Genomic DNA, 72,089 nt, shown 5'->3' with positions numbered 1-72,089 from the left:
TTTTTGTGGCAGAATATGTGGTGAGTTGTGATTTGACCCATCTCTAAGATGTTAATATTTACCTTTACGACTTGCGTAATAATCTTAACTTCCAGGCAAACGTAAGAGAAGTCCGCTTATTTGCACTAAATGGCCTTGTTTTTTTCCTACACTGTTTTAAAAATTTTCGAAAAGTTATATCAAACAGCAAGCCAACTTTGAAATTTGTAAGCTTGAAGCCCTGTTCTTGCTGGAAGATCAGTCGGGTTTCGTCTTGAAAAACATGAGAGTTTAAATATGATGTTTGTTTTAGATCTTTGCTCGTGGAATGTCCGTCGCTCTAATGCTTTTCTGCTGTCATTTTCTTTGTTGTCTTTCAGTCCGAAATACCACGTAACGCAGGCTACTATTTTCTAGTTGGATTGTACCTTCTTTTCTACGTCACTTTTCTTTCGTTATTGGTAAGTATCCTGTGCTTGGATTTCTATACCCAGGTTTTAAACTAAGGTTCAGTTTTCAATTTCTTTTTTATCATCATATCATCGATTTTAGTCTCCTTCACCACTGTTGTCTGTTCTTTTCACGTGACGTGCACTCTACCCCACCGGCATGTGCTTCAGTTGGAACATTCCTTTCTTTAAGTGTAGCCAATCAGAGCGCGGCTCATATTTTTTGAGCCAGTCGCGACAAGACTACTTGTCCAATCACAGCTCGTATTTTATCGGGTACCATAATTTCCGGCCGATGGTGGGGGAGAGTGTACATTGCGTGACGAGACCAAATAACGGCTATGAAGAACCCTTCATCAATTTGAGTCGCCCATCGTCTGCAGTTTGGTCTTTTAACCACACTTATCCGGTAAAAACAATTACCAATATATTATGGGCCACCTAATAAATAACAGTCTCCGTTGGGAAGATTTAATGGTGTACCTACTGAACCTCGCCCCCTGAAGAAGAGATCTCTCCCACCGTCCATCTCTCAGTTTGAACGGATGACGTAGTGTCGTGGGAACGTCATATATGACGACTCCCCGATTTCAATTTCATGTGGATGAGAGGAAAGAATTCAAATGTACAACAGCAGAATTTTTTTTTTCCTTTTACGTTAGGAGAAAGGAAAGTTTAATAAGAATGCGAATGGACAGGGCCTGAAAAAATATTGATGATAATAAAGGCTTTGTGATCTATTATTTTAGGTTTATTTTGCACTTGGGTTCACCTTCTTGGATTTCATCAAGGTATGAAATGGTGTTTGATATTTCATTAACTAGAAAGTTAACTATTTTTTTTTTAAGATCTACTGGAATATATTTCTGGTATTAAACGATAGTCACTTTTTTTGTTCATAAGCTATTAATACAGACCTCAAATCACTGAGGTTACTTCTCTGAGAATTTGAGCCTGTGCGTTCTACTGGCTAGCAGCACGGCGTAAATTGTGGTACCTTTACAAGCTTTTGATAAGAGCGACAGACGAACTGCTCCTGTTCATGTGCCATTTCGTTTGTTTTGAGCATTAAAGAAAAGAAGTTATACCCGTGTAAGACACCTCGACTTACTGGCGAGTGTGGTTAGTTCTTCTGAAAGGTAACCTGGTTATAACAACCTGAGAACATGCGCCGATCGTTGCGCCGAGCCATCACAGCGTTGGCAGATGCGCAGACATTTGACTGGTTTGTTCCTCCTCCTCTCCTTTCCGCCCCCCAACTCCCCTCATTGCCTAAAGGATACGCTGACTTCAATATGCGCGATTTGTAAATGAACGACGATATTTAACAGAGAATAAGTAGGGAAAAGAGTACCCTTCAAATTTTTAATTTGTTTTTATTCTGGTTTTGACAGTTTTTGAAAAGACCTGATGCGATTCAATACAGTATTCAAGAAGACGATAATACTATTTCCAATGGCATCTCACACTGACGTTGTTCCGAGTTTATTTAGCTGGGGGGGGGGGGGGGGACAAAGCGTGTAACTCAATCAGAAGGCCTTGTCATGCATTGTTATTTAATGTTATTTCACTAAGAAGTCAGGCAATATTTGAAAATTAAAATTAAGAAAGAGATTTCAAAGACCATGTTAGGTAGTGTTATAATAATTGGTATTAACAGCTTTGAGACAAACAAGGAAAAAACACATACTTAATTGAATATTAAATGAGATATTTTTTTTAACCAAGTAACAAGAAGGACAAACTTACCCACAAATGTTGCCTTGATTTTGAATCCTTCTTCCAGTCCTTGATCTTGAAGGCTACCGTGAGAAAATGCATTCTTAGCCGTTAAGACAAAGTGTAATTTAATTTTTTTAATAAATTCTAATGTATACTGAATAAAGTTTATTCACGAAAGAGCTCAAAATATTCAAACAGCAATACGTTAATTGGGCTTCTTCTTTGGGACGCCCGTCCGAGAGGGAGAGTGTTGGGGGCCACAACTTCGGTCATGGAAAAATTTTCAATTCATGGTTAGGTCAGTGGATGGGTGAATGCAAAATATACAGACATTAAAAGGGTGCGAGAGAGCTGGTTTCATCCTTCAAAAACGTTTGCGTTCTCATTTATCATTCCGCCGTGGAAAGGAAATCATGCAAGGGACACAAGTTTGGTCCCGGAGAAATGTTTATAAAACGTTTGCACTTGTAACTCTCTCGAAAGGACACTTCTATGTTGGGAGAATTTGTTACTAGAACCTAATCTCTTACCCAGACCTTCCACGGCCAAGCAGTTGCACAGTTCAGTTACAGTTACACGGTATAACCTGGGTACTAGATCAGGGGATACCTTCATTCGCAAATTTTTGTCACCTTTATTCAGGGGAAAAGGAAACATTTTCTGGATCCGAAAGCCCGCTGTTAATTTCCGGACACGTTAACCAATCAACATGTCACTTACGATTGAGTGAGCACTTCACGCGATACAGTAGTTTTGTGTAAATGTACAACTAGTTGTTCCGATTTGCGAAATCTACTCAGAGCACCGTCCCCCATTTGACCATGGGTGTACGCTGCTGACGTGAGCAAATGCAAAGACTATTTTTCCGCGCGCTTGTTTTTTTCTGGTCGCGTAAGATTTGTTAAATAAAAGGGAACTCTTTAGCTACAATGTATCAATGTTATGTTATAAAACAAATGGTAAACACCACAGCGTACACTATTGAGTTATGGATGCACTTGGGAGGTTTGTTAAGCACTCAAGAAGCTAGAGTCGCTCTCGGCTATCGCCTCGAGCGACTCTTACGCTTCTTTCGTGCATAGCAACCTCCCGCGTGCATCCATAACTCAATTGTGTACGCTGTGGTGTTTACCATTTGTTAATAGCGCTTTATACTAATGACGTCATGAAATTTTAGACCCCCCGCGTGACTCAGACAAACAAACTTCACTTCTTTGAGAGCTACAAGGGAAATGGCGAGTAGTTCGCTTATTCCCTTATAGTTCTGACCGAAGAGGATGGCGTTCCTGGCTCCAAATTTGAAAGAGAACCGGAAGAATACACTGTAGACCAGCTAAAACGGTGGTTAAAATGTAGGGGCTTAAAATTAAGCGGTAAACAAGAAGATCTTGTACAGACTGTGTGAGATGCGGGAATTATCACACCCTTGATCCGGCAATCGATCATGGAAGATGGTTTGCTGCCAAAGTTTTTCAAGAAAATTCTGATGTAAACAATGTAAAAAGGGGGTTGACAGGCCTACACGACTCCCCAGCGCGTGTTTAGAAAAGCCTATTCAAAGTTTGGCCCTCACGAGTATGTTTTTGAGCGATCGCCCTCTTTTGTAAGATATGAGCGGCGGATTTTTGTATATTTCGCTCAATACTGGTTGTGTTTCTATTAAATGCCAGTTCATGTAGTTTATGTAGGTAATGTTGACGCAGTTGTCATTGAATAATTTCTGTTTCTTTGACGCTGAATTATCTCTTTCTTTCGGTGCTTTCCTCTTAAGAGCACGTGCTCAACTTACTTGCGCTGGTCTTAGATTTGCCTTCAGTGAATCGGGAAATTCGGCTGCTGGACCTTTTCCTCCGGGCCAGTGAAGAGCACAAATATAACTTAAGTGTTTCTTGTTATGTTTTTCTCCGTAAAAAACTCACGCGAACAAGCCACTAGCCAACGCTTGCACTTTGCCATGTCTCGCGAAGGTTTTGGAAAAGGAATGAATACTTTCTTCCCTAATTCCTTTCACTCTTTGAGTGATTTTGGCCATTTATCTGCATATCTTGAGTCTAGCTTACACTCACCCCAACAACAGTGTTTGGTACCAATCATGCCGCTTCCTTTTAGAACGCCAAGTAATTTTTTGACGAAATTTTCCGTCGTTTTGTTTTAATTTTACAGCTCTCGCTCATACATTTCCTTAAGCTGGTCGCAATGTTTGTCTGAGTCTGTGAGGGGGGTCTCATAGGTTATCAAGTAACAAAATCTATTTTTAGTAATAGTATAAAGCGCTATTGCTTGATCCAATCTATCAACATGGATGACACGCCCAAGCGGTTCGGTCTTCTGACCAGTCGCACTCTCGACTTAGTTCGACTTCTAAATGAAAACATGTCCATTTGATGTTGTTTCAATACGCTGAAGTTTTTAATTTTGAAAGCTCTTGATTATAAGCTGAACCCCCTCCTTTGCGAAAATTTCGCCTAACTCTAGCTTTAATTTATGTAAAAATCGCTCGGCTTATAGCTGAATAAATATGGTAAATCGACCTGATGTACTTGTGAGAGTGGAGTGCTTAATAAAAAATAAGTTTGGTTTTGGACACATTAGCTAAGTGCTTGGAATAATGCGTCCAGCGTATTCTAAGGTCATTTTTTTAGAGTCAGACAAACACCAACCAATCTCTATTTGCCTGGGTCCTGAAAATATCTGCTTTAGGAAGTGTTACTGTTCTTAAAAATTTTCCACAACAATGAGAGTCAATGAGCTGCATCAGAGCTCTTTAGGTAATAAATTTATAATCAAAGTAAAGCACCAATAATTTTCCTCGAACAGTTTTCCGTAACACGGAGTCACATCACATACATAGACCTCTTTTCAATCCTGTTAAGACTAGGTTTACACTAAGGAAATTGTTCCGGATTCGTGATGAATCCTAAATGTTTTAGTACCGGATTGATTTTGCCGTTTACACTAAAGTGGACGAATCCGAAATAAAACCTCCCCGGTTTAGTCGTGTCGCCGGAGATTTTGAATCCGGAATTTAAAGTGGGAACTTTTGAATCCGATAACTTTGAATCTGGAAAGTTATGTCGTGTAAGCGCTTTTTTTCTCGAATCCGGATATTATTTCCGCCTGCAGTCTTTTGAGTTTGCGGTGAAACTAAAATGGAGGATCTGGTGCCAACATTGCTGGTGGTCTCCGGTTGCCTAATCTTTTTGCAGGTTCAGGCGAAAATTTTATCATGTCTACCGCAGTATTTTTTGAGGAAACGCAAATTATTATTGCAAGGAAGTTAAACGTCAGCCACACTTAATCGCCGACGACGTAGATGACTTGGCATCTGTCCAACTCAAATTTGCCTCAGTGGCACCTGGATCTACTCTAGCCTTTTTCGGGGAAGGCATTTTCACTTTGTCGATCGAACGAAGAAAAAACACTGGACTTGATAACCATTCCATTTCGAATGTTCCCGGAGTTGTCGTTGTAAGTAAACGGTCAGGAATCCGAATATCCTTTCAGCGTAAACGCCTACGAATCCGAGTACTCCAAAATTAATAAATCCGGAAACATTTACGAATCTGGAAAACTTCCTCTAGTGTAAACCTAGTCTAAAAAGAGCCATGTGTACTTTTCGTTTTTTTTTATTCCTTTCAACCCTTTGAAGTGATTAACATTTAACTTCTCCTTACAATCATACTCTTGAATCAAACAGTAAGGTCACGTGAATAAAGGAAATGCTCCCAACCTAATGAACCTCTAACTACTAAGTGTACTCGAAGGTGAAGACTCTTTCATTGAGGTTCGCAAAATCATCTCTAAGCTAAATTAAAATGTCAAGTAGTAGTAGAAGTAGGGGAAAGGGAAGAGTGAGAAACAAACAAACAAGCAAAACATTATCTATTAAATCGTATGCTTCTCTTACTTTTCTTTTTATTTTACTAATATTGATAGTAATAAGCTAACGATAGACTATAGCTATTGACGGACTGGCCCGCCTAGATAAGCATAGCTATATGCGGGCCAGTCCGACTTTAAATGTATGTTTTTATGTAATAACAACAATTTTAAATAAATGATGATGATGATGACGAGCTCTTGATTGTTGAACCAAATTATTCTTGTAAGCACCTAAGGAAATATATGGAAAACGGTATGGAGAATACCCACACTGATGTTAGGGTGTTAAAAGTTCAGTTGCAGCTAACTTGCAAACATCGTTGCTTTACTTTATTCTAGGTTTTTTTCTGTTGATAACAAAGAGAAACCCAGCCTCAAATAGGAAATAACGTTACACTTCAATAATAATACGCTTGAAGAAAGAAGTAATTGAAAGTCACAGAGTATTTAATTTCACTTTCCCGAAATTAAAAAAAGAAAAAACATTACGATCTCAACGGTCCCAAGTAGATACCTAACGAGAAAAAAAGAATATTCCTCGGCCATGAAGCATCATATAGAGATTATTACATGGCTGGTTGGGGATACGAATTTAACTTCGAGTGCTGTGTCTCTCACGAGCTCGCTTCGCTCATTGGTAAGAGATACTTTCAGTGCGAGAAGATAAAATTTGTATCCCCAAGTGGCCATGTAATGTCTTGTTTATTTTATAGATACCGATGAAATTTCCACATAAAACAACTTTTTTTTTTATTCATTATCAAAATAGAAAAATAGTGCAATTTGAGTAGTCACCTATCGAGAATGCTTCTCACAAAAATGCTATGAAACTCGGATACAAAGTTATAAAGGAGAAATAAAGACAATAATACTTATATTTTCTGTTCCAAAAGTTCAACGTTATAATGAAGAAGAGGACAAATCTGTAATAAGTCTCTTCTAATTGGCTTATCATGTTAGTAACTATGGCGACACCAATATCCTCATACGTGATAGATAAAAATAGTATCTTCACTGCGCGCGATGAAGATATGAGTTTTTAGTAAAAAAAAAAAAATCCTGGTATTTCATCAGTAGCTATATCATAAATAAAGTTTAATTGTAAGCATTTGATTTTGATGCTCGAAAACAAACTTTTCCAGTATCTCGGAGTGTTCCTGCCGAAATGGGATTAGCGGTTAAAACTCAGTAGAAGAGATGGTCCATGATATGGACGTTTTAAACAACTTGCTGCTCGTGAGGATAAAATAGCAGTGTTATTTTAAAAATAAACCTAAACTCATTGTGCTGTGGGATGACACGACAAACAATCTAGCGGCTTCTTTGATATAACAAAAGGCTGAGTGAAACAATGACGAGCTATAGGTGGTTTGCAACCAATCTCTAGAGACACAGGTAACTTTGGTGCCTTGACGGTGGAGTGTATTACAAGACGATTTGATTTTCAGCTCTCAACTGAGTTGATAATGTGAATTGGCCATCGTAAATAGTTTCTGAACTCTTCTCGATGGGTGGCGAGGGCTAACGCTTTTTTGAAGTTAGCCATCTGTCAGAGCGAAGAAACTATGTACGGTGCCCAATTTACCTCATCAACTTAGTCGATGAAACCCAATTACTAACAGTCTCTTTGAAATGTATGAAAGCGATCCTCGCAGTAATGAATCCTACTTATGTAGTAATGGAAATATGACCTGAAAAAAATTCAGGCATGCACAGGATTTGAACCCATGACCTTTGTCTGGTGACAATTCTTGAAATATTGCTCATCGTTAACGTTTTCCTCTTTCTCTTTGTTGTAGTCTCGAGAAGTAGACAAGAAAAATCCCAAAGGAGTGAAAAAAGCAAATATGTATTATTTCATTGAATCAGCTAATAAATTTACCTAATTCGATGTTTTACATTATTGATTTATATTTTCAACCACGGAATAAGGGACATCAATATTCAACCATCATTTCATTTTTTTAGTGATGGAATACATCTTACGGCATTGTCTGAGAATCGTATCGAGGCGTGCACGAAAGATGAATACCATGTCAGTATCCTTCGTAACAGCTGTCATATCAACCAATCACACGCAAGACTGAAAACAATCGTGACTTTTGCAGCCGCGTTTTCCCGCGCTTTTAACAGTTTTAACACTAGTTCTCTTTCGTTGATTATGATTTTAGCCTTTGCACTGGGTTTTCTTTTTCGAAAAGGTCTCTAGTTTTGCTTATGATAAGTTACTAAGGTGATAGAAGTGTTCCACACCAACGAGATCACCGCAGGACTAAAAAACCTCTCAATCAATCAAATTGCCTTAGTTTTGGTTTTTGAGGCTGAAAACATATACAAGCTCACAATCAAAGCAATTCCAATCCTGGATTAATTTCAACACTGTTTCAGTCTGTGGGAGCCGTGGGAGTTGCTTGTTTACAGTAATATACCTTGTCATCATATGTAACCTTCTCCTCTTTTCTTTTTTCCTTCCAGCCATTGCACTGTTCGTGTCATTAATCATCAACATATTCGCGGTCGCAGTATTTGTTAGAGTACGCCTATTGGTTTTTACCAGTGGTTGTTCCAGAACCTGATGAAAAACAGTACCAAGTAATCCTCGTTTTACGTCCCAACGGGACAAGAAGAAAGGGAAAGAGGCGGGGCATCTTGTGGATCGAAGGTCTCATTCTCATTTTTTCAGTTTTTTAATTTGTAGGCATTTTATAAAAGGACGTATGGAGAAGTGGTAAGTCAGATTTTTTTAGCACATTCACAGGTCAACCACACATACCCCAGCATCAGTACTCATATTCTCCATACTGTTCTCTATACATTTTCTAAGGTGCTGACAAGGAGAGCTTGTTTAACAATCAGGAGCTTCTTTAGTTTCCGATCATTTTCTTTATTCTCCTGACCTTAATGTTTCATTTTGGAATGGTATTGTAAGGAGAAATTAGATGCTGGTCACTCTTCGTCTAACATACGTGCAAAAAAGGTGTAACTGACGAGGAAAAACGCTACCAAACTCACTTATTGCTCGTTTTTACCTGTAAACTTACAAAAAGTACGAACAAAGAAGTTATGAAAACGTAAAACAAGAAATAAGTACGAATTACACTAAAAATAATAAGCAAACGCGTATCCCTTTCATTGCCAAGATCTCAGTGATAATTCTCCATACTGTCTGTATTGCAACTCTTATGGTGTTAGTTTGGAGAATTTGGTATTTGATCAACTTACACCCCCCTCCCTAACAGACACTTTTCTTTATTTTCATCACTTAGCTGCTTGATATTATTGTGAGTACCTTCCCTTTTACTTTCAATATTCTCGTGTTACTACATTTCTTAATGAAAACTCTGACAATCTCTTTCTTTTCAGTATCATAAATGCCTTAATCACAGCATAAGCCAAGCTGAAATATTTGATGTGGACAAGATCGGAGATCCTAAAGTAAGAATCTTGGAACAATTTTGTTAACTTTTCAAATACAAACCTTAGGTAAACTTTTGGTGAAAGTGTTTCTTGATTGATCTGTTAAATTTAATCTATAAAATCAGAAAATATCGAATTCTCATTTCTCTATGTTTATCAAATATAGCCATCGACGGAGACCTTTTCAAAGGGGTAAGAACTATTGGTGTACTAATAAGTAAGACATTAGTTGAGACAGTTAATTGTAGCGATTATTTAGTTTATACCAAAACTGTGGATAGCGTTGAAGGCGCGCTCTGTTTGGCCGCTTGAACTCCGACTATTCTTTGTTATTCACCCCGAGCAACGTGGGTGGAGAATGCTTCAGAAAATATTGCAATCGTTTCAGGAATAAGTGAGTTAAAATCATCTTTTTGTGCTATGTTATCTCAATGATTGAATATTTTCTAAAACAAATATTCACCTCAGTATAGGTGGCTAGCGATGCATATCGATTTTGACGCATTGCGGCTGGTTGAATACTCCACTACGAGCCACCCACACTTCGTTCGGTGAAAAGTCGTTAATTATTGCAGTGTAGTGGTGATCGTCTTAAAAATCCTGTCCGTGTATCTTTTGACGGCGTCTTTCTCGGATGCATGTTTGGAAAAGTAGCGTTGCATATTTGGGGCATTGGAATTCTTGCAGCTGGTCAAAGTTCTACTATACATACATACGTTAGTTGACCACTCCCCATAGGGGCTTTTCTGGGCCAATTCCCACCCATCCCACCCCTGGGGAGGACATCCACAACACAGTAATCTCGTGCGTGGGAAATTAACGTCTCCTACCCTAACCCTGCAGGAGACGGGGCCTACGGTTTATTCGTCCTTATCCGAGAACACTTGAATATCTACCCATTACTTGATTATAGAAAGGAAGTAAATTCTCCTCACTTATTTTAAGACCATGAGTATCGGTCCGGCCGGGGCACGAACCCTCGACGTCCCGCACAACAAAATCCGGCGCTCTAACCAACTGAACTAACCGAGAGGCACTATGAGTGCGAGCGTTTGATTCATAAAAGAATAAAACACGTTTGCATTTTGTTAGTTTGTCTGTTTGTTTTTGGAGCTTTATGCTTAGCATGGCGCACAAAGGAAAGGTGAAAGTGTCCATCGTTTTTCTTGAGCGTTAGAGAAAGCACTCAGAAAGGTTACCTTCAATGTGGTCAATCCTCAATAAATATCGTCCTTTTGATCTAAAAATAGATCATATTTAGGGTAACTGCGCTTTTGACAATCACAGGGAAGAAAATTTCTCAAGGAGCCAATCAATTATCAAAAAGAAAGTTTAAACGAATAAACTGCTTTTAAGCGCGGGAAAAGGCGAATGACCCTGTTGCAGTAGGTGTTATTTTTTAATCTGTTTGGTTGTGGGGTTGGCGTCAGTTTTTTCAACCAATCACATGGCGAAGTCAAGAAAAACCAAACGATTCCTTGAATAGCTTTGGACCTTCAATTGGAACTCATCTTAAGGGCTCTTTCGTTGAATTTGCTCTCGCCTTCTTCTGCTGAAAGCTAATGGCATCATTTTTTTTCCAGTTTGCTATGGAGGTAGGAAGCGATTTTTACCACATTAAACTTGGAATAACTTGTGCTTGCCGGCATGTCAACGATTGTTGATAATTTCTTGAGAACAGAAAATCTTTCGATTTGATTTATGCACTGCAGGGATTCTTGAAGATCTCTTGGGCAAGATGGAAGCGAGTGCTATTTACCAGATCGATCGCCATTGCTCCAACCGTTATTGTGGCTTTTTAAGGAAGGAGTTCAGGATCTGACTGAAATGAATGATTTCCTTAATGTGCCACAGAGTTTGGTTTGCAGGTAAGTTGTGGCTAAGATAGTTTCGAGCCGCATTTGCGATATTATCAATCTTACCATGAAGAAAACCTTTAAATTGTTGCTTTGTCAGGGTAGAAAACCAACGTCAAGGATACTTACGGATGGAAAAGAACTCCACTACAATTGAAAACACAAGGGTCCGAAAAACCATGTTTAACCCTTGAACTGCCACTGAGTGACCAAGACAGAATTTCTCCTTACAATATCAGTACAGTATGGAGCAGACTAGTGATGAGAATAAAGGCAAATATCAATAGGGATTTATTAGTTGATCCAACATCAAATTTTCCGAACTAATATCATAAGAATTGTGAGGCAGATAATAAAGAGAACTTCTTTTGAGATCTTAGGGATGAAATGGTTGAACTGTGACGTGGTTCCGGTCGCAACGTTTGTTTGGTTTGGAGAAAAAAGAAAGTGATTCAGCGTCTAGGTTTCTGATAAGTAAATCGCAGAACAGGAAGCTTTTAATCAGTAGAAGCACCGATGGCAGTCAAAAATGTTTCCAGCTATCGAATGACGCTCGTGAACTTTGTTAAGCTGAGGACTTTTTCTTATCTTGCCAGCTCCCTTTTTCTCTGATTCCTTTGTTGCATTTTACGGGATATAAAGCCATTATGGGAACGTTTAAGAATGGAAGGTATGCTAAGCTGTCTCTAAGTTGTATTGTTTCTATGCGTTGGTGAATACTATGCTGTACTATTTCCACCGTGTAAAAGATCCCGTAGGGTCTAATCTAGAGCGCGGCCTTGAGGGCAATTCGTTAATAAATGCTGTGGAAAATTTACTTGTAAGTGTCACGTGGGGCGCTAAAATTGTTCTCAGTACACTATCCAGCACGAGGTGGTGAGACAAGCCTATCATCCGGAGCGTGTTACTTTGATGAAACTCTGAGTTCTCGTAAGTAATTGAAGGGAAAATATGTGGCAGCTAATTCGGCCTTAGTGTGGTTACCCTCCAACGTCCGTGTTGTTTTTGACGAGATGGTGGTATTTTAAATTTTGAAGAAATTGGGTCAATGCTGACTGACTTGTACCAGCGTTTTAAATGAGAACAATTATAGCCAATCCTTTTTTTAAATTAAGCTTTGCGGGTTCTTGGTTTGTGGAGGTAATTAGGAAAAAAGCGCACGAAAATGCGTCACTTTTTCTCTCGTTCGTCACAAACAAACAAACTGAGAGCATAGAATAAGACATTTAGCGACTTTTATCATTGGATACCATTTAATTTGGACTGTATTTCTTTTTGGCTCTTCTGGTTTTTCATGAAAACCCATTTAATTGTCGTCCTGTTGTTTTCATCCCTGGGGTGATGCAAGGTGTAGCGTGTTTTTTTATCCGTTGTAGTTATAGGGATCAATATCGTTTTTTTTGTCTCAGAGTATGTGGTGAGTTTTGATTTGACCCATCTCTATGATATTAATATTTATCTCATTTACGACTTGCGTAATATCAACATCCAGGCAAACTTAAGAAAAGTCCGCTTATTGCGAATTATTTGCCCAAAATAGCCTATTTTATCCTACACTGTTTTGAAAATTCTCGAAAAATTATATCAAATAGCAGGCCAACTTTGAAATTTGTAAGCTTGGAGCCCAGTTCTTGCTGGACGATCGGTTGGGTTTCGTTGATTCTAAGTGTGCTATTTGTTCCAGATCTTTGCTTGTCGCTCTAATGCTTTTCTGCTGTCATTTTTTCTGTTGTTTTTCAGTCTGAAATACCACGGTAAGGTATATTCTAGTTGGATTGTACCTTCTTTTCTACGTCACTTTTCTTTTGTTATTGGTTAGTATCTAGTACTTGGATTTCTATGCCCTGGTTTTAAACTGAAGTTTTCTTTTTTTTATTGATCCTCATCAATTTTAGTCTTCTCAGTTCACTTAAGAAATGGTTAGCGTGCAAAAAAACTAAAAAAAAAACTCAAATTGACTTTATTATTTTTTTTAAAATTAAAGAAATAAAGGCTTTTGTAGCCGGCAGTTAGCAAAGCTATTCTCGGCGGGTTACCTAAACAGACACTGTATAGGCTCTCACACATACGCACGCACGCACGCACACACACACACACACACACACACGCGCGCGCGCGCACGCAACAATGAAATAAATAAACAAATGAGCAAATAAAAATAAATAATAATTAATAGTAGTGATAATCATGTTAAAGGTTTTTAACTGGGCCAGTCACACAAGGGAGTTTTTAACAGGTCAAAGAGAAAGCTAATCAGTTGAAATACAAATATAAGCTAGAAAGGTCAAGGTAGCGCAAGTCAACATTCATCTCCTCAATTTCAAGAATTTTCAAAAGCAAGTGAGTTAGCTCACGTTTAAAAGGTGCTTTCCTTAGCTTAAGAATTTCAGGGGGGGGGGTGCCATTCCATATTTTCGCACCAGCTCTAGAAAACAAGTGATGAATTGTTCTCGCCTGTTTTATATAAAAGCGTCCGGCTACTGAGAAACGAGTAGAGTAGGAATGAACCTGTTCAGAGTGAGTAAAAAGTTCAGAAATATTAGGAGGAGCACAGCGATTTTTGATGTCATGTAACAGAGAGGCAACCAATTTGAAGTAAAGCATTTTTATCGGTAGAATTCCCGAACGACTAAAAAGAGGAGCACTGTGAGATGTATAATCGGAAAAGTACATTAGATGAAGAACCCGCTTTTTTAAAATAACGATTTTCTTTAGATGAGTATTCGCGGCTTGGCCCCAAGCAACGAGACCACAGGAAATATACGGTTCAATGAGCGAGCGGTAAATGTTTATAAGAGTAGTGAGCGGTACCAAGTGTCTTAGCCTTGCAACAATACCGATACCTTTGCTTATTTTCGTGGAAATGTAGTTAATATGGTGCTTCCAGGAGAGAATACCGTCAATTAGAGCACCTAGGTATTTAAGATATGTATTACGTTCAAGAGATACCATTTGCTGCGAGTTATTATCAAGTATTTTAAAGTTTACTTCTCGGTATAGTTTGTGAGATACAATGAATATATGAAGTTCATATATGTGCCATTTTGTTTGCTTTCAGCATTGAAAAAGAAAGGTTATACACATGTAAAACACCTCGACTTACTGGCGAGTGAGTTTGGTTAGCTCTTTAGGGGCAGCCTGGTTATAGCAGCCCGAAAACATGCGCCAAGAGTTGCGCCTTGCTATGACAGCGTTCGCATATGCGCTGACGATTGACTGGTTTGTTTCCCCTCCCCCCTTCCCTAATGTCGCTCATTGTGAAAAAGATACGCTGACTTCAACATGCGGGATTTGTAAATGAACGGCGATATTTATCAGGAAATAGGTAGAAAAAAAGAGTACCTGTGAAACTGTGATTTGTTTTTATTTTGTTTCTGGCAGTTTTTTTTTACATGTGTATAACCTTTCTGAAAAGACTTGATTCATGTTATTTCACGATGAAGCTCGGCAATTTCTTTTTAAGATTAAAAGTAAGAGAGAGATTTTGTAGACCATGTTAGGTAGTGTTATAAATGATATGAACAGCTTTGTGACAAACAATGAAAAAACGAATACGTAATTGAATAGTGAATAGGATATATTTTTAACCAACAAGTAACACAACGGACGAAATTACCGACAAGTGTTGCCCTGCAACTGAATCCTTCTACCGGTCCTTGATCGTGAAGGCTACAGTAAGAAGATCCGTTCTTACTAAGAACGACTTAGCCGTAAAGACAAGGTGAAATATGTTTTTTAATAAATTCTAATGCATGCTGAATAAAGGCTATTCACGAAAGAACTCAAAATGTTCAAACTGCAATACCTTTGGGACTTCTTCTTTGGGACGCCTATCCGAGAGGGGAGAGGGAGGGGTGGGGGGCACAAGTTCTGTTTTAGAAAAATGTTCAATTTATGTAAAGTTAGTAGATGGATACCTCTGTGTTGAATAAAAGAACGTTCCATCCTCCTCAAGCAAAATTGGGTGAACGCTAAATATAAAGACATTTTTAAAGGGCTCAAGAGAGTTGGTTTTCATTCTTCAGAAACATTTGCATTTTCATTTACCATTCTGCCGTGGAAAGAAACCATTGATTTGGGAACACCTTCATTCAGGGAAAACAAGTTTGGTCCCGGAGAAATGTTAATAAAACGTTTCTATTTGTTGGTCTATCGAAACGACACTTCTGTATAGGAGAAACCTAATCTTGTACGCAGACCTTCCACGGCCAAGCGGTTGTACAGTTCAGTTATAGTTACACCTTCATTCAACGTAATTCACAAATTTTTGCCACCTTTATTCAAGGGAAAAGCAAACATTTTCTGGGTCCGAAAGCCCGCCTTTAATTTCCATCAAGAGGACACCTTAACCAATCAAAATGTCACCAAGATTGAGTGAACACTTAAACGTGATGCAGTAGTTTTGTGTAACGAAAGGTACAACTAGTTGTTCCGGTTTGCGAAATCTACCCAGAGCATCGTATAGTTTTAATTGCTTGTTCCTATATATCAACAAGACAAGACAGCGACAGGGCTACTCCTTGCAATTGTCGAGGATTTGAACAAGAATGAGACCCCAAACGGTTTGGACTCCTGTCCATTCGCGCTCTCGGCTTAGCTCGGCTTCTAAATGAAAACATGTCCATGTGTTGTTGTTCAAATGGACTAAAGCATCTTTTTTTTTCTCGAAAATTCTTGACTATAAGCTGAACCCACTCTCTTTGGCTAAAATTTCGCTTAACTCTATCTTTAATTTATGTACAAACCGCTCGGCTTCTAGCTGAATAAATATGTTAAATCGACGTGAGAGTGCAGTGCTTAATAAACAATGATTTTGTTTTTGGATTACATTAGCTTGGTGCTTGGAATAACGCGTCTGGTGTATTCCAAGCCATTTTCAGAGTCAGAGAAACACCAATCAATCTCTATTTGCATGGGGTATAAGTTTCTAAAGAAACTGTGGTGCTGCGTCGGTGGAGGTAACTAGGTAACTGCGGTGGATCCAGGATTTAGTCAAGGGGGGGGGGGGGGTTTGGAGAATTGTTCCCCTTCTGAGGGGTCCAAGATTTTGAAAATTTGGTCTTCGGAAACATGATTTCCAGTGTTCTGAGGGAAAATTTAGAGGGTTCGACTGAACAAGGCCAAGTATTCTTCCGCCACCGATGCTCTTGAGTCCTTAAAATGGAGGCGTTTAGATCAAAGACGACAGGTGCACCGATGCGTTTTTATTTTTAGATGCTTGAATAACATCATTGACTTTGATTTTAATTTTAAGCATAACACTACCTTTGAGAATTATAATACCCGCCAGTGTAACAAACTGCATCTTCCAGCTCCCAAAACAAACTGGGGAAAACAAAAACTAACATATCAGGCATCAAATGATTTTAACAATCTTAATCCAGATATTCAGGAATCTAAATCAATTTTATTGTTTAAAATGAAAGTGCAGTCGTAATATTTTTTAAATTGCCAATTTTTCGCCTTTTTACATAATCTTAAGTATTGTGATGTAGCAATTCTATCTATTCTATTATCAGTTGCTCGCTATGTTTGTTTGGACCGTGCGACGGAGATTTGCTTGAGGTGAAAAGTTTCAGTCTCAGCGCACAATGTAAGAGAAATCGATCAGATTGTCCGCGAAAACTTACCGGAAATTATACTGAATACTTTCGCAGGTATCACTAGTACTAGAGAACGTGTTTTAAAGTTGTGACAACACGATGGTTGCAGTCATTGATATGTCGCTTTAAGCGTTAAACGAGATTTAAGATTAAATCTTTCTAGATTTTTTGCATAATTTGCTGTGACTGAAACTTTGCCAATCCCGTGAAGTTTTTTCGTCGCACGGGCCACGCAGGTATGTCGAGCAACTGGCGCTTTCGCCTACGTAGCTTTCTGCTTTCTGTGCGCGCCAAAATCTAATCTTCGCTTTGTAGTAAAGTCGTTCACAATACGGCATAGGTTGCAGAGAACGTTAAGTTCGTGGACGTCCTCCAGCAAGTGCTAAGAGAAACCTTAGCTGTGTTTCCGGTTAGCTAATTAAAATCTGAACAAACTACTTCCCGTGAAGTTATTTCGTCGCACGGGCCACGCAGGTATGTCGAGCAACTGGTACTTGCGCAACTTTCTGGTGCGGGCATATGGTATTTCGAGGACTGGACTGGACTGGACTGGACTGGACTAGTAAAACGCGGACTAGTAAAACGACAACAACAAAAAAAACAATTTCATACGAAGTCGATCATAAGACTTAATGGCAAGCCAATTTAGTAAGTGACAATACCTGTTTGACTTTTAAGCTGCAAATGGGTTTGACATGCGCCAGATACAAAAGAATTTATAAGTTTAGCCTAAGAAAGAATTTATTCAGCACCAGTTCAAAATTCTAAAATACACTTTCGTCGTAAATTTCACGGCAGAAACGCAGGAATTCGATGAATGAAAGTCGCATTAAATCTCCTTGTGTCTAGGTAGAAAGAGTCTCATTGACTTCAGCTTTTCGGTGGAAGAAACACCGATTTACACACGCCATTACAGAAAACAAACAAGCAGACTGACAACTCCCGGCCAAAACACATATTTGCATTCACTTACAATTTGACTTTCCGTGAAATTTTAAAACGGAACAGAGGTAAATCTTCGAAGATTAATCGTCGTTGGAAATAAAAAATACTTTCCGTAAGATCTCTAACTGTTTTTCTTTTTACGAGAAAATCGTCCCATGATAATTTAACTCGTGTGTGTTTGTCATACCAGTACTGCTGTTTCTTCAAAAGCGTATGCTTCTTTCTTCTTCAATTGACAGGTGTCACATCGTCACAGTTGCTTATCAAAAAAATGTTTCGGCGAAAACATCCTCTTTAACTTGAATAACGCTTCTTTTCTTTATAACTCACTCGCCATCAAATTGTGAAGTTCAAGGAGGATTTTCCCGTAATTAAACTCGTAATTGTAGCCCTAAATCATTCGGGTTCTTTTAGCAATCATTGTTTTTATGCGTTAGAAAAAGATAAAAGTGTTAGGGCCTGATTACATGAGCCGAGCTGGCCCGGTTAACCGGGCTGAATTCTTTTGTTTTCACGCTTTGGAGAACACCAAAACAAAAGAAATCAGCCCGGCTAACAGGGCCAGCTCGGCTCATGTAATCAGGCCCTTATTCACCAGCATAGGTCGGTCCGTAATGGGAACTTCTGAACTGTTCGTATATTTCTGAACTGTTAAAAAATTGGTGTAGCATCCTGGATTCTTTAAGGCTCGGGTCGCATTACGACCGAATTGTTTACTCTTGGGATTAAACTCTGTCAACACAAGCATTTTCTAATGCGACCCAATTTTTGCGGTTTCCGAAAAGTTTCAAAATTCTAAAAATCATCAAAGACGCCGGTGTGCCTGGGTGGGGCTGACCGATTTTGCCACATTTTTTTGAAACTAAAGGACCCGCGTCCGTTGCGGACAAAGTTGTCATTTGTGCGTGCGTGTGAAAAAAGATAAAAACCAAAAAGAGCGGGAAACATATATTTGCATTCACTTACAATTTCACTTTCCGTGACATTTTAAAACGGAACAGAGGTAAATCTTCGAAGATTAATCGTCGTTGGAAATAAAAAATACTTTTCGTAAGATCTCTGTTTTTCTCTTTACGTGAAAATCGTCGCATGATCAGTTAACACGTGTGTGTTTGTCACACAAGTACTGCTGTGTCTTCAAAAGCGTATGCTTCAATTGACAGGTGTCACATCGTGACAGTTACTTTTCAAAAAAATGTTTGAAAATTTGTTCGGAAACCTTTACACCATCCTCGGAGACCCAGGGGCTTTGGGTCGATTTCAAGTTAGGGCATGAAGAGCCCCTGGGGACATTGTCTTACAAGACTAGTTCCAAACGGTCCCAGTCGTTCTGCCATCTGATTGGTGCCAGGAAATCTTTGTGTTTTTCTGCCCAATCAGATTGAAGTGTGCTTTGGAGTCCTTTCGTGTGTTATAACACGGACAAATTGCTCAGTTGCTCGCTATTTTTGTTTGGGCCGTGCGACGGAGATTTGCTAGAGGTGGAAAGTTTCAGTCTCAGCACAATGTAAGAGAAATCGATCAGATTGTCCGCAAAAATCTTACCGGAAATTATACTGAATACTCTCGCAGGTATCACTAGAGAACGTGTTTTAAAGTTTGCGAGGTTTGTATACAACACGATGTTTGCAGTCATTGACATGTCGTTTTAAACGTTAAACGAGATTTAAGCTTAAATCTTCCTAGATTTTTTGCATAATTTGCTGTGACTGAAACTTTGCCAATCCCGTGAAGTTATTTCGTCGCACGGGCCACGCTGGTATGTCGAGCAACTGGCGCTTTTGCCTACGTAGCTTTCTGCTTTCTGTGCTCGCCAAAATCTAATCTTCGCTTTGCAGGAGAGTCTTTCACAATACGGCTTAAGTTCGTGGACGACCTCCAGCAAGCGCTTAGAGAAAGCTTAGCTGTGTTTCCGGTTACCTAGTTAAAATCTGAACAAAAACTTATTAACGAGAACATCGTGGGAAGGAGAAATTGTTTCGGGCAGTTGCCGAAGGGGTTTGGAAAGAGTTTAACCTTTCAACTGCTGCTTAGAGTGTTGAAATTCTTGAGCTAGGAAGGCTACGGATTCTCTTCTAGTCCCTCGGTCATTGTCATTTCACCTCGTAGGTCGATTGTTGAAGACCCAATTTAAATACCTTTGATCATAGGGAATCGATCCGATGTTGCTTTCAAGGGGAAAAACAAAACCAGAGACCAAGAAATATTGGATTGAAAGGGCGGGTTTGCTTTATTGCAAATGTCAGCTTAATAGTACAGGGTCATCTACCCACATCTAATAAGCAAAAGTTTCCACCCTCAGCTTTTCCTTTTTTTTCAAGCGAAGATGAGATTAGATTTTGGCACGCACAGAAAGTTTCGCAAGTACCAGTTCCTCGACATACCTGCGTGGCCCGTGCGACAAAATAACTTCACGGGATTGGCAAAGTTTCAGTCACAGCAAATTATGCAAAAAATCTAGGAAGATTTAAGCTTAAATCTTGTTTAAGGTTTAAAGCGACATATCAATGACTGCAACCATTGTGTTGTATACAAACCTCGCAAACTTTAAAACACGTTCTCTAGTGATACCTGCGAAAGTATTCAGCATAATTTCCGGTAAGATTTCCGCGGACAATCTGATCGATTTCTCTTACATTGTGTGCTGAGACTGAAACTTTTCACCTCAAGCAAATCTCCGTCGCACGGCCCAAACAAAAATAGCCAGCAACTGAGCGATTGGTATTTGTCCGTGTTACAACACACGAAAGGACTCCAAAGCACACTTCAATCTGATTGGGCAGAAAAACACAAAGATTTTTCTGGCACCAATCAGATGGCAGAACGACTGCGACCGTTTGGAACTAGTCTTGTAAGCCAATGTCCCCAGGGGCTCTTCATGCCCTAACTTGAAATCGACTCAGCCCCTGGGTCTCCGAGGATGCCTTTACACTGACAAATAAAAATATTTCGGCGAAAGCTTTCTCTTTAATTTGAATAACGTTTGTTTTCTTTATAACTCACTCGCTATAAAATTGTTCAGTTCAAGGAGGATTTTCCCGTAAATAAACTCGTAATTGTAGCCCTAAAATCATTCGGCTTCTTCAAATTAAAGAGAAAACTTTCAACGAAAGATTTTTATTTGTAAAGGTAGTTAAAAGGCTTCCGAACAAATTTTCAAACATTTTTTGGAAAAGTAACTGTCACGATGTGACACCTGTCAATTGAAGCATACGCTTTTGAAGACACAACAGTACTTGTGTGACAAACACACACGAAATAATGGCTTATACTATTTTGCGAAACGAAACGAAACGAAACGAAATTGTACTATTTTGCGAAACGAAACGAAACGAAACGAAATTTTGCGAAATGGCGTTTTTTCGCCTTTATTTAGCAAATATGTCCTCTTCGTCCGTAACAAAATGTTTCCACCAATAAAATGATCAATATCTCTAAGAGCCTGCTCACCTCTCATTTTATTGACCATAGTAGAATTCGTTTCGCAAAGTAGTAATTTTGACAGAATTACTATTTTGCGAAATGGCGTTTTTTCGCCTTTATTTAGCAAATATGTCCTCTTCGTCCGAAACAAAATGTTTCCACAAATAAAATGATCAATATTTCTAAGAGCCTGGTCACCTCTCATTTTATTGACCATAACAGAACTCGTTTCGCAAAGTAGTAATTTTGACAGAATTACTATTTTGCGAAATGGCGTTTTTTCGCTTTTATGTAGCAAATATGTCCTCCTCGTCCGAAACAAAATGTTTCCACTAATAAAATGACCAATATTTCTAAGAGCCTGGTCACCTCTCATTTTATTGACCATAACAGAACTCGTTTCGCAAAGTAGTAATTTTGACAGAATTACTATTTTGCGAAATGGCGTTTTTTCACCTTTATTCAGCAAATATGTCCTCTTCGTCCGAAAAAAAATGTTTCCACCAATAAAATGATCAATGTTTCTAAGAGCCTGGTCACCTCTCATTTTATTGACCATAACAGAACTCGTTTCGCAAAGTAGTAATTTTGACAGAATTACTATTTTGCGAAATGGCGTTTTTTCGCTTTTATTTAGCAAATATGTCCTCCTCGTCCGAAACAAAATGTTTCCACTAATAAAATGATCAATATTTCTAAGAGCCTGGTCACCTCTCAATTTATTGACCATAAAAGAAACTTGTTTCGCAAAGTAGTAATTTTGACTGAATTACTATTTTGCGAAATGGCGTTTTTTTTCACCTTTATTTAGCAAATATGTCCTCTTTGCCCGAAACAAAATGAAAGACAACTACTTGTTTTTGTTCTCGATTGCTCTTTATTGGCTCGGAGTTTACTCTTTATTGTTGTTATAATTCTGTTTTCTATTCTGCTCTGTATTCCTTGTATTTTGTTCTGTTCTATTTATGGTTGCCGCAACTCGATTTTATAGCTCACCAACAAGCCACATGCGTGACTGGCAATTCCAGCCAAACTCAATTAACGCTCGAGGTTTGGTCAAACTGCTAGGAAAATACTTATAAGGTGACCAGAGGTGACCAGGCTCTTAGAAATATTGATCATTTTATTAGTGGAAACATTTTGTTTCGGACGAGGAGGACATATCTGCTAAATAAAAGCGAAAAAACGCCATTTCGCAAAATAGTAATTCTGTCAAAATTACTACTTTGCGAAACGAGTTCTGTTATGGTCAATAAAATGAGAGGTGACCAGGCTCTTAGAAATATTGGTCATTTTATTAGTGGAAACATTTTGTTTCGGACGAGGAGGACATATTTGCTACATAAAAGCGAAAAAACGCCATTTCGCAAAATAGTAATTCTGTCAAAATTACTACTTTGCGAAACGAGTTCTGTTATGGTCAATAAAATGAGAGGTGACCAGGCTCTTAGAAATATTGATCATTTTATTGGTGGAAACATTTTTTTTCGGACGAAGAGGACATATTTGCTAAATAAAAGCGAATAAACGCCATTTCGCAAAATAGTAATTCTGTCAAAATTACTACTTTGCGAAACGAGTTCTGTTATGGTCAATAAAATGAGAGGTGACCAGGCTCTTAGAAATATTGATCATTTTATTGGTGGAAACATTTTGTTTCGAACGAAGAGGACATATTTGCTAGATAAAGGCGAAAAAACGCCATTTCGCAAAATAGTAATTCGGTCAAAATTACTACTTTGCGAAACGAATTCTACTATGGTCAATAAAATGAGAGGTGGGCAGGCTCTTAAAAATATTGATCATTTTATTTGTGGAAACACTTTGTTTCGGACGAAGAGGACATATTTGCTAAATAAAGGCGAAAAAACGCCATTTCGCAAAATTTCGTTTCGTTTCGTTTCGTTTCGCAAAATAGTACAATTTCGTTTCGTTTCGTTTCGTTTCGCAAAATAGTATAAGCCCGAAATAATTGATCATGCGACGATTTTCTCGTAAAGAGAAAAACAGAGATCTTACGAAAAGTATTTTTTATTTCCAACGACGATTAATCTTCGAAGATTTACCTCTGTTCCGTTTTAAATTGTCACGGAAAGTGAAATTGTAAGTGAATGCAAATTGTGTTTTGGAGTCGTCAGTCTGCTTGTTTGTTTTCTGTAACGGCGTGTGTAAATCGGTTATTCTTCCACCGAAAAGCTGAAGTCAATGAGACTCTTTCTACCTAGACACAAGGAGATTTAATGCGAATTTTATTCATCGAATTCCTGCGTTTCTGCCGTGAAATTTACGACGAAAGTGTATTTTAGAATTTTGAACTGGTGCTGAATAAAATTCTTTCTTAGCCTAAACTTATAAATTCTTTTGTATCTGGCGCATGTCAAACCCATTTGCAGCTTAAAAGTCAAACAGGTATTGTCACTTACTAAATTGGCTTGCCATTAAGTCTTATGATCGCCTTCGTATGAAATTGTTTTTTTTGTTGTTGTCGTCTTACTAGTCCGCGTTTTACTAGTCCGCGTTTTACTAGTCCACGTTTTACTAGTCCGCGTTTTACTAGTCCGCGTTTTACTAGTCCGCGTTTTACTAGTCCGCGTTTTACTAGTCCGCGTTTTACTAGTCCGCGTTTTACTAGTCCGGGTTTTACTAGTCCGCGTTTTAGTAGTCCAGTCCCGTCCAGTCCAGTCCTCGAAATACCATATGCCTTCTGTGCGTGCCAAAATCTAATCTCATCTTCGCTTGAAAAAAAGAAAAGCTAAGCGTAGAAACTTTTGCTTATTAGATGTGGGTAGATGACCCTTTACTACTAAGCTGACATTTGTAATAAAGCAAACCCGCCCTTTCCGTCCAATATATCTTGGTCTTTGGTTTTGTTTTTCCCATTGAAAACAGCATCGGATCAATTCCCAATGATCAAAGGTATTTAACTTGGTCTTCAACAATCGACAGAAGAGGTGAAATGACAATAACCAAGGGAATAGAAGAGAATCCGTGGCCTTCCTAGCTCAAGAATTTCAACACTCTAGGCAGCAGTTGAAAGAATAAACTCTTTCCAAACCCCTTCGGTAACTGCCCGAAAACGTCTCTCCTTCCCTCAATGTTCTCGTGTTGTATTTCCGATTTGACAGCCCTGTCAAATGAATAACCGCAAACGACTCCTGATTGGGCGAAATTAATTATCAACTCGCTTAAGCTACTTGGGCAGGGGTCGCACTATGGCCTTTTTTTTTATGTCGCGTCATAAGTTGTCCTACAAGTATGTCGCGACATTTACATCACGGGAGTCATGGAGGTCGCACTTGTGCGACATAAAGGAAACCAGACTGTCAACTCTTAATATTTCACGCGCGAAAAGAGCACCAAATAAAACTTTGTAGACATGAAGCTGGTGCTGGTTTTATTAGCGACATTTCTTCGTTCTCTGTTTAATTTGTTCAATGTACAAAACCGTATTGATTTGTACGCATAGTACAAACTCGCCTACGGCAAATGTTGGCTCTTGCCGCTTTAAACCGACGTCGACGGATGCGAAAAAATGGGAAAATATCTGCGAGCCAAAGGGTGAAAACAAGCCATTCCCATACTGAGAATAATCAGGTGAGGAGTGCAAATTTGTAAATTGGTATGGGTTGAAATTCGCCATTCTTCGTTTTCAATCACGTGATCAAAATTGGAGGAATCACTTCTAGCGGCCATGTTAGAAGATATACAAAGCTTTCATAATGGCGGACGCGACTAGTTCTTCTCACATTGATATTGTATTTGACGACTATTGGTTAACTTTAGTGCGACCCCTGCCTTGGTTTAGTGGCTTAAATTTAGGTATGGGTCGCACTTGGGCAAAAGTTTTCAACGGTAGTTTGGAAAATAAGGAATGCCGGAATTCCGTGTCGGAATACCCGGAATTCCCGGAAGGACCGAAAAATATTAAATTTAAAAAAATTAAAAGTAAATAAATAAGAATATTGATGATTAAAAATTAATGGTAAATTCATAACTTAATCAAATAATTTAATGCGAAATTTATCTCTGAGGGTCTCTGAGGGTCCGAAAAAAAAAAAAAACACTTACCGGAACTGTTCACGGAGATGCACGTATTAGAATTAAAAAAAAGTCTGCGTTAGGCCAGTAGCCCATACAGCCTAAGCAACGAAATATTTGTACTCTCCCTTCCCCCTGGATGGGATGCTATTCCATCACATGGTTACTCCCCGTTTTAATTTTGCCTCCACACATTTACACACCTGTAGGATGTCTAGGGCGCAATGACCATTAAGCCGGGATGCTTTTCCAGCCGGAACCATTGCAGAAGATTAAACAAATGCAAGATTTGCAATTAGTTTAATAGTTTCAATTTAAAAAATCTCCGAACTATTACAAATTAATACTCTACCTTAAATAATTATTTACCACACATTGGGAGCTGATGGATTCCTCTAAACAAGAAAAAGGACAATAAAGGACTTATTCCTCGGTTGTCTCTGGAGATGGTAATTTTTTTTCCAGTTACTTTTTTATGGTTGTGGTTTCACTTGAATGCTAAATTTGACCCACCACGTGGTCCGTTGTCTTTATTGGTGGTACTCCTAGCGATTCCGATGTGTATAGGCACTGTTTATCAATTTTTTCTTAATATATTTCTATTTGTAAACCACACTGAATCGAGTGGTTCAGAGAAAGAGCTGACATCCACATTCCTATCCTCATGCTAGCTCACTTCAGGTCTTGCCACCAACTCAGTTCTCTTCAGAAAAATCACCAGATTTGATGCCTACGAGCTCAGTCCAGTCATCGTCCCTCCATCTGACAGGACATCCACATTCCTATCCTCATAATAGCTCACTTCAGGTCTTGCCACCAACTCAGTTCTCTTCAGAAAAATCACCAGGTTCAATTTCGAATTCGCACGCTGCAGTTCCCCCACGGCAGCCATTACCGAAAAAAGCAAACATTGCCTGCATGAAACCCCGAGTCCCTACTTTCTTACAAAGCTTAAAGGGAGCATTTCGCGCTGTAATGGGTGCGGAAATTATTTTCAGCGAGACGCGGCGAGAGTGTCGAATAAAACACTCGACTCAGAGGTTGTCATCAGCCGCAAAGAAAGGGAATAGTACCCCTTTGTTTTCGATGATTGGTCCAAGTGTTGGCGCATGGAACGCGCTCAGAATCAATATTACCACCCAGACATGCTGTGCATTCGGTTCCGAAATTCGCTTTTTAAAACAGACCCGCATCTTACAGGCGTGGCTGGAAGACTGGAAGGTGGACTCGTTCTCACAAATGGAATGTGGCAAGAACTTTGGGAAAGGTTCGGAGGAGCAATATTTTACGTATAGTTCCGGGCAAGAGAAGATGATTTATTGTTTCGTAACATTTTAAAAACTACCACATTAGTTTCCAGGTCACACAGATCTGTAAACTATGAAATTTTAGCCCAGCAGTCCTATTTCTTGAAAATTTCGTTTTGTTAAATGCTTCGAACATTAAAATGTCATCACCTTGTTTTTGTGCGAATTGGATTAAATCCTGAAAATACTTCATTTTTACTGAACAAAAAAAAAACAGTTTTAGCAGTTTTAGAGATAACTTTCAAAGAGGCGTTGTCCTTAAAAATTACTGACGCTTGATGATTTATCCTTGGGTTTCACCCACGTGACCAATACCTTAGCAACGGTTACTACCCGCCATCTTGGTGTCCCTCGAGCGCAAACAAACCGTATCTAACGAAGAGTTCATGTGAGAAAGAAGGGATGGTTTTATGCATTGTTGTTGGCTGTTCGAGCAAAAGTGGAAAGCATAAAGACTAAGGATTTTTTCGTATAATAATTTAATAATTCTATTATTTCTGTAGCGCAAAATTCATTAGATATATGATCTAATGCGCTATACCTAAGATCATTACAAATCAAGGGGAAGAACAGGAGGAACTAGAAGTTGTTGTATGGTTCGAGGCTTGCGGCTGTTGTAGATCCTCGATTTTTTGGTCGAGCTTTTCTTTGAGCTTCTTAGCCGATGAGAAATCGATGTCTTTTGCCCTCGCATACGGCACTTCATTGACATATGTCGGCAAAATCCATGAGCATTTTACCTGAGTGCAAGCAAGCCTGGGGTGTCACGAAAACTCACACCCCGAAAACTCAGACCTCAGACCCCTTGAAAATTCAAGAGATAAACTCGACTCATGATCACTCCTGGTAATTCCGCGTGTATTTTGACCTTTTGGGTCTTGATCCAACTGAAGCAGCAAAAACAAGGCCGCAAGTTGCACGTTTCGCAAAATCGTCCGATGGTTGAGTATTAAAACATTTTAAGAGTGACACAAGACTTCATTTAGCTTAGATTTCCTCCATTTTTCCCGTTAATTTTGAGCTTTTCATTCACAGTTAAATGGATCAAATGCGCTCGCTCCAACACCAAAGTATTAAAATGTGGCGTGATTTTGACGAGCCGAAAGGGAAGTTTGTTTACTTTTTTGTACTTCGTCGCACAGATCCTTGTTGTCGCTCTGTTAAAATTCTTAAATATTTCGCGATAATAATGGATACAAACAGAGACTCGGCCCACCAGTCCCAAAACGAAGACAATTTTGCGACCCTTGGGCTAGAGTTCTTAAATGAGGCAGAAAGAGAAAAACAACGGGAAAGAAGACTCGGCATCAGCGCCGTCACGATTCGCTTCACTGAAGAATCACTCTTGATATTGTTGTCCGTCTTTCGCGTCGGATTTGTTACATTATTCCACCGGTTATATTATAAAAAAATTGGTTCATGCTTTATGCTATGCACTATCGAATTATGGAGCACCTCGGAAGCTTGGAGAACACTTCGAGGGATCTGAGTTTTCAGTGTCTGAGTTTTCGTGACACCCAGCGAGTTTGCCATGAATTCTAGTAGTTGCCTCTAACATAAATAAAACACTCGCGATATGTGAGCATGACTCAGCCAGTCCAGCTTTGCATCCCAAGCAATGGGCTGACAAAATAGTCCCATCGTTTTCGGAAATGACCCAAATGTTCACTAAAGGATCATTCATATGCTGTGAATGCCAAACTCGTGTTCTCACGGCATACTTGCCGGCGATTACTTTGCCTACAACTGAGGTTACAAATCCCGACACCATTTGATTAAACGCCTCTAGACTCTTGAACGCCTTGAACTGCTTCTTGGTGTAGAAGCTGGTCTCAAGAACGAGGTAACTCAGGAAGTCCGACGCTTCCACAGGAGGCAAGCATTTTGGACTGAACTTCTCGGCTGGTATGCTTGCAGGGTCAACAACCCCAATGACCGAGATCTTTTGCAAACATCTTTCCTTCCAACTCTCTAGGCTTTCGGCATACTCAGAGAGCCCTGGGATACCTTAAGATGAATGCCAGATACTTTTATCGCTTTTTTCTTTCTGGATATTCATGTAGTTGGCGAAATAATACGGCGATAAGAGAGAGGGCTTCACAATAGAAATCGACTAATTATTCATAAATTTGACACCCAAGGGACACCAACATGGCGGACACTAACTTCAGCAAAGCTTGTGACGTCACCTGAAACCCAACCATAAAAAAATACAATCATAAACCCCTGCCGAAGGAAACCAAGTTACAACACATGGAAATAAGGAAAGCTACAATACAAGAAATTATCAAATGGGAGAGATGGGAGGGAACGGAAAAATTGAGCGAGCTGGTGATGCGCGTGACGCGAGAAGCGAGACTGATTGAGTTGCAAGGCTGCGGGCTAGAACATATTAAGCAATGAACGGAACTGCATCATGAGACTGTCGCATTACCGTCAAATTTTTATTTCACCGGAAATCCGAAGAAACCAAAACCTAAACTTTTTTAAGCGGAAAAGGAAATTAAATTGACAACCTTAGAATCGTATTTTCACCAGGTTAAAGAGGAAAATGTCAATCACGCAGGCAATTTCTCAGCCGGCAAATAGGCATTCCCGCGAATTAACCATGCAGCGAAACAGAACACTTTGCATCGCGATTTCTTCCTCACTCCTCTTTTCATATGATTTTTGCCCGAGTTTCCACCATCGAAAGGGGAATCTGGCGCGCAGCTGGCATTGCTTGTGTAGGGACACTCACATGTTCTAGACTGGCTCGCTGAGTAATTTTCAGGAGTCGCTGGTGCGGACCTTATAACTTGCCGCAAAGGTTCGGTACCTCAGACATCTTGCTGTTGCGGATAACTAACGCTGTAATGTCCTGAGAAATTGCTGTAGGGAAGAACAGTTCTCGTCTATCCATAATCTCATGTAGGCAAGGAACACGTCAGCGTGTAAGGAGAAATTTCCCGCTCTTTCTGGTTTTATCCGCTCTGACCTATACGTCACACGCACCCACAAAATGACAACTTTGACCGCACCGGGCGCAGTTCTCTTTTTGGGAAAATCGGCCAGTCCCACACAAGCACACCGGCGTCTTTGATGATTTCTAAAAGTTTTAAAATTTTTGAAAACCGCAAAAGTTGGGTGGCATTAGAAAATGCTTGTGCTGACAGATTTTAAGTACGGTCGAACTTTGGGTTTGCTCGCCAAGTACTTATCGTATTTGCAAACCCTTTTCCGGCTTAAGCTAAAACCAAGACTGGACTCTGGACTGGACTCTGGACTGGACTGGACTCTGGACTCTGGACCCTGGACTCTGGACTCTAATTTTACTTTTACTGTAATAAGTATCGACAAAATTACGAACAACTATGCGAATCACTATGCGATTAATTGAGTCAATTAAACTACAGAATAAACTACAAAATAAACTACAAAGTAAACTACAAAATAAACTACAAAATAAACTACAAAATAAACTACTTAATACATTACAGGAACTTATTTTATACTAGACCTTGTCAATACATGTCACGTTATTAGTTTGGGTATGAACAACAAAACACCCGCAAGTATTTTCGCAAAACCTTGTAGAAAAATACTTTTTGCGAAATATCCATGTGAGCACAAAGCTCGTTTCGCTTTCGCAAAAAGTAGTTTTCTACAAGGATTTGAATTCAAGGTTAAAACCGTGAGCCCCAAAAGCACCTTAAAAAACCACTTTCTAGAACAGAATTTTATCATATCCTTTTTCCATTTAGAACCCACAGTGCTTGAGGTTTGTCAATAATAAATCACACTTCTGGTTATTTACCTTGAAGCAATCTTCGGCATCAGTTTGTATATTGTAGGCTGTAAGCTACATGTAGTTCTAGTATGTGTATCTCCGTGAACAGTGCCAAAGGGAGTTATTTTTTACGTCACGTGGTCTCTGCATTTTATTGAGAGAGAATTTTGCATTTTTTTGGTTTTACTTATAGAGAACTGATTTTCTTTTTTTTCTTTTTAATTTTTCTTTTCACTTTCTTTTCACTTTATTTTTACTTTTTTACTTAATTATTTTCTATTTATTTATTGTAATTTTCGTTTTCAATTTATTATTTTTTGGTCATTCCGGGTATTCCAGCACGGAATTCCGGCATTCCATATTTTCCAAACTACCATTTCAACTTTGCCGGCAAAAAAAAACACAGAAAATTTGAAACCGCAACCAGAAAGCGAACTTTTGGTTTCAACTATCAGGGTCGCACTAGGTGAAAAAAATGTCAGTGATGACACTTTGATAAACCAGACACACGTTTATCGACGTGTTATGGGGAGAGAGCAGTGAGCTGAAAAAGGAAAACAAACGTTAAAAAAATGCGTCACGTTGAAGCATTGTTAATAACGATCACGGTGATGCTTATTCTTCTTATTCAGTTAAATCACGAGCACTTTTTTGTCTTTCGTATGATCTATGAAAGATGGGTTAACGCCTGTTTAACTGTTTTGACTGCCGCTATGATGAGAGCGAGAAATCGACGTCAGAGAAGATTACTTCGAACGCCATCTGCCTGGTCAGTTCCGCGACCAGTCGAGTCGTTTGCTGTTTACTGACAAGCGATGATAGTTACCGCTGTGATAGCTTGTCAGTAAGAACTGATAGCTTGTCAGTCGCGGAACTGACCATATGCCTGGTCAGTTCCGCGACCAGTCGAGTCGTTTGCTGTTTACTGACAAGCTGTGATAGTTACCGCTGTTTAGCCCGAGTTTTCCGAAATCTACCTGCCCCACCCAAGCACTACGGCGTCTTTGATGTTTCGGCCGGTTTTCAAAGTTTTTGCGAACTGGAAAAGTTAGGGTCGCATCAGGCAATGTGCACCGATGACAGATTTTTACACCAAAGTGACCACATTCACACCAAACTTTGCCAAGTGCGACCCATGCCTTTATGAGAATTCCAATGAAGTTTGCCGACTCGCTTAACTTTAAGCGAGTTGGAAAAATAACTATTTTCCCTGGACTTCGCTTGTCACTCGCTAAGCGACCTGAAAAAATCGCTCGTGAAAACACGGGTCAACAGTCTTCTTATATTGAGTCAGTAATGGAATGTTTTGAAATCGGGTTTATTAAACAAGAAAGATGTTGATATTATTCCAGTCGAATCTAAGTTAATCAATATGCCATAAAAAGTAAACCGTCTGAGACTCACATGGTTTGAGAACTTTTTCGCAGTTACTTATGTCTCGTTTCATCAATTGAAGCCGAATACATAAAAAGTGTTTTGAGCCTGAGGCGAAGTAAGATGACAATGAATATTGAGTTTGCTTCAGCTCACTTGGTTCTTGGAGTGTTTTTTCTTTCATTGATACCTGCATTCCGTTCGGTTTTTTCAGTCATCATTCACCAGGTCTATTACGCCGCTGTAAAAGAACCAGTAATGAAGGAGTTGAAACGACTTCCAACCTCGTTACTCTTTAAGACAAACTTAAACTACAGATTTTTGAAATTCTTACCACTGGGATCGTTATTTTTTCCCCTGATGATGTTTCGTAAACTTTGCCCCGTTTACGAGGGGTTTTTTGACCCATTAATAGTCTCGCACAGTAGACTCAACGTGTGTTAAAGCAAAGCGTTTAATCAAAAGTCTCTCTCATTCATCTTACAACGGGTGTGTAAAACTCTCTCGAAAAGGTGGGGCCCTACTGTTTTATAAGGGGATATCACGTAAGAGAACGTCTAATCGGATCTCCCATTGGTCGTTACTAAGTGATAATCAATTAAAGTTCGTTCAAGGTTACCTAAGTCAATGATGTTAATTAAGAAACTAAACATCTGTTCTTCTCAAATTACGAAGTCTGCGACACAATACGGTAGCTTAAAACTGATAGATCGCCTGTTGTCTTGAGCTTTTACAAAGCACTGAAACTACTGAACTGGAACTTTGATCCAAATTGATAAGCGGAATTTTGGAAAACTGCATGTTTATTTTGTTCAAACTCTGTTGCACTGTGTAAAGTAGCGTCACCTAAGAAAAAAGGATTCAACATATGTCTTCGATTGTAACTGCTGTGTTTAAAGCCACTATTGGCTTACTCGTAACAAAAGGCAGAGATGAGCTCGCGGAAAAACTCAAAGATGGCGATGTAACAGACCAGAAATTCCACTCCTTGATCGTCCGTGAAATCGACGACATCAAGTCAAAGTTGGACGCTTTATCAAGGAAAGATTTAGAAACAAGTATCAGCTTTTTCGAGGAAGGAATGGCGTTGTTGTTTGAAGTGTTTAAGATTGCAAAGGCTAGAAACGAGTGTGGTGCGGCAACAGCAGAGGCGACCTGTGATGAAGCATTGTCTCTTATTAAAGGAATTAGAAGGTTGGAGCTTACTGGCCTGGATGAATCAGCTACGAGAAAGCTTTCCACTGCAAAGGAGAGATTTAAAGATGCTCGAAAAGAAGCAACGAGGGCCTTCAAAAACGAAGGCCTTAAAATATCTGACCGCATTCTGGCCATGAAGTATCGAGTTATGGCGACCATATTAGAGACAGTAGACAATCCTGCTGTCGCCGTGTCGCCATGCAGAGTGTGTGTAAAGGAATTAAACTGTCTGCCTGCAGTACAAAATAGCTTTGATATTCAGCTCAAGAAAGGTATCCAGGCAGTAAGAGGTTTTTTCAGTCAAGAGGAAAGAAGAGAAATTATCTTCAGTGTCTGTCACGTGAATCGTGTCATCTACGATGTCACGCGAACGATTGGTGAAGACGCACACTTTTTGAGCTGGCCTCCTCCTATTGATACTGGAGAAAACAAAATCAATCCATTGTACGACTCAAGAATAACTAAAGTACTGCTTAAACATGGCATGGAGCACTGTTGTGTTCCACTATTGTTATTGGGTCAGAAGGACGAAGGGGAGCACAAGCTGAAGACGCCGACGGGCATCGCTACAAACTCCGGCGGAGAATTCATTGTATCGGAATGGGGGGATGGTTGTGTGAAGGTGTTTGACAGCAGCGGCAAGTTTGTTAAACATTTCAGTCTCCCTAACGATGATGTAAATACAGTTATATTGTGAAGATGTCGCCACAGACACGAACGACAACATCTTTGTACTGATCGGGCCGAGGATCGGGCAACGGACTTGGTGGATTTATAAACTTACGAAAACCGGTGACCCGTATCACCGGTTTCGTCTGAGGAGAGAGGACTGGCGCGGGTACACAGGACTGTCAGTGACTGACACGGGAGAAGTACTGACAGTAGCAATGAAGGTGGAGGAGTATGACTTGGAGGTGGAGGAGTATGACACTAATGGAGAGTTTGTTCGCAGTTTTGGCGAAGGAATATTGAAATATGAAGAGGATGTCACTGTCGCCAATGATGGCCGTGTTATGGTAGTGGACTGGAGAGGTGTTCACATATTCAGTGAACACGGTGACCATCTTAAAAAATTTAAACTGCAAAGAAATGACAGTTTCAACACAAGGATTACATTTCACCGAACAGGTGAACATGTCGTCATCGCTGGTGCTAGAATAGGGAAAGAACTCCTGCAGGTTGAGATATACAGCAAAGATGGTGAGTTTGTGCGTAGTGTAGAAATCCAAATTGATGGGATATATTTCGTAAGCGGGATTACAGTGACTACTGAGGGACGCATTGCTGTTGCTGTAGATACTAAACTAGGTAGGAAGGTATTAGTTTTTTAAACTGCTGTTTTGATGTTTTCCTGTTAACAGACCCCCTCACCCATTCAATGTTTGCTAAAAGTTCATGGAATCACGATACACCATCTCTTTTTTTTGGGGGGGGGGGGGGAAAGAGACGAATGTGAATAGGTAAACTTAACAAGGGCAAAAGAGATAAAACTGAAGTAATATGGAGTTGAAAAGATCAATTTTTCAACAATTTTGTTGCTGCTTGTAGGTTCATTGATTGGTTTTATAAAAGTATTTAAATGCTTTCTTTTGTTATTATATAGTTTTCTTGAACATGATGGTATGGTAAGATTGAATCCACAAAAGTGAAGGAGAACACTAAAAACCAAAGTTATATTCTTGTGATTGAAGGAAGTACATAGATATTGAAAAAGTATTTGATCAATGTCCTGTGCATTGTCAGCTATATATATAGAGCCTTTTATACTTTTATCTCAAGATAAATTTCTTCATAAACATTTCAACCTTCTTCATAGTTTTTTTTAAGATACAACTGTAAGGTTAAATAAAAACAACAACAGCCTATTACTGGCTAAAACTCCAGTCACTGCACTGATACAAAAATCACAGTAAAGACTTTTATCTCAAAATCTCTTCTGAAACTGTTGATAAACTTTTAGACAAACTTTTCTGAAACAAAAATAGTATTTGAACTGCTTTCAATTCAACTTTAAGAAATATAACAACTTTTGTTTCATACATTTTAACCAATTAAAATAACGATTCATAATTGATTAAGTATTTTATTCTTCAGAATTTGCATTTGATTTTTCAATATTGCTACTAAAAAGACCTTTTCAGGGATGCATTCATGTGTGTGTGTAGGAATGAATGTAGGAAAGCATCCCTAGATTAGACCACAATGGCCTTCTTTAACTTCTTTAAATACTTAGCAGTCTTGCAGTCAATGACAATCAACTCTGATGGGTGAATGGCAATTTATGTACATTTATTAAGCATTTTAGAGTGTTCTTGAAGGTTACAAACTAACTCTTTTCTATATTTTATGGGCCTTTGCAACACATAGTAGAAATTTCCAGAGCATTGCATGAAATTGCCCTGGTATCCAGTTAGCACAACTAATTAGCCTTCTAGAAATTTCCAAAAACTCCTTATCTGTAGCAACCCTCCATAATTACATCAGTAAGGAGGTCATCCTCACAGTTGAAGAAGCCTAAAAAAGTCAGGATTTTACAGAGTACAAACCTGTGCCTCTATATATTTGTTGGCCACTCAAACAGATGAGCTATGAATTCGCATGTGATAAGCTAGGAAATTTTCAGTGGGATCTTTGCTTCTTACACAGGGAATGTGTTGGCAGCAAATGAAATTAATCATGTTTTGAACAGGTTATGATTGCAACTGATGGAATGCTTCTTGTCCTGCTCAGTTGAGCAATCAACTAGGAACACTCCCAGAGGCACGGGTTCACTTGATTACAGGTTTAATTGACCACTCCCTTGATGGGGGTTTTCAGGGCCAATATAAACAAATTGTAAATAAACATAACAACTAAACATGGGGTTTAAAGATCTCCACTGGCCAGAGGCAAACCAGTTGGATATGCCTCCCTAGGTCATAATTTTTTTAGCGGAGTGTAATTTCCTATACTGTACTATACCCTTAATAAATCTGAAACAACTGTGTAAGACATGTCCCATAGATGATTAATCACTTTTGCCTTAGTTCTATTTTCAAGTCAAATTTAAAAAAAAGTGAGATCAACTCACTCTGTAGTCTTACCATGGGTTCCCAAAGGTTACAGGAAAGTTATCATATTGAAAACCTCAAACATTTTTGGAATTACAGGTAGTTTTTCTTATTATTGGTTGCAAAACCATTTTTGAGTTGTATTGCTCAATATTATAAATTTCAAACTTATGCCAATGTGCTTTTGTATCTGTAGAAGCTAGCTATTCAAGTAGGATTAAAAACAATATTTTCCATTGACTATGATAACATTTAATTACAATCAACTGCAGTGAGGTTTAGTTGCTTTTTCAGTTATCATTGTACAGAAGCAAAACCAAGTACTTAAATAAAGATTGTTCAGTGTTGTCGATTATCAAATGCTGTTTGTTTTATTTCTTGCTGATTTAAATAATTACTTTGTGATCAATATTGATATGTAATTTTGTCTTTTGTGAAGAATGATGTTGGGAAGGAAAGTGTCTCCAAGTTGAAACTGATCTTGACTTTCAATTCATAATTTGCTCTTCACCTTATCCTCTGAATTTTATCTGGTTGACTGGTTATCAACTTGGAAAAGAAAAGCAACTAAAGTTGACTTTTCTAAACAATTGTGCCTGCCTTCCTAAACAAAAACCTATTTGTTTTGTGACAAAGCCAAAGCAGGGAAATAATCTCAGTCCCCACAAGCTAGGGGTTTTAAACCCCTAGAATTTCCAATTCTGATTTGACCATCAGAATGATGCTCTACCACTGAGAACATGATATGTGTAGAGAACTTGGCCGAAATTAAGGTCATTTGTGTCAAGTAAATAAAAACTTGTCATTTGTTTTGTCACCACGCCAAAACTGGGATATAATCTTTGAGTCCCCACAAGCTAGGGGTTTGACCCCTAAAACTTCTGATTTCACTATCGGATTCTCTACGATTGAATTACAATGTAGGTTGGATTTTGAGTGCAATTTGGTGTTAATAAACGCAAGTAAGTTCTTCAAAGACAACAGAATTGCACAGGCCCGTAAAGCAAGATGAGTGCTATTTGTAAAAATTAGCAAGTGCTTATTTTCACCAAATTACATGTAGGAAATCATCTTGTTACTTGTTGATAACTCACAAAAAAAAGCATCACACAAAGTCAAGAGTGACAAACTCATTGCAAATTATCTTTCGTTAGAATGTTAGGACAAATATTACATGCAAACATCACTCGTGTCATTTGCTGGTCAACTTGTAGTTAATCCATTACTTCACTTATGAATTCCAGGTTAAATTTGACTTCAAAACCGATATTGCACTCATTGCTTCGCAATCCATGTGATATTGGTTTTCGTATGGAATTGAATGCAGAATTCCCTCATCAAGTAATGAATTTTCCTATAATACCCATAATAAATCTGAAACAATCGTTTTAAGAAATGTCGCATACCGGTAAGTGCATGATTAATTGCTTTTGCCCTTAAGTTCTATTTTAAGTCAAATTAAAAAAGCATGAGATCAACTCACTTTGTAGCCTAGCTACCATGGATACTTAAAAGGTTATAGCAAAGTTTTTAAATTGAAAATCCTAAACATTTTTGGAACTACAGGTAGTTTTTTGCGTTATTCAGTTGGTTGCAACATTATTCAGTTGGTTGCAATTTTTAAGTTGTAAAATTGTTCTTATATTATAAATTTCAAGCTTATGCCAATTAATGCACTTTAGTATCTTTAGAAGCTGGCTATTAAAGTTAGATAAAAATGAATATTTTCCATTGACTATGATAAAATTTGATTGCAATCAACCACTTAGGTTTAGTTACTTTTTTAATTATCAGTGTAGAAGCAAAACAAAGCCCTTAAATTAAAGATTGTTAAATGTGGATGATTATCAAATGCTGATTGTTTTGTTTCTTCCTGATTTAAATCATTTGCTCCATGATTGACTGATTGATATGTAATTTTGTCTTTGGTGAAGAACGATGTTGGGAATGAAAGTGTCTCCAAATTGAACACTGATTTTTACTTTCAATTCATAATTTGCTCTTCACCTTATATATCCACAGCAGTTTTATGGTTGACTGATTATCAACTTGAAAGAAAATAAAAAACTAAAGGTGACTTTTCTTAACAACTGCACTCACCGTCCTAAATAAAAACTTGTTATTTGTTTCGTCACAAGGGAAAAGTGAGGAAATATACTCAGTCCCTACAAGCTAGGGGTTTAACCCCAAGACTTCTGATTTCACCATCAAATGCTCTTCCACTGAAAACTTTGAATTGCAATGTATAGGTTTGATTTTGAGTGCAGTTTGGTGTTGATAAGTATAAGTTAGTTTTTTAAAGACAGCAAAATTGCATAAGCCTATAAAGCAAGTGCAATTTGTAAAAATTAACAATTATGGTTATTTTCACCAATGGCACAAGAAATCATGTTGTAGCTTACATGAAAAAATTAAGCAGCACAGAAAGTCAAGACAGAGAAAATTTTAACAGCTAGTGCATACACTTTGTAATTTTTGTCATAACTGTGCACTTGTGTCACACAAAAATGCAGCAGTTTTTAGCCAATGGGTGCATTTAATCTTTTGATCTGTATTATGATTTTTAATGTCATCAATACATTGCAAATGATCTTTCTTCTTTGGACTGTTTGGACAAATATTACACACATAGATCACTCATTTCATTTGTTGGTCAACTTGTACTAAGCCATTAAAATAATTTGCATCAAGTGGTGACACTAGTACACTGCCACAGGTTTGAGTGTATCTTGAATTTTTTTATGTTTTTTATATTCGTCAAATTAAAGAAGAACTGCATGGACCGACATTCTTTAATAAACAACAGTCTCCTTGGTGGAGTTCATAATTCATAATTTTCTCTTCACCTCATCCTCTGAAGTTTTCTGGTTGACTGGTTATCAACATGGAAAAGAAAAACAACTAAAGTTGACTTTTCTAAACAATTGTGCCTCCCTTCCTAAATAAAAACTTATTTGTTTTGTCACAAGGCCAAAGCAGGGAAGTAATCTCAGTCCCCATAAGCTATAGGGGTTTAACCCCTGGAACTTCTGATTCACCATCAGAATGATGCTCTACCACTGAGAAGAAAAATGTGTTGGCAACTTGGCAACTTGGTCATTTGTGACAAGTAAATAAAAACTTGTCATTTGTTTAAATGTCACCAGGCCAAAACTGGGATATAATCTTAGTCCCCACAAGCTAGGGGTTTGACCCCTGAAACTTCTGATTTCACTATCAGATTCTCTATGATTGAATTAATTACAATGTATAGGTTTGATTTTGAGTGCAATTTGGTGTTAATAAACACAAGTAAGTTTTTCAAAGACAACAGAATTGCGCAAGCCTATAAAGCAAGATTAGTGCTATTTGTAAAATTTAGCAAGTGGTTATTTTCACCAAATTACACAAGAAATCATCTTGTTACTTGTTAGTAACTCGCAAATAAAAGCATCACACAAAGTCAAGAGAGACAAACATATGACAAATTATCTTTCGTTGGAATGTTAGGAGAAATATTACGTGCAAACATCACTCGTGTCATTTGCTGGTCAACTTGTATTTAATCCATTACTTCACTTATGATTTCCAGGTTAAATTGCATTTGAAAACCGATATGGCACTCATTGCTTCACGATTCATGTGATATCAGTTTTCGTATGCAATTTAATGGGGAATTCCCATGTCAAGTAATGAATTTTCTTATAAATACCCTTAATAACTTTGAAACAATTGTTTTAAGAAATGTCGCATAAGTGCATGATTTATTGATTTTGCCTTTAGGTTAGTTCTATTTTAAGTCAAATTAAAAAAGCATGACATCAACTCACTCTGTAGCATGTATTCTTAAAAGGTTATAAGAAAGTTTTCTTATTGAAAATCCTAAACATTTTTGGAACTACAGGTAGCTTTTCTCGTTATTCAGTTGGTTGCAACACCACTTTTAAGTTGTATTGTTCTTATATTATAAATTTCAAGCTTTAATGCCAATGCACTTTTGTATCTTTAGAAGCTAGCTATTAAAGTTAGATAAAAATAAATATTTTCCATTGACTATATGATAACATTTGATTGCAATCAACCAGTTAGGTTTAGTTACTTTTTCAATTATCAGTGTAGAAGCAAAGCTAAGCAATTCGAATGAAGATTTTTAAATGTGCATGATTATCAAATGCTGATTGTTTTGTTTCTTCCTGATTTAAATAATTTGCTCCGTGATTGACTGTTTGATACGTAATTTTGTCTTTGGTGAAGATCGAACGATGTTAGGAATGAAAGTGTCTCCAAATTGAAAATTGATTTTTACTTTCAATTCATAATTTGCTCTTCACCTTACCTCTGCAGTTTTATGGTTGACTGATTATCAACTTGAAAAAAAACTAAAGGTGACTTTTCTTAACAACTGCACTCACCGTCCTAAATAAAAACTTGTTATTTGTTTTGTCACAAGGGAAAAGTGAGGAAATATACTCAGTCCCTACAAGCTAGGGGTTTACCCCAAGACCTCTGATTTCACCATCAAATGCTCTACCACTGAAAACTTTGAATTACAATGTATAGGTTTGATTTTGAGTGCAATTTGGTATTGATAAGCATAAGTTAGTTTTTTAAAGACGGCAAAATTGCACAAGCCCATAAAGCAAGTGCAATTTGTAAAAATTAACAAATGCTTATTTTCACCAAGTGGCACAGGAAATCATGTTGTAGCTTACAGGAAAAAAGCATCACAGAAAGTCAAAACAGAGAAAATTTTAACATTGCATACACTTTGTAATTTAATGTGTCATATTTGTGCACTTGTGTCACACAAAAAATGCAGCAGTTTTTAGCCAATCAGTGCATTTTATCTTTTCATCTGTATTATGATTTTTAATGTCATCATTACATTGCAAATGATGTTTCTTCTTTGGACTGTTTGGACAAAAATTACACACAGATCACTCATGTCATTTGTTAGTCAACTTGTACTAATTAAGCCATTAATTTGCATCAAGTGGTGACACACTGCCATTCCTCAAGAGCCACTGCTGCAATACAGGTTTGACTGTATCTTGCATTCTTTTATGTTTTTTATATTCATGAAATTAAAAAAGAACTGAACCTACTTTCTGTAATAAACAATAGTCTCCTTATTATATTTATTTTAAATTTATTCACTTTCTTATTTCTAAAAATCAGAAGAGTTCACATGAAAGTTTGATACAAATCAATGTTTTCTCCTACTCTGATTAAAATAAATTCAACTCCCTGCAAATACCCTGTGGAGGTGATAATTTGCCCAAGCAAATAAAGGCAACTTTCAATATTCTTTCTATGACAAGGATTCCATGCCTTCCAATTTGCACTGAGCTTAACATTTGAGGAAGGATTGAAAGAAACAATATTTCATAGTAAAACTGACACAATTGCCATTAATAATAAAGAAACTTGGGGATTTTGCTCAACAAGAAATGAGAACCAGCATTCAGTTGGTTTGTGGAAAAAAATGCCTCTAGAATGTACATGATATTGTGCCTTACTTTTGGTTCACGATTGAGGTGTGTAGTCAGCTTGCAGAACAAGTGTTATTTTGGTGAGTAAGTGCCTGGCATTTTCTTAGTGAAAAATATACTGCTGTCTTCGACTCTTGCAGGAGTGGAAGGCTTGGGAGAGAAAGAAATTTGTATTAAGGGGGTGAGCAATGGTCACAGCGAAGGAGAGGGATGGGGATGGGGCAATAGAAATTTCTTGTGACCTCCCCCTACCATACAATGTAGCTGTAAGTGAACGAAATGGTTGTTCACTTGCCCCAATAAGGCATCTGTGCAGTAGGTTTAGTGAGTAGCATGTCTGATGTTGCATTGAAAAGCAAACATTCGAAAGAAAAAGTAATGAGCAATAAAGTGTCAGTTGTGGGATGTTGGTTGATTAAATAGTAAATTCTCAGAGCTTGAATCCAAAGAAATACAAGACAGATAGTGCTGACAAAATATAGTGAAATATATTGATCTCTGTCTTTCTTCATATGACGCGGGCCTTGCTCCTTGAGGTTTAGGTATTTTTTGTATTGAAGCGTAAAATGTGCAAACAAATATTGAAATAAACATATTGCGTAGGTGTGATTTTGTTTGAATTTTGGCTGTGCTTTTTCTTCCTGAACAAATGTTAGTTATTTTCTTTCATTTGGGAACAGTTTTATGATAGTGATTGATGATAATAGAAATGTACAAGCGACAGAAGACGGTCCAAACAAAGAAAACAGAAACGACTCTCTGAGTTTGTTGTGCTTCAATTACACAGTTGGCTTTGTTTCCCGGCTTTCGAGTAAACAAGTCATTCTTATCCTTAATAAAGCGAAATCTCTTGCAATACACTAAGTCCTTTATTAACCAAGCTTGTTCGTTCAAGATGGCTGGATATTAGCCTCGTTCTATTTTTGCATTTTTTATTGACTTCGACTTCGTCTCGGTCCATAAAAATGCAAAAAGCAATAACTAGTCCAATGTCCAGCCGTGATCTTGACCTCACGCTTGGTTAATAACGCAAGCCATATATATTGCATCAATCAACGAGAAAAGTCGATGGAAATTATGCATGTCGCTTCTTTTATGTAGTTTCATTGACTTCATCCAAGTTAAGAATTGAAGTCAATCGTTTACATTTCCTTAGAACATGTGTTCACGACCTCATCATAATGAGTTTCGCTGCCTCCGCGATGAAGCAAGGATTGCGTCTTTCTCAGAACTGCTGTCACGTGTGTTGTCGTTTTGAGTCATCTGTGGGAGGTCGGGGAATCCCCGCATGAAGGGTAACGCATGAGAAGTTCTGCTGGCGGTTTTCTGAGGCGGACGATGAAGGACAAATACTATTCAGTGGCAGCATGGAGTAAAGTGCTAGTGAGATCATTTTGGGGCATAAACGCATCCGTAAAAGCCATGTTTTAACCGGCATGCTGTCAAGGATTCCATACCGTAGACTTGGTTCGAACCTCTTCTCCTGAGGCAAGGTGGTGTGGAAAAATGGTAGGTTTTACGTGTGCGTGTTATTTATTTGTTTTCGATGCTTTCGATGTTTTTTACTTAGGAGTGACAAGCATCCCATATCTCCTTACAATATCCCCCCCTGAATTATACATTAAGGTGACGAGAATAAAGAAAATGATCACCAACTAATGAAGCTCTTGATTGCTAAACAAGAAGAATTCGGATATGGATAGAGAAGTAAGGAAGTAAGTAGTGAGTAAGTAAAAGTTTTTTACACAGGGTAGCTCATTCAGCTCCAAGCCTGGTCTCCATAGGGGCCCTGTATCTTAAAAAAAATTGATCAACACTTGCAATTTTCATAAACTATCACATTCAGAAGGAACCTGATAAAAATACAACAATAGAATAAAGAAAATTAAGAGCGAAACAATACAATGCATAATCACTTTTAAGGGTGGAAAAGGACTACATTTATTATCTAACTGCACTCCGTAAAAACCAACGTCATAGACGAGTACAAATGTCACGCGGTATTTATTCTCCAGACAACTGGTAAGAAAGGTTTTCTCGCGTCGCGCAAGCGAAGAATTGAATTGAAGTTACAAAAAGAAAAAATGGCGGACAATTTGAATCATATTTCTGACGACGAAGAGTCGGAATGGCTGGCAAAGAGTCATATTTCTGACGACGAAGAGTCGGAATGGCTGGCGAAGAGTCGGAATGGCTGGCGAAGAGTCGGAATGGCTGGCGAAGAGTCGGAATGGCTGGCTCAGCCAAGTTTATTAGATGAATCGAACGAAGAAAAACAGCTAGACGACTTGGAAATCTCTTCATTTATCGAAGAAAATAGAAACAGTAACACGACAACGCGCCAATTCCTTTCCGCTTCGCATACTTCTGTCACGCACTCCTCGTAAACAAACATCCGCGAAATTCGCCCGCAGTGAAATAACAATTTGGCGTGTTTGATAATAGGTGGTTTGCAACCAGTCTCTAGAGACACAGGTAACAATGGTGAAAGGAACCTATGCTGGTGGACGAACAAAAGAAGCTAATGAGATATCCATTATGGCGGCCATGACCTAACGTGCAAACCACCTATAAAAATCTTATTATACGTTTTGTTGTGTAGTATCGCTGAGTATTCTTACTCGTTATTTGTATTTATACGGCACAATTCGTAAAAATACTCAGCGATGCTACGCAACAAAACGTCCAATAAGATACAGCATTTCTCCTTATAATATCAATGCAATATGAAGCAGACAAGTGCTGAGAATAAAGTAAAATATCAATAGGGGTTTATTTGTTGATCCAATATCAAATTCTCTAAACTAATATCATAAGAAGTGTATGGCAGACAGTAAGGAGAATTTCTTATGAGATCTTGAGAGTGAAAGGGTTGAACTGTGACGTAGTTTCGGTAGCGACTTTTGTTTGGTATGAAGGAAAAAAAAAAAAAACAAGAGTTTAACATTAATAATAATAATAATAAGTAAGATCTTTTGACAGGGAGCCCACGTCACAAAGTGTGGTTTTCAGTGAGGCCCTGCATAAATCTAACGTAAGGATAACAGAAAATATAAATATGGTTATCAAGAAAAGGATAAAAGGGCATAATCAATAGAAGAGACTACATGTTTTTAACAAGACGTCTAAAAACTGAAAAATCGGAAATGTTCCTAATGCCGTCTGGGAGAGCGTTCCAGTCATCTACTGCATGACAAACAAACCGATGCTGACCCCATGTACGCTTTGATTGTGGTTTGATTGTGAATGTCATTTGGTTTTCTGATGAGTAACTCGTTTAACTGGCAGCTGTAAATGTAACAATAAAAGCACAGATCGAAGTAAAAACTGTTTCCAACTCAGTACTGAATGACGCTCGAGAATTTTGTTCATACTTTTATTATATTTGCCGGCTCCATTTTGCTCTGAATCCTGTGTTGCATTTCACGGGAGATAAAGCCACCATGGGAACGTTTAAGAATGGAAGGTAAGCTAAGCTGTCTATTTGTATTGTTTCTATACTCTCGTTAGTACCATGCTGTACAATTTCCGCCGCGTAACAGATCCCGTAGGGCTTAATATAGAGCGCAGCTTTGAGGCATTTCCGCAATTCTTTAATGAATGCTGTAGAAAAGGTACGCGTAAGTGTCAAGAGGGGCACAAAAATTGTTCTCAGTACATTATCCACCAAGACAAGCGTTATCACCCAGAGGGTGATGAAACTCTAAGTTTTCTTAAATGATTAAAGGGAAAATATGTGGAAGCTAGTTCGGCCTTTGTATGATTACCCTCCAACGTCCAAGTGTTATTTCAGACAAAATAATGGTATTTTACATTTTTAAAGAGTAGGGTCAATGCTGACTGACTTGTACCAAAGTTTAAATTGAGAGCAATGACGGCCAATCCTTTTTTTAGATTAAGTTTTGCAGGTTCTTGGTTAGTAGAGGCAATTAAAAAAAAGCGAGCGAAAATGCGTCACTTTTTCTCTTGTTTCCCACAAAGAAACAAACTGAGAGCCTGGAATAGCTAGGACATTTAGCAACTTTTATTATTCGATACCGTTTGGACAATTTTTTTTGGGCTTTTCTAGTTTTTCATTGAAATCCATTTAATTCTCGTCCTTCTCTTTTTATCCCTAGGGTTATGCAAGGTGTAGCGTGGCTTTTATCCGTTGTTATAGGGATTAACATGTTTTTTTTGTCGCAGAGTACGTGGTGAGTTGTGATTTGACCCATCTCTACGATGTTAATCAGTTTACCTTTACGACTTGCGTAATAATCTTAACTTCCAGGCAAACGTAAGAGAAGTCCGCTTATTGCGAATTATTTGCACTAAATGACATTGTTTTTTCCTACACTGTTTTAAAAATTGGCGAAAAATTATATCAAATAGCAAGCCAACTTTGAAATTTGTAAGCTAGAAGCCCTGTTCCTGCTGGAAGATCAGTCGGGCTTCGTTTTGAAAAACATGAGAGTTTAAATATGATATTTGTTTTAGATCTTTGCTCGTGGAATGTCTGTCGCTCTAATGCTTCTCTGCTGTCATTTTCTTTGTTGTCTTTCAGTCCGAAATACCATGTAATACGGGATACTATTTTCTAGTTGGATTGTACCTTCTTTTCTACGGCACTTTTCTTTCGTTATTGGTAAGTATCCTGTGCTTGGATTTCTATACCCAGGTTTTAAACTAAGGTTCAGTTTTCAATTTCTTATTTATCTTCATCATTGATTTTAGTCTCCTTCACCACTTTTGTCTGTTCTTTTCACGTGACGCGCACTCTACCCCACCGGCATGTGCTTCAATTTGAACATTCCTTTCTTTCAGTGTAGCCAATCAGAGCGCGGCTCATATTTTTTGAGCCAGTCGCGCCAAGACTACTTATCCAATCACAGCTCGTATTTTATCGGGTACCATAATTTCCTGCCGATGGTGGGGGAGAGTGTATATTGCGTGACGAGACCAAATAACGGCTGCGAAAACTTGATCAATTTGAGTCACCCATCGTCTGCAGTTTGGCCTTTCAACCACACTTATCCGGTAAAAACAATTACCAATATTTTATGGGCCATCTAATAAATACCAGTCTCCGTTGGGAAGATTTAATGGTATACCTACTCAACCACGCCCTCTGAAAAAGAGATCTCTCCCACTGTCCATCTCTCAGTTTGAACGGATGACGTAGTGTAGTGGGAACGTCATATATGACGAATCCCCGTTTTCAATTTCATGTGGATGAGGGGAAAGAATTCAAATGTACAACAGCAGAATTATTTTTTTCCTTTTACGTTAGGAGAAAGGAAAGTTTAATAAGAATGCGAATGGACAGGGCCTGAAAAAGTATTTATAATAATAAAGGCTTTGTGATCTATTATTTTAGGTTTATTTTGCACTTGGGCTCACCTTGGATTTCATCAAGGTATGAAATCGTGTTTGATATTCCATTAACTAGAAAGTTACCTATTTTTTTAAAGAACTACTGAAATATAATTCTGGTATTAAACGATAGTCACTTTTTTTGTTCATAAGCTATTAATACAGGCCTTAAATAACTGGGATTACTTCTCTGAGAATTTGAGCCAGTACGTTCTACTGGCTAGCAGCACGGTGTAAATTGTGGTACCTTTACAAGCTTTTGATAAGAACAACAGACGAACTGCTCCTGTTCATGTGCCATTTCGTTTGTTTTGAGCATTAAAGAAAAGAGGTTATACCCATGTAAGACACCTCGACTTATTGGCGAGTGTGGTTAGTTCTTCTGAAAGGTAACCTGGTTATAATAACCTGAGAACATACGCCGATCGTTGCGCCGAGCCATCACAGCGTTGGCAGATGCGCTGAAATTTCACTGGTTTGTTCCTCCTCCTTTCCCCTCCCTCAACTCCCCTCATTACCTAAAGGATACCCTGACTTCAACATGCGCGATTTGTAAAAGAACGACGATTTTTAACAGAGAATAAGTAGTGAAAAGAGTACCCTTCAAATTTTAATTTGTTTTTATTCTGGTTTTGGCAGGTTTTGAAAAGACCTGATGCGATTCAATACAGTATTCAAGAAGACGATAATACTATTTCCAATGGCATCTCACACTGACGTTGTTCCGAGTTTATTTGGCTGGGAGGGGGGGGGGGGGGGGACGAAGCGCGTAACTCAATCAGAAGGCGTTGTCATGCATTGTTATTTAATGTTATTTCACTATGAAGCCAGGCAATATTTTAAGATTAAAAGTAAGAGAGAGATTTTAAAGACCATGTTGGGTAGTTCAATAATAATTGGTATTAACAGCTTTGAGAAAAACAAGGAAAAAACACATACTTAATCGAATAGTAAATGAGATATTTTTTTAACCAAGTAACAAGAAGGACAAACTTACCCACAAATGTTGCCTTGATTTTGAATTAATCCTTCTTCCAGTCCTTGATCATGAAGGCTACCGTGAGAAAATGCATTCTTAGCCGTTAAGACAAAGTGCAATATAGTTTTTTTTTTAATAAATTCTAATGTATACTGAATAAAGTTTATTCACGAAAGAGCTCAAAATGTTCAAACAGCAATACGTTTAGGCTTCTTCTTTGGGACCCCATCCGAGAGTGGAGAGTGTTGGGGTGCACAAGTTCGGCCATGGAAAAATTTTCAATTCATGTTTAGGTCAGTGGATGGGTGAATGCAAAATATACAGACATTAAAAGGGTGCGAGAGAGCTGGTTTTCATCCTTCAATTGAACGTTTGCATTCTCATTTATCATTCCGCCGTGGAAAGGACTTCATGCAAGGGACACAAGTTTGGTCCCGGAGAAATGTTTACAAAACGTTTACACTTGTAACTCTCTCGAAAGGACACTTGTATCGGAGGAGTTTGTTACTGGAACCTAATCTCTTACCCAGACCTTCCACGGCCAAGCGGTTGCACAGTTCAGTTACAGTTACCGGTATAACCTGGGTACTAGATCAGGGGATACCTTCATTCGCAAAATTTTTGTCACTTTTATTCAGGGGAAAAGGAAACATTCTGGGTCCGAAATCCCGCTTTTAATTTCCGGACACCTTAACCAATCAACATGTCACTGACGATTGAGTGAGCACTTTCCTACTCCTTGTCGAGGATTTTAACATGGATGAGACGCCAAAGCGATTGGGTCTCCTGACCAGTCGCACTCTCCACTAAGTTCGGCTTCTAAATGAAAACATGCCCATTTGGTGTTGTTTAAATACGCTGAGGTTTTTATTTTTGAAAGCTCTTGATTATAAGCTGAACCCACTCTTTGGCTAAAAGTTCGTCTAACTCTCGCTTTAATTTAGGTAAAAATCGCTCGGCTTATAGCTGAATAAATATGGTAAATCGACCTGATGTACTTGTGAGAGTGGAGTGCTTAATAAAAAATAAGTTTGGTTTTGGACACATTAGCTAAGTGCTTGGAATAATGCGTCCAGCGTATTCCAAGGTCATTAATTTAGAGTCAGACGAACACCAACCAATCTCTATTTGCCTGGGTCCTGAAAATGTCTCCTTTAGGAAGTTTTACTGGTCTTAAAAACTTTTCACAACAATCAGAGTCAATGAGCTGCATCAGAGCTGTTTAGGTAATAAATTTATAATCAAAGTAAAGCACCAATAATTTTCCTCGAACAGTTCTCCGTAGCACGGAGTCACATCACATACATAGACCCCTTCTCAATCCTGTTAAGACTACGTTTACACTAGAGGAAATTGTTCCGGATTCGTGATGAATCCTAAACGTTTTAGTGCCGGATTGATTTTGCCGTTTACGCGAAAGTGGACGAATCCGAAATAAAAACTCCCCGGTTTGGTCGAGTCTCCGGAGATTTTGAATCCGGAATTTAAAGTGGAAACTTTGAATCCGATAACTTTTGAATCTAGAAAGTTTTGTCGTGTAAGCCCTTTTTTTCTCGAATCCGGATATTATTTCCGCCTGCAATCTTTTGAGTTTGGGGTGAAACCAAAATGGAGGATCTGGTGCTAACATTGCTGGCGGTCTCCGCTTGCCTAATCTTTTTGCAGGTTCAGGCGAAAATTTTATCATGTGTACCGCAGTATTTCTGAGGAAACGCAAATTATTATTGCAAGGAAGTTTAACGTCAGCCACACTTAATCGCCGACGACGTAGATCACTTGGCATCTGTCCAACTCAAATTTGCCTCAGTGGCATCTGGATCTACTCTAGCCTTTTTTCGGGGAGGCATTTTCACTTTGTCAATCGAACGACGAAACAACACTAGGCTTGGTAAGCATTCCATTTCGAATGTTCCCATATTTGTCGTTGATTGAAAACGGTCAGGAATCTGAATATCCTTTCAGCGTAAACGCCTACGAATCCGAATACTCCAAAATTGATGAATCCGGAAACATTTACGAATCCGGAAAACTCTCCTCTAGTGTAAACATAGTCTAAAATAAGCCATGCGCACTTTTGGTTTTTATTTTTTATTTTTATTCCTTTCCACCCTTTGAAGTGATTAACATTGAACTTCTCCTTACAATCATACTCCTGAATCAAACATTAAGGTGACGAGAATAAAAGAAAAGGTTCCCAACCTGATGAAGCTCTAACTACTAAGTGTACTCGAAGATGAAGACTCTTTCATTGAGGTTCGCAAAATCATCTCTAAGCTAAATTAAAATGTCAAGTAGTAGTAGAAGTAAGGGGAAGGGAAGAGAGAGAAACAAACAAACAAGCAAAATATTATCTATTAAATCACATTCTTCTCTTACTTTTCTTTTTATTTTACTAACATTGATAGTAATAAGCTAACGATCGACTGTAGCTATTGACGGACTGGCCCGCCTAGATTAGCATAGCTATATGCGGGCCAGTCCAACTTGAAATGTATGTTTTTATGTAGTAACAACAATCATAAATAAATGATGATGATGATGATGATGAGCTCTTGATTGTTGAACCAAATTCTTCTTGTAAGCACCTGAGGAAATATATGGAAAACGGTATGGGGAATACCCACACTGATGTTAGGGTGTTGAAAGTTCAGTTGCAGCTAACTTGCAAAGATCGTTGCTTTACTTTATTCTATTTTTTTTTTCTGTTGATAACAAAGAGAAACCCAGCCTCGAATAGGAAATAACGTTTCACTTCAATAATAATACGCTTGAAGAAAGAAGTAATTAAAAGTCACAGAGTATTTAATTTCACTTTCCCGAAATTAAAAAAAAAAACATTACGATCTCAACGGTCCCAAGTGGATACCTAACGAGAAAAAAAGAATATTCTTCAGCCATGATGCATCGTATAGAGGTTATTACAAGGCCGGTTGGGGATACGAATTTAACTTCGAGTGCTGTATCTCTCACGAGTTCGCTTCGCTCATTGGTAAGAGATACTTTCAGTGCGAGGAGATAAAATTTGTATCCCCAAGTGGCCATGTAATGTCTTGTTTATTTTATAGATACCGATGAAATTTCCACATAAAACAACTTTTCTTTTTATTTATTATCAAAATAGCAAAATAGTGCAATTTGAGTAGTCACCTGTCGAAAATGCTTCTCACAAAAATGCTATGAAACTCGGATACAAAGTTATAAAGGAGAAATAAACACAATAATACTTAAATTTTCTGTTCCAAAAGTTCAACATTCTAATGAAGAAGAGAAAAAATCTGTAATAAGTCTCTTCTAATTGGCTTATCATGTTAGTAACTATGGCGACACCAATATCCTCATACGTGATAGATAAAAATAGTATCTTCACTGCGCGCGATGAAGATATGAGTTTTTAGTAAAAAAAAATCCTGGTATTTCACCAGTATCTATATAATGAATAAAGTTTAATTGTAAGCATTTGATTTTGATGCACGAAAACAAACTTTTCCAATTTCTCAGAGTGTTCCTGCCGAAATGGGATTAGCGGTGAAAACTCAGTAGAAGAAATGGTTCATGATATGGACGTTTTAAACAACTTGCTGCTCGTGAGGAAAAAAATAGCCGTGTTATTTTAAAAATAAGCCAAAACTCATTGTGCTGTGGGATGACACGACAAACAATTAAGCGGCTTCCTTGATATAACAAAAGGCTGAGTGAAACAATGACGAGCTATAGGTGGTTTCCAACCAATCCCTAGAGACACAGGTAACTGTGGTGCCGTGACGGTGGAGCGTATTACAAGACGATTTGATTTTCAGTTTTCAACTGAGTTGATAATGTGAATTGAACATCGTAAATAGTTTCTTAACTCTTCACGATGGGTGACGAGGGCTAACGCTCTTCTGAAAGTTAGCCGTCTGTCAGAGCGAAGAAACTATGTACGGTGCCATTTACGTCATCAGCTTAGTCGATGAAACCCAATTAATAATAATCTCATTGAAATGTGTGAAAGCGATCCTCGCAGTAATAAATCCTACTTATGTAGTAATGGAAATATGACCTGAAAAAAATTCAGGCCTCTACAGGATTTGAACCCATGACCTTTGTCTGGTGAAAATTCTTGAAATATTGCTCATCGTTAACGTTTTCCTCTTTCTCTTTGTTGTAGTCTCGAGAAGTAGACAGGAAAAATCCCAAAGCAGTGAAAAAAGCAAATATGTATTATTTCATTGAATCAGGTAATAAATTCCCCTAATTGGATGGTTTATATTATTGATTTATATTTTCAACCACGGAGTAAGAGACATCAACATTCCACCATCATTTCATTTTTTAGTGATGGAATACATCTTACGGCATTGTCTGAGAATCGTATCGAGGCGTGCACGAAAGATGAATACCATGTCAGTATCCTTAGTAACAGCTGTCATCTCAACCAATCACACGCAAGACTGAAAACAATCGTGACTTTTGCAGCCGCGTTTTCCCGCGCTTTTAACAGTTTTAACACTAGTTCTCTTTCGTTGATTATGACTTTAGCCTTTGCACTGGGTTTTCTTTTTAGAAAAGGTCTCTAGTTTTGCTTATGATAAGTTTCTAAGGTGATAGAAGTGTTCTACACCAACGAGATCACCGCAGGACTAAAAAACTTCTCAATCAATCAAATTGCCTTAGTTTTGGTTTTTGAGGCTGTATATATATACAAGCTCACAATTCCAGTAATCTTTCGTGCATGCCTTGTGAGATCGATATGATTCCAGTCAAACAATTCCATTCCTGGATTAGTTTCAACACTGTTTCAGTCCGACTATGTCTGTGGGAGCCGTGGGAGTTGCTTGTTTACAGTAATATACCTTATCATCATATGTAACCTTCTCCTCTTTTCTTTTTTCCTTCCAGCCATTGCACTGTTCGTGTCATTAATCATCAACATATTCGTGGTCGTAGTATTTCTTAGAGTAAGGCTATTTGTTTTTACTAGTGGTTGTTCCAGAAATTGATGAAAAACAGTACCAAGTATTCCTCGTTTTACGTCCCAACGGAATTGCGCAAGAAGGGCTCAAACAATTTAGGCAATTACACATGCAAAAGAAAAGCAAAACACTAAAAGAAAGGAAAAGAGGCAGGGCATCTTGTGGATCGAAGGTCTCATTCTCATTTTTTCTTTTTTTCATTTGTAGGCATTTTATAAAAGGACGTATGGAGAAGTGGTAAGTCAGATTTTTTTAGCACATTCACAGGTCATCATTCACAGGTTTACCCCACACACCCCAGCATCAGTACTCATATTCTCCATACTGTTCTCTATACATTTTCTAAAGTGCTGACAAGGAGAGCTTGTTTAACAATCAAGAGCTTCTTTAGTTGTTGATCATTTCCTTTATTCTCGTGACCTTAATGTTTCATTTTGGAATGGTATTGTAAGGAGAAATTAGATGCTGGTCACTCTTCGTCTCACTGCGAAATTTATCTATTTGTTACCCGGCAGCAGCAGTAGGTTGAAACTAAAGCTATGAATAAAAGCTAAGTTAACCAAGATGAACAAATTATAAACAGAAAAAAGAGTACAAGCCAAGCGAAATGGAAAAATTATCTACAGTGACAACTGCAATAGCGAATAAGTGGAATATTTCTAAAACAGAGAACTGTGCCGAGCGCGACTGTGGATAAACTGACTTAAAAAAGCGATCATGCGTAAAACGAAACTGGCTTATTTCAAAAGGAGCGCAAAATAACGTGCGGTATGAGAAACGTGCAAAAAAGGTGTAACTGACGAGGGAAAACGCTAACAAACTTACTTATCGCTCGTTTTTACCTGTCTATGTAAACTTAAAAAAGTACTAACAAAGAAGTTATGAAAACGTAAAACAAGAAATAAGTACGAATTACACTAAAAATAATTAGCAAACGCGTATCCCTTTCATTCCCAAGATCTCAGTGTTAATTCTCCATACTGTCTGTATTGCAACTCTTATGGTGTTAGTTTGAAGAGTTTGGTATTTGATCAACTAACAACCCCCCCTCCCTAACAGACACTTTTCTTTATTTTCATCACTTAGCTGCTTGATATTATTGTGAGTACCTTCCCTTTTACTTTCAATATTCTCGTGTTACTACATTTCTTAATGAAAACTCTGACAATCTCTTTCTTTTCAGTATCACAAATGCCTTAATTACAGCATAAGCCAAGTTGACATATTTGATGTGGACAAGATCGGAGATCCTAAAGTAAGAATCTTGGAACAATTTTGTTAACTTTTCAAATACAAACATTAGGTAAACTTTTGGTGAAAGTGTTTCTTGATTGATCTGTCAAATTTAATCTATTAAATCAGAAAATTTCGAATTCTCATTTCTCTATGTTTGTCAAATATAGCCATCGACGGAGACCTTTTCAAAGGGTTAAGAACTATTGGTGTACTAATAATTTAGACATTAGTTCAGGCAGTTAATTGTAGCGATTAGTTTATACCAAAACAGTGGACAACGTTAAAGGCGCGCTCTGATGGGCCGCTTGAACTCCGACTATTTTTTGTTATTAAAAACTAAATCATTGGATAATGCAATTCAAGACTTTTTATTGCCTTAGCCTTTATGGTATATCAGCCAATATACCATAATCTACAAATATGGTAAGCGTACGTGTCAGCTTAAAATTAAAAGGGAGCTAAAAATTTAATTAAATTTAATAAAATTTAATAACTTAATTTAACGTTTTTGATAAACAGTTATTCCACTCGCTCTTGTTGGATATGAGATGATTATAGCTAATTCGGCGCTACGCGCCTCGTTGGCTATCTATCATCTCATATCCAGCGCGCGCTCGTGGAATAATTAACAACTATTCACCGAAGTGGAAGTGGTTAGTGGTGGATATTTACCAAGCCGCGAAGCGGCGAGGTAAATATCCACCGCTAACCACCGATACTGAGGTGAATAGTTTTAGTATATACTAAAACAGTGAGATAATATACACCACCAAAAATTTATTTTAATTCCTACATTCCAGCAACGATTCCAACATTTTCCCGCGCGTAACGATCCAACGCGGCTCGGATCGCGGTAAGTGATTGTTTGTTCTAAAACCTACCGTCACGTTTTTTCGCTGACAGATAAAATTTCCGAAGACATTTGTTTAGCTCTGGTTGCGACATTTCTTCAAATGGTGGTGCAAACTCTTTCTGTATTTGAAACCATTCTGTAAAAAATACCATTTAACTTTGATTTTCAAGTGAACAAGTGAGGTTACGCAAGATTAATTTGCATTTGTAAACAAAACCTTTTTCATCGGTTTTTATCGATAAACTCCCGGTTACCATTATCTTTAAACAAGGCTAAACCAAATTTACTCGCTTTCTCTGCGTTTTCAGGGACTGCTTCGTCGTTATTTGAGTGATTTATTCGCTTGTCACGGATGCAAACCGGCACGCCATTTTTTCCCGAGTTGCTCGGAGGTAAATAGCAAAGGATATTCGGAGTTTGACTAGCCAATCATAGCGCGCCTTCAACGCTATCCACTGTTTTAGTATATACTAATTGTTAATTATTCACCCCGAGCAACGTGGGTGGAGTATGCGCCAGAAAATATTGCAATCTTTGGAGGAATAAGTGGGTTAAAATCATCTTTTTGTGCTATGTTATCTCAATAATTTAATATTTTCTAAAACAATTATTCACCTCAGTATAGGTGGCTAGCGGTGCATATCTACTTTGACGCATTGCGGCTGGTTGAATACTCCTCTACGAACCACCCACACTTCGTTCGGTGAAGTCGTTAATTATTGCAGTGTAGTGGTGATTGTTTTAAAATCCTGTCCGTGTATCTTTTCAGGGTGTCTTTCTCAGATGCATGTTTGGAAAGGCAGCGTTGTAAATTTGGGGCATTAGAATTCTTGCAGCTGGTCAAAGTTCTACTATACATACATACGTTAGTTGACCACTCCCCATAGAGGCTTTTCAGGGCCAATTCCCACCCATCCCACCCCTGGGGAGGACATCCACAACACATTAATTTCGTGCGTGAATCCGGCGCTCTAACCAACTGAGCTAACCGGGAGGCACTATGAGGGCGAGCGTTTGATTCATAAAAGAATAAAACACGTTTGCGTTTTGTTAGTTTGCCTGTTTGTTTTTGGAGCTTTATGCTTAGCATGGCGCACAAAGGAAAGGTGAAAATGTCCATCGTGTTTCTTGAGCGTTAGAGTAAGCACTCAGAAAGGTTACCGTCAATGTGGTTAATCCTCAAAAAATATCGTCCTTTTGATCTAAAAATAGATCATATTTAGGATAACTGCGCTTTTGACAATCACAGGGAAGAAAATTTCTCAAGGAGCCAATCAATTATCAAAAAGAAAGTTTAAACGAATAAACTGCTTTTAAGCGCGGGAAAAGGCGAATGACCCTGTTGCAGTAGGTGTTATTTTTTAATCTGATTGGTTGTGGGGTTGGCGTCAGTTTTTTCAACCAATCACATGGCGAAGTCAAGAAAATTCAAACGATTCCTTCAATAACTTTGGACCTTCAATTGGTACTCATCATAAGGGCTCTTTCGTTGAATTTGCTCTCGCCTTCTTCTGCTGAAAGCTAATGGCATCATTTTTTTTCCAGTTTCCTATGGAGGTAGGAAGCGATTTTTACCACATTAAACTTGGAATAACTTGTGGTTGCCCGCATGTCAACGATTGTTGATAATTCCTTGAGAAGAGAAAATCTTTCGATTTGATTTATGCACTGCAGGGATTCTTGAAGATCTCTTCAGGAAAGATGGAAGCGAGTACTATTTACCAGATCGATCGCCATTGCTCCAACCCTTATTGTGGCTTTTAAGGAAGGAGTCCAGGATCTGACTGGAATGAATGATTTCCTTAATGTGCTACAGAGTTTGGTTTGCAGGTAAGTTGTGGCTGAGATAGTTTCGAGCCGCATTGCGATATTATCAATCTTACCATGAAGAAAACCTTTAAATTGTTGCTTTGTCAGGGTAGAAAACCAACGTCAAGGATACTGACGGATGGAAAAGAACTCCACTACAATTGAAAACACAAGGGTCCGAAAAACCATGTTTAACCCTTGAACTGCCACTGAGTGACCAAGACAGAATTTCTCCTTACAATATCAGTACAGTATGAAGCAGACTAGTGATGACAATAAAGACAAATATCAACAGGAATTTATTAGTTGATCCAATTTCAAATTTTCCGAACTAATATCATTAGAATTGTGAGGCAGATAATAAAGAGAACTTCTTTTGAGATCTTAGGGATGAAATGGTTGAACTGTGACGTGGTTCCGGTAGCAACTTTTGTTTGGTTTGGAGAAAAAAGAAAGTGATTCAGCATCTAGGTTTCTGATGAGTAAATCGCAGAACAGGAAGCTTTTAAGCAGTAGAAGCACCGATGGCGGTCAAAAATGTTTCCAACTATCGAATGACGCTCGTGAACTTTGTTAAGCTGAGGACTTTTTCTTATCTTGCCAGCTCCCTTTTTCTCTGATTCCTGTGTTGCATTTTACGGGATATAAAGCCATTATGGGAACGTTTAAGAATGGAAGGTATGCTAAGCTGTCTCTAAGTTGTATTGTTTCTAGGCGTTGGTGAATACTATGCTGTACCATTTCCACTGTGTAAAAGATGCCGTAGGCTCTAATCTAGAGCGCGGCCTTGAGGGCAACTCGTTAATAAATGCTGTGGAAATTAACAAATGGTAAACACCACAGCGTACACTATTGAGTTATGGATGCACGCGGGAGGTTGCTAAGCACGAAAGAAGCGTAAGAGTCGCTCGAGGCGACAGCCGAGAGCGACTCTAGCTTCTTGAGTGCTTAGCAAACCTCCCAAGTGCATCCATAACTCAATAGTGTACGCTGTGGTGTTTACCATTTGTTTTATAACATAACATTGATACATTGTAGCTAAAGAGTTCCCGTTTATTTAACAAATCTTACGCGACCAGAAAAAACAAGCGCGCGCGGAAAAATAGTCTTTGCATTTGCTCACGTCAGCAGCGTACACCCATGGGCAAATGGGGAACGCTAAATTGACCAATCAGAGCGCGCGCTTTACTTTGGTTATGTTATAAATTTACTTGTAAGTGTAACGTGGGGCGCAAAAATTGTTCTCAGTACACTATCCAGCACGAGGTGGTGAGACAAGCCTATCATCCGGAGGGTGTTACTTTGATGAAACTCTGAGTTCTCGTAAGTAATTGAAAGGAAAATATGTGGCAGCTAATTCGGCCTTAGTGTGGTTACCCTCCAACGTCCGTGTTGTTTTTGACGAGATGGTGGTATTTTAAATTTTGAAGGAATTGGGTCAATGCTGACTGACTTGTACCAGCGTTTTAAATGAGAACAATTATAGCCAATCCTTTTTTTAAATTAAGCTTTGCGGGTTCTTGGTTTGTGGAGGTAATTAGGAAAAAAGCGCACGAAAATGCGTCACTTTTTCTCTCGTTCGTCATAAACAAACAAACTGAGAGCATAGAATAAGACATTTAGCAACTTTTATCATTGGATACCATTTGGACTCTATTTCTTTTTGGCTCTTCTAGTTTTTTATTAAAATCCATTTAATTGTCGTCCTGTTGTTTTCATCCCTGGGGTGATGCAAGGTGTAGCGTGGATTTTATCCGTTGTAGTTATAGGGATCAATATCATTTTTTTGTCGCAGAGTATGCGGTGAGTTCTGATTTGACCCATCTCTATGATATTAATATTTATCTCATTTACGACTTGCGTAATATTAACTTCCAGGCAAACTGAAGAGAAGTCCGCTTATTGCGAATTATTTGCCCAAAATAGCCTTTTTTATCTTACACTGTTTTGAAAATTCTCGAAAAATTATATCAAATAGCAGGCCAACTTTGAAATTTGTAAGCTTGGAGCCCAGTTCTTGCTGGACGATCGGTTGGGTTTCGTTGATTCTAAATGTGCTATTTGTTCCAGATCTTTGCTTGTCGCTCTAATGCTTCTCTGCTGTCATTTTCTCTGTTGTTTTTCAGTCTGAAGTACCACGTAACGTATATTCTAGTTGGATTGTACCTTCTTTTCTAGGTCACTTTTCTTTTGTTATTGGTTAGTATCTAGTACTTGGATTTCTATGCCCTGGTTTTAAACTGAAGTTTTCTTTTTTTTATTGATCCTCATCAATTTTAGTCTTCTCAGTTCACTTAAGAAATGGTTAGCGTGCAAAAAAACTAAAAAAAAAACTCAAATTGACTTTTTTTTTTTAAAAAAAATTAAAGAAATAAAGGCTTTTGTAGCCGGCAGTTAGCAAAGCTATTCTAGGCGGGCTACCTAAACAGACACTGTATAGGCTCTCACACATACGGACGCACGCACACACACACACACACACACACACATACACACGCACACACACACGCAACAATGAAAATAAATAAATAAATGAGCAAATAAAAATAAATAATAAATAATAGTAGTGATAATCATGTTAAAGGTTTTAACTGGGCCAGTCACACAAGGGAGTTTTTAACAGGTCAAAGAGAAAGCTAATCAGTTGAAATACAAATATAAGCTAGAAAAATCAAGGTAGCGCAAGTCAACATTCATCTCCTCAATTTCAAGAATTTTCAAAAGCAAGTGAGTTAGCTCACGTTTAAAAGGTGCTTTCCTTAGCTTACGAAATTCAGGGGGGATGCCATTCCATATTTTCGCACCAACTCTAGAAAAGGAAAACAACTGATGATTTGTTCTCGCCTGTTTTATATAAAAGCTTCCAGCTACTGAGAAACGAGTAGAGTAGGAATGAACCTGTTCAGAGTGAGTAAAAAGTTCAGAAATATTGGGAGGAGCACAGCGATTTTTGATGTCATGTAACAGAGAGGCAACCAATTTGAAGTAAAGCATTTTTATCGGTAGAATTCCCGAACGACTAAAAAGAGGAGCACTGTGAGATGTATAATCGGAAAAGTACATTAGACGAAGAACCCGCTTTTGTAAAATAACGATTTTCTTTAGGTGAGTATTCGCGGCTTGGCCCCAAGCAACGAGACCACAGGAAATATACAGCTCAATGAGCGAGCGGTAAATGTTTATAAGAGTAGTGAGCGGTACCAAGCTTAAGTGTCTTAGCCTTGCAACAATACCGATACCTTTGCTTATTTTCGTGGAAATATAGTTAATATGGTGCTTCCAGGAGAGATTACCGTCAATTAGAACACCTAGGTATTTAACATATGTCTTACGTTCAAGAGATACCAATTGCTCCGAGTTATTATCAAGTATTTTAAGGTTTACTTCTCGGTATAGTTTGTGTTGATAAGGATGAAAAGTAACGAAATTAGATTTAGATACGTTAAGAGAGAATTTATTTGAATTCAGCCATTCACACAACTTTAATAACTCTTCATTGACGATAACTTCAAGTTTGTTTAGTTCTTTTTCTGCATATAGTAAATTGGTATCATCAGCAAATAGGTAAAAGTCAAACTTTTTAGAGGAACGATGCATGTCATTGACATAAATTAAGAAAAGAAGCGGACCAAGTACAGAACCTTGAGGGACTCCACACACTATTCTGTCTTTGCTAGAGACAATAGAACAGATTTGGGTTGATTGCATCCTGACAGACAAGTATGACGAGAACCAGTCATTAATCAATCCTCTAATTCCATAATGGTGTAATTTATGCAACAAAATCGAATGATCAACCGTGTCGAAGGCCTTTTTGAAGTCAATGAAAATGCCACAGGAATATAATTTTTTATCAATGTTGTTTTGAATTGTATTTAGAATATCCAGAATTGCATGTTGAGTGGAGCTGTTCTCTCTAAATCCATATTGCGATGTAAAAAATATATCATTCTCATTTATAAAAGAATTTAGGCGTTTGTACATTAGTTTTTCGAATATTCTATTAAACACGGACAGTAACGATATTGGGCGATAATTGTTTGGGTCAGTTTCATCATCCGCTTTATAGATTGGAATTACCATAGCGTGCTTTAATTTGTGGGGATAGATACCAGTTGAAATGGACATGTTCATTATGTCCAGCTAGGGTATGAGATATAGCTTGACGTGCGGACTTCAAAAGACGAACTGGACATGAATAAAGTCCGTAGGTTTTTTTTGATGGAGTACTCAAAATTGCCATTTCAATTTCAGTAGATGTGACAGCGTCAAAGAAGAAAGAGATGGTTGGTGTAATTTGAATTCCCTAGGTAATCCTTAAAGTCCCTGGTGGATAATGGTATGCTATTTGCAAGTTTAGGTCCGACAGATGCGAAATGATAATTCAATGCATTAGCTATTTCTGATTGGTTTTGTGTTGTAACCCGGTTGTCTGGAAGCTGGAGCAACGATACGAGCTTAGTCTTTTTGTGCTTATGAATTAAAGTGTTAATCCCCTCCCAAGTTTTTTTCGTATTATTTAGGTTTCTACTAAAATAGGATTGATAGTAAAGTCTTTTACTCTGGCGAGTAAGGCTTAAAATTGTGTTCCTGTTCAGCTTGTATGTAGCCATATCACCAGAGTAAAAGAGATCGTTCTTTATTTTTATTGATCTACGTAAACCTCTAGTTATCCACGGTTTAGATAGTTGCTTGGCCTTGCGTTTTGATACAATTTTGAGAGGAGCATGTCTATTAACAAGTTCATTCAGTTTTTTTGTAGAACGAAGAAAAGCGTTTGTCAATAGAGCCATTAGAGATCAAACCGGTCCAGTCAGTTTGAGAAATATCACTAATAAAGTTTTCTTCCGAGAATCTCGAATAGTCACGGATTTTAGTCCCCTGATAGCGAGATTTTAAAGATGGAGAATGGATCATGCAAAATTCAGAGTAGTGATCACTTATATCTGAGACAATGTTGCCGCTGGAGAGTTTAAAGCCAATTCTGTTAACAAGAATATTGTCAATAAGTGTGGCAGAATTATTATGGACTCTTGTAGGCTTGTCAATTACTGGAAAAAAGGAGTAACTTTGCAGGGACAGCAGAAAGTTATGAGAAAAATCACTGGTTTCAGATTTGAGGTGATCAATGTTGAAGTCGCCCATGACATACATCGGTTTATTAGTAGAGATCAGTCATTCTATTGTCATATCGAAATACGTTTGAAATTGTTCAGGAGAAGTATGTTGCCGATAGATTACACCACACGCGTGCAGCGTGCACCCATCGAATGATGGATGCACGCGGGGGGTTGTTAATCATGAAAATACGGCACAACTTGTAAAAATACTCAGCGGTACTACGCGAAAAAAAAAGTTGAATATGATATATGTATTTTATCGGACGTTATAATTTCCGGCCGAGTACCAGTTGGTGGGGAAGATTGCACTTTGCGTGACGAGACCAAATAACGGCTGTAAAGGAGACTTCATCAATTCGGGTTGCCCATCGTCTGCAATTTGGCTTTCCGACCATTTATCCGGTAAAAACAATCACCAATTAACAATTGGTTCATGCTTTAGCGTGCACTATCGAGTTATGGAGCACGCGGAAAGTTTGGAGAGCACGAAAGAAGCGTAAGAGTTGCCCGAGGCGATAGCCGAGGGCAACTCTAGCTTCTTGAGTGCTCTCCAAACTTCCCACGTGCTCCATAACTCGATAGTGCACAGCTGAAAGCATGAACCAATTGTTTTAGAACATAGCCGGTGGAATTGTGCATCAAATGCGACGCGAAAAACGGACAACAATATCAGTTGAAGCGAATCGTGACGGCACTGATGCCGAGTCTCCTTTTCCTTTGTTTTTCTCTTTTTCTGCCTCATTTAAGAACTCTAGCCCATGGGAAAAGGTCGAAACATTGTCTTCGTTTTTGGACTAGCAGGCCGAGTTTCTGTTTGTATTCATTGTTGTCGCGAAATGTATTATTTTTCCCCGCACTAGCAATGGCCGCTCGCGCGAAAAAAATTTTCTGGCAAAGTCGGATTTGCTGACGCTATCAGCGTGCACTATCGGGATTTTGAGCACGCTTACGTATAATGAATTTGATTGCGCGACTCTGCTAACTATGTTCTAATATAATATGGGCTATCGACCTATCAACAGTCTCCATGGGATGGTTTTTATGGTGTACCTACTTAACTCAAACGCCCCCCCCCCCCCCCTTGAAGAAGAGATCTCTTCCCCCATCTCTCACTTTGGACGGATGACGTTGTGTAGTAGGTACGTCATATATGACGACTCCTCGTATGCAGGAACCCATTACCCTGTCGTATGCAGTTTGTTGTGGATGAGAGGAAAGAGTTCAAATGTGCAACAGCAGAAATTTTTTTTTCCTATTTAGGAGAAAGGAGAGTTCGTTTTCAAGTTTAATAAGAATGCGAATGGAAAGGGCCTGACAAAATGATAATGATGATGGCTTCGTGATTTATTATATTAAGTTTATTTTGCGCTTGGGTTCACCTTCATGGATTTCATCAAGGTATGGAAATGGTGTTTTGATATTCCATTCAATAGAAAGTTAACTATTTTTTCAAGATTTACTGCAGTAAATTTCTGGAATTAAACGATCGTCAATTTTTATGTTTATAAGATATTTTAAACACTAGCCTCAAATCACTGATTACTTATCTGGAGTTTCATGAGCGCGTACGTTCAATTGGCCAGCAGCACGGCGTAGAATGTGGGTAGGTACTTGGTGAAATCCTTCATACATGCATCAATACATAATTAAGAACATGTGGGAATACAGGGTCATTTGCACACATTAACATACATTAAGGATCACACCATGTACTTACCAAAATGTGTTACTTTCGTAAGCTTTTGATAAGAACGACAGATAAACTGCTTCTGTTCATGTGCCATTTTGTTTGTTTTCAGCATTTAAAAAGAAAGGTTATACACGTGTAAACACCTCGACTTAATGGCGAGTGTGTTTGGTTCTAACTCTTTAGGGGCAACCTGGTTATAGCAGCCCCAAAACATGCGCCAAGAGTTGCGCCTTGCTATGACAGCGTTTGCACATGCGCTGACGTTTGACTGGTTTGTTTCCCCTCCTCCCTTTCCTTAATGACGCTCATTGTGTAAAAGATACGCTCACTTCAACATGCGGGATTTGTAAATGAACGACGATATTTATCAGGAAATAGGTAGAAAAAAAGAGTACCCGTGAAACTGCGATTTGTTTTTATTTTGTTTCTGGCAGTTTTTGAAAAGACCTGATACATGTTATTTCACGATGAAGCTAGGCAATGTTTTTTTAAGTTTAAAAGTAAGAGAGAGATTTTGTAGACCATGTTAGGTAGTGTTATAAATTATATGAACAGCTTTGTGACAAACAATGAAAAAACGAATACGTAATTGAATGGTGAATAGGATATTTTTTTAACCAAGTAACAGAACGGACAAAATTACCGACAAGTGTTGCCTTGCAATTGAATCCTTCTACCGGTCCTTGATCGTGAAGGCTACAGTAAGAAGATCCGTTCTTAGTAAGAACGACTTAGCCGTAAAGACAAGGTGAAATATGTTTTTTACTAAATTCTAATGTATGTTGAATAAAGGCTATTCACGAAAGAGCTCAAAACGTTCCAACTACAATACCTTTGAGACTTCTTCTTTGGGACGCCTATCCGAGAGGGGAAAGGGAGGGGTGGGGGGCACAAGTTCGGTTTTAGAAAAATGTTCAATTTATGTAAAGTTAGTAGATGGATACCTCTGTGTTGAATAAAAGAACGTTCCATTCTTCTCAAGCAAAATTGGGTGAACTCTAAATATCCAGACATTTTAAAAGGGCTCAAGAGAGTTGGTTTTCATTCTTCAGATACATTTGCATTTTCAGATACAATGAAAATATATGATATTCATATATTTTCATTGTATCTGATTTATCACTTTCACGGGTTTATTACGAATCAACTTAACGGCCTCCTCCCAGTTGGCTTGTTGGCTCAATTGGTAGAGCGCTGCACTAGTATCGCAAAGGTCAGTAGTTCGAATCTCGTACAGGCCTGATTTTTTTCAGGTCTGATTTTCGCTATTGCTTAAATAGCGCTATCTACTGCGAGGATCGTGCATCATACGTATTTGCATTTTCATTTAACATTCTGCCGTGGAAAGAACACCATTGATTTGGGAACACCTTCATTCAGGGAAAACAAGTTTGGTCCCGGAGAAATGTTAATAAAACGTTTGTATTCGTTAGTTTATCGAAACGACACTTCTGTATAGGAGAAACCTAATCTTGTACGCAGACCTTCCACGGCCAAGCGGTTGTACAGTTCAGTTATAGTTACACCTTCATTCAACGTAATTCACAAATGTTTGTCACTGGAACCTAATCTCTTACCCAGACCTTCCACGGCCAAGCGGTTGTACAGTTCAGTTATAGTTACACCTTCATTCAACGTAATTCACAAATTTTTGTCACTGGAACCTAATCTCTTACCCAGACCTTCCACGGCCAAGCGGTTGTACAGTTCAGTTACAGTTACACCTTCATTCAACGTAATTCACAAATTTTTGTCACCTTTATTCAAGGGAAAAGGAAACATTTTCTGGGTCCGAAAGCCCGCCTTTAATTTCCATGAAGAGGACACCTTTATAACCAATAAAAATGTCACCAAGATTGAGTGAACACTTAAATGTGATACAGTAGTTTTGTGTAACGAAAGGTACAACTAGTTGTTCCGGTTTGCGAAATCTACCCAGAGCATCGTATAGTTTTAATTGCTTGTTCCTATATATCAACAAGACAAGACAGCGACAGGGCTACTCCTTGCAATTGTCGAGGATTTTAACAAGGATGAGACCCCAAAGCGGTTCGGACTTCTGTCCATTCGCGCTCTCGACTTAGCTCGGTTTCTAAATGAAAACATGTCCATTTGGTGTTGTTCAAATGCACTAAATCTTCTTTTTTTTTTCGAAAACTCTTGACTATAAGCTGAACCCCCTCTCTTTGGCTCAAATTTCGCTTAACTCTAGCTTTCATTTATGTACAAACCGCTGGGCTTCTAACTGAATAAATATGTTAAATCGACGTGAGAGTGCAGTGCTTAATAAACAATGATTTTGTTTTTGGATCACATTAGCTTGGTGCTTGGAATAACGCGTCTGGTGTATTCCAAACAATTTTCAGAGTTAGACAAACACCAACCAATCTCTATTTGCATGGGGTATAAGTTTCTAAAGAAACTGTGGTGCTGCGTCGGTGGAGGTAACAATGTAAATAGGGCGGATCCAGGATTTAGGTCAAGGGGGGTTTGGAGATCGAATTGTTCCCCTTCTGAGGGGTCCAAGATTTTGAAAATTAGGTCTTCGGAAACATGATTTCCAGTTATGATGAATATATGAAGTTCATATATTTTGAACTGCGGTTATAGATACGTATGATGCACGATCCTCGCAGTAGAATGCGCTATTTATGCAATAGCGAAAATCAGAACCACTGACCTCTGCGATACTAGTGCAGTGCTCTACCAATTGAGCTAACAAGCCAACTGGGAGCAGGCCGTTAAGTTGATTCGTAATAAACCCGTGATGATAAATCAGATATGATGAATATATGAAGTTCAACGAAGGGCTGACGCTCGAAACGTCAGCTTTTATAATCGTAACGGTGGCCAATTTATCATTTCAGCTTTGTTGATATATTCAAATTATTTCGTTACCCCCACCGACGCAGCCCCAAACAGTTTCTTTAGAAACAATCAGCCTTTATTTATTAATAGGAAATAACGTTACACTACCCACCAAGAATGATACACTTGAAGAAAGTTCGGAAGTAACTGAATGTGACAGCATTTAATTTCACTTTCCCGAAAGAGAAAAAAAATTACGATTTCGACGGTCTTGAGTAGATACCCAACTAGAAAAAAAGAATCTTTTCCAGCCATAAAGCAGAATATAGAGTTTAATTATAAGATTTTGATCTTGATTTTCAAAAACAAACTTTCCAATTCCTCGGAGTGTTCCTGCCGAAACTTGATATTAATGGTTAGTGGTTAAACCTCAGGACAAGAAAGGGTCAATTTAAATCAGCTTGCTGCTCGTGAAGAAACAATAGCACTGTTATTTAAATAGTAAGACTACACTCATTACGTTGTGGGATGACAAACAAACAACCTAGCGGCTTCCTTCAGGGACACAACAAAAAGCGGAGTGAAACAATGACGAGCTATTTCTGAACTGCGTCATTACCCTTAAGCAAACTTTGATGTTTATATTTTATGGAGATGAATCAAGATCTTGCAAGATATTCTGGAACATTTACGGACATATAATTCGGAAAAGATGTCGTTTTATCGTAACCTAGTTGCAGAAAGGAAGGCCATAGTTTTCGACTGAAAGCTAGAAATGTCAACTGACTTCAGCTGTAAAAAAAAAATACATCTGTTTCCGTCGACAAAAACACTAATTATCATTGACGTGATTTCTTAAGGGTCAACAATCTTCTTATATTGAGTCAGTAATGGAAATGTTTTGAAATCGGGTTTATTAAACACGAAAGATGTTGATATTATTCCAGTCGAAACTAATTAATCAATATGCCATAAAAAGTAAACCGTGTGAGACTCACATTGGTTTGAGAACGTTTTCGCAGTTACTTATGTCTCGTTTCCGCAATTGAAGCCGAATACATAAAAAGTGTTTTGAGCCTGAGGCGAAGTAAGATGACAATGAATATTGAGTTTGCTTCAGCTCATTTGGTTCCTGGAGTGTTTTTTCTTTCATTGATACCTGCATTCCGGTCGGTTTTTTCAGTCATCATTCTCCAGGTCTATTACGCCGCTGTAAAAGAACCAGTAATGAAGGAGTTGAAACGACTTCCAACCTCGTTACTCTTTAAGACAAACTTTAACTACAAATTTTTGAAATTCTTACCACTGGGATCGTTATTATTCTTTCCCCTGATGACGATACGGTTGGTTAGGATTGTTAGATCGCCTGTTGTCTTGAGCTTTTACAAAGCACTGAAACTACTGAACTGGAACTTTGATCCAAATTGATAAGCGGAATTTTGGAAAACTGCATGTTTATTTTGTTCAAACTCTATTGCACTGTGTAAAGTAGTGTCACCTAAGAAAAAAGGATTCAAGTTATGTCTTCGATTGTAACTGCTGTGTTTAAAGCAACTATTGGCTTACTCGTAACAAAAGGCAGAGATGAGCTCGCGGAAAAACTCAAAGATGGCGATGTAACAGACCAGAAATTCCACTCCTTGATCGTCCGTGAAATCGACGACATCAAGTCAAAGTTGGACGCTTTATCAAGGAAAGATTTAGAAACAAGTATCCGCTTCTTCGAGGAAGGAATGGCGTTCTTGTTTGAAGCGTTTAAGATCGCAAAGTCTAGAAGCGAGTGTGGTGCGGTAACAGCAGAAGCGGCCTGTGATGAAATTAGAAGGAATTAGAAGGTTGGAGCTTACTGGCCTGGATGAATCAGCTACAAGAAAGCTTTCCACTGCAAAGGAGAGATTTAAAGATGCTCGAAGAAAAGCTACTGAACCTTTTAAAAACGAAGGCCTCAAAATATCTGACCGTATTCTGGCCATGAAGTATCGAGTTATGGCGACCATATTAGAGACAGTAGACAATCCTGCTGTCGCCGTGACGCCATGCAGAGTGTGTGTAAAGGAATTAAACTGTCTGCCTGCAGTACAAAATAGCTTTGATGTTCAGCTCAAGAAAGGCATCCAGGCAGTAAGAGGTTTTTTCAGTCAAGAGGAAAGAAGAGAAATTATCTTCAGTGTCTGTCACGTGAATCGTGTCATCTACGATGTCACGCGAACGATTGGTGAAGACGCACACTTTTTGAGCTGGCCTCCTCCTATTGATACTGGAGAAAACAAAATCAATCCATTGTACGACCCAAGAATAACTAAAGTACTGCTTAAACATGGCATGGAGCACTGTTGTGTTCCACTATTGTTATTAGGTCAGGAGGGCGAAGAGGAGCACAAGCTTAAGTGGCCGATGGGCATCGCTACAAACTCCGGCGGAGAATTCATTGTCGGGAAATGGGAGGATGGTAGTGTGAAGGTGTTTGACAGCAGCGGCAAGTTTGTTAAACATTTCAGTCTCCCTAATGATGATGTAGATACAAAGTTATCTATCAGAGGTGTAGCCACAGACACGAACGACAACATCTTTGTACTGACCTTACCGATGCGGAATGCAGAGCCTATGAGATCTTGGTGGATTTATAAACTTACGAAAACCGGTGACCCGTATCACAGGTTTCGTCTGAGGAGAAAGGGCTGGGTCGAGTACAGAGGACTGTCAGTGACTGACACGGGCAAAGTAGCGACAGTAGGAATGGAGGTGGAGGAGTATGACACTAATGGAGAGTTTGTTCGCAGTTTTGGCGAAGGAATATTGAACTATGTAACGGATGTCACTGTCGCCAATGATGGCCGTGTTATGGTAGTGGACAGAGATGATTCCTGTGTTCACATATTCAGTGAACACAGTGTGACCATCTTAACAAAATAATTTAAACTGCAAAGAAATGACTGTAACTACACAAGGATTGCATTTCACCGAACAGGTGAACATGTCGTCATCGCTGGTGCTAGAAAAAGGAAAGAACTCCTGCAGGTTGAGATATACAGCAAAGATGGTGAGTTTGTGCGTAGTGTAGAAATCCAAATTGATGGGAGCTATTACGTAACAGGGATTACAGTAGGGACCTTAAGCAGTCAGGACGGCGACGCCAAGGAAGACTTCGATTAAAAAATGAATTTCTACTCTCAGTTAGAATTTTAAAAATGCCTGCAGGAACTTACTGTCTCATACGACGCCACAGCTCAACTTCAGCATGACGTATAAAAGCAGCGTTGAGTTCTAAATGGAAATTAAAATAATTTGCCTTCGCGGTTTCGGTTCGCAGACGACGCAAATTTTGGCGATTTCACGTTGTTGTTTTGCATAGGACGGCTAAGAAATGTACAAAGTTTCAAAATGCACGTGCTGAGCTATTGTTTTGCCAATTAGATCTCTTGTTTTTCCACGTCCTCGTTGCCGTCGCCGTCCTCGTTGCTTAAGGTCCCTACTGACTACTGAGGGACGCATTGCTGCTGTTGTATTTGGTATGGTAAGTCAGAAGGTATTAGTTTTTTAACTTTGTGACTCAGTTGATAGAGCAATCAACTAGGAACACTCCCAGAGGCACGGGTTCACTTGATTACAAGTTTAATTGACCTCTCCCTTGATGGGGGTTTTCAGGGCCAATACGAACAAATTGTAAATAAACATAATAACTAAACATGGGGTTTAAAGATCTCCACTGGCCAGAGGCAAACCAGTTGGATATGCCTCCCTAGGTCATAATTTTTTTAGCAGAGTGTAATTTCCTATACTGTACTATACCCTTAATAAATCTGAAACAACTGTGTAAGACATGTCCCATAGATGATTAATCACTTTTGCCTTAGTTCTATTTTTAAGTCAAATTTAAAAAAAAGTGAGATCAACTCACTCTGTAGTCTTACCATGGGTTCCCAAAGGTTACAGGAAAGTTATCATATTGAAAACCTCAAATATTTTTGGAATTACAGGTAGTTTTTCTTATTATTGGTTGCAAAACCATTTTTGAGTTGTATTGCTCTATATTATAAATTTCAAACTTATGCCAATGTGCTTTTGTATCTGTAGAAGCTAGCTATTCAAGTAGGATAAAAAAAAATATTTTCCATTGACTATGATAACATTTAATTACAATCAACTGCAGTGAGGTTTAGTTGCTTTTTCAGTTATCACTGTACAGAAGCAAAACCAAGTACTTAAATAAAGATTGTTCAGTGTTGTCGATTATCAAATGCTGTTTCTTTTATTTCTTCCTGATTTAAATAATAACTTTGTGATCAATATTAATATGTAATTTTGTCTTTGGTGAAGAACGATGTTGGGAAGGAAAGTGTCTCCAAGTTGAAACTGATCTTGACTTTCAATTCATAATTTGCTCTTCACCTTATCCTCTGAATTTTATCTGGTTCACTGGTTATCAACTTGGAAAAGAAAAGCAACTAAATTTGACTTTTCTAAACAATTGTGCCTGCCTTCCTAAACAAAAACTTATTTGTTTTGTGACAAAGCCAAAGCAGGGAAATAATCTCAGTCCCCATAAGCTAGGGGTTTTAAACCCCTAGAATTTCCAATTCTGATTTCACCATCAGAATGATGCTCTACCACTGAGAACATGATATGTGTAGGCAACTTGGCCGAAATTAAGGTCATTTGTGTCAAGTAAATAAAAACTTGTCATTTGTTTTGTCACCACGCCAAAACTGGGATATAATCTTTAAGTCCCCACAAGCTAGGGGTTTGACCCCTAAAAATTCTGATTTCACTATCGGATTCTCTACAATTGAATTACAATGTAGGTTGGATTTTGAGTGCAATTTGGTGTTAATAAATGCAAGTAAGTTCTTCAAAGACAACAGAATTGCACAGGCCTAGGCCCATAAAGCAAGATGAGTGCTATTTGTAAAAATTAGCAAGTGCTTATTTTCACCAAATTACATAACAAATCATCTTGTTACTTGTTGATAACTCATAAAAAAAAGCATCACGCAAAGTCAAGAGTGACAAACCCGTTGCAAATTATCTTTCGTTGGAATGTTAGGACAAATATCACATGCAAACATCACTCGTGTCATTTGCTGGTCAACTTGTATTTCATCCATTACTTCACTTATGAATTCCAGGTTAAATTTGACTTGAAAACCGATATTGCACTCATTGCTTTGCAATTCGTGTGATATTGGTTTTCGTATGGAATTTAATGCAGAATTCCCTCATCAAGTAATGAATTTTCCTATAATACCCTTAATAAATCTGGAACAATCGTTTTAAGAAATGTTGCATAAGTGCATGATTAATTGCTTTTGCCTTTAACTTCTATTTTAAGTCAAATTAAAAAAGCATGAGATCAACTCACTTTGAAGCCTAGCTACCATGGATTCTTAAAAGGTTATAGCAAAGTTTTTAAATTGAAAATCCTAAACAGTTTTGGAACTACAGGTAGTTTTTCGCATTATTCAGTTGGTTGCAACGTTATTCAGTTGGTTGCAATTTTTAAGTTGTAAATTGTTCTTATATTATAAATTTCAAGCTTATGCCAATTAATGCACTTTTGTATCTTTAGAAGCTAGCTATTAAAGTTAGATAAAAATAAATATTTTCCATTGACTATGATAACATTTGATTGCAATCAACCACTTAGGTTTAGTTACTTTTTTAATTATCAGTGTAGAAGCAAAACAAAGCCCTTAAATTAAAGATTGTTAAATGTGGATGATTATCAAATGCTGATTGTTTTGTTTCTTCCTGATTTAAATAATTTGCTCCGTGATTGACTGATTGATATGTAATTTTGTCTTTGGTGAA

At 38.2% G+C, this 72,089-nt stretch overlaps 1 protein-coding gene and 2 pseudogenes across 8 annotated transcripts in view; all 3 read left to right on the top strand.

Annotated features, from left to right (window-relative positions):
* Nucleotides 1-2,327, top strand: part of LOC148719167 (natural resistance-associated macrophage protein 2-like) — a 30,196-nt gene extending 27,869 nt beyond the window's left edge. For all 7 annotated transcript variants that reach the window (XM_088742013.1, XM_088742012.1, XM_088742011.1 and 4 more), the window contains 4 exons: nt 1-20; nt 360-440; nt 1,178-1,219; nt 1,823-2,327. The exon at nt 1-20 is cut by the window's left edge and continues 56 nt beyond it. In XM_088742013.1, the coding sequence (XP_088598139.1) occupies nt 1-20; nt 360-440; nt 1,178-1,219; nt 1,823-1,900 (221 nt within the window). In that variant the 3' untranslated portion in view covers nt 1,901-2,327. The remainder of the gene's footprint in view (nt 21-359; nt 441-1,177; nt 1,220-1,822) is intronic.
* Nucleotides 2,328-32,466: 30,139 nt separating this feature from the next.
* LOC148719166 (uncharacterized) lies at nt 32,467-48,000 on the top strand (annotated as a pseudogene). The gene is made up of 5 exons (XR_015994317.1): nt 32,467-34,161; nt 42,639-45,675; nt 46,026-46,106; nt 46,839-46,877; nt 47,474-48,000. The product of XR_015994317.1 is annotated as an uncharacterized LOC148719166 (transcript).
* Nucleotides 48,001-67,328: 19,328 nt separating this feature from the next.
* On the top strand, nt 67,329-70,519 carry LOC148719165 (uncharacterized; annotated as a pseudogene).
* Nucleotides 70,520-72,089: the final 1,570 nt, after the last annotated feature.

This window comes from Stylophora pistillata, chromosome 12 (genome assembly GCF_964205215.1).
Source record: "Stylophora pistillata chromosome 12, jaStyPist1.2, whole genome shotgun sequence".
NCBI lineage: Eukaryota > Metazoa > Cnidaria > Anthozoa > Scleractinia > Pocilloporidae > Stylophora > Stylophora pistillata.
This window is presented reverse-complemented; position numbering and strand designations above follow the sequence as displayed.